Here is a 72089-nt window from a genome sequence, read left to right on the forward strand (position 1 = left end):
ATAAAGGACAATAATTCTGGTCTAGGTGTTTTTAGTGTAATTTTAAGTCAATTGAAAAAGTAACAGAAAAAAATACTATATTCATCCATTTATATGTCAAGATTCAGCTAAGAAAATAAAGTATTATAATGCAAAAAAGCCATACATATACCCACAAGTTTAAAATTAATATCTAATGGTAATATGGTACCCCAGTATGAAATTAATTTCAAAATCTCCTAAATATTTATTCAATTGTCAAAATAACCAAGATTGCCATAGGTTAGCTTTTGTAGTCATATTAAAGGTATAGTTATAGAATAGAAAAAAATTGGGAGAAATTTTAATAGAAAGCAATAAGGATTTACAGATGATAAGAAACATATAATGCGTATTAAACAACAAAAACTAAAATATTTGGTACAATTATCTGTCTAGCTACTTAGATTATTTTACCCCCACTGAATTTTGTATTGTTTAGAGATACAGTCATGCCTCAAAAATATTATAAAATATACAATTGTGATGGTAATTAGTAGAAAATCCTTGTTTACAATATATGCATTTGCTTGTTTTATTCTTCACATGACTGCAAATAAATAGCATAATTTAACTCATTCATATAATTTTTATACTGTTGAGAATGTTACCAAGTGTAAATGCTGAGTATAAAAAATATTACAAAAAATATGTGCTAACAATATTATATATAAAATATTAATATTTGTCCATGTCCATGATAGTTTCTGGCCACAGTGTTTTTTGTACAGGTATTTCAATGGTGAAAACATTGTTTCTATCAGCTGGGTGATAGTCACAAATTGTAGTATTTTCCATTTAAATATACTCTGAACTGCCAATTTTCAAATTATAAAAAGAATCTCAAGTGTCAGGCTCAATGCACTGAAGAATCATTTTTTCCTATAAAACAGTTTAATGGCACAGAGCTAGCATGAGTCATACATATCCAGACCTTGAACTCACTGGTGCATTCAGAAGCCAGAGATCAATGATAAATAAAGAGAGGGTCAGCTCTGGCCATTTTAATTGCAGGATGATGGTTTGCGATCATTTGGTGCCTTAGGCCATTGTGAAATTCTTGCTTATGCCACAAAATAAATCAATCTTGCTTTTCTAAACTGTTCTGATAATCAGTAGTACAGGACTAGATTTTTAACCAAATTAGAAATTATTGTTCAGTATGATGTCATGTCATACATTTGTAAATGTTTCTTTTCAAATGAATTCTTTTCAAAACTTGCACATTGGTCCATAATAAACCACAGGAGCAATCACTGTAACTTGTTTTGTGTTTTCAAAGTAATTAAAACAATACAGAAACCACGTGGCTAATAATAATAGCTAGTTATTATTGAGCATGTACTATGTGCCAGCAACTGCTGTAGCAACTTTAACTTTTATTACTTTAATCTTCAGAACACTTTTTGAGGTAGATATGACAAATATTCCTATCCTATAGATGAGAAAATTGACCACAGGTTGGTTAGGTAATTTGCCTGGCTAATAAGAGGTGGAGTCAGGATTCAAATCCAGGTCTTCTGACTTTAGGCCACATTCCTCATGTTAGCTATGCATTAGATATGTGATCATAAGCAAATTACTTATCCTTGCTGATCCTGCCTTTCTTTTCTGTAAAAATGTGGGTAATAACATCACATTAGGTTATTTTGAGGACTAATTTTTTTTCTTAAGGACATTTGTATTTGTGAATTCTTGTTGTAATGAATAAGAGTATACTTCAGGTAGTTGTGGCCATTCAAATACAACCATAAACCATGCTATGCATTTAAATTAGATGGAAATAAAGTAGAGCCTTTACTGCCCAGGTAATAAAAAAGAGGTGAAAAGCCAAAAGGGATGGTGGACAAACCAAAGATTAACAACAGCAGAGAGCAGCCTCCACTGCTAGGCTGGCAGGACTTAGGAGGCTGGCTGTGCTACCTGAGCTCAGTCTGCAGGAAAGGCAGAGAGGAGCTGGAGCCACCGAGGAGGAGCAGCTGCTGCTGAAGACACCTCCCAATACAGAGAGAGAAGGAAAGATGCACCCTTTCCCCCAGCGTCTCGGCCTCCTCCAGTCTCTTTCTGCAAGTCAGCTGACACAGGAGACTGGAAAATGGAAACTTCAGAGGTCAGCTCTCCTCCATCGAGCTCAGAGCAAAGCAGCCAGAGTGAGGAAGGGGTCAGAGTGCAAAATGTCCAGGATAAGAATCACAAGAAAATTGTAAACCCTAACAGTTCTCATGTTTCAAGTCTAATTCTTCTGTATTTTATTTCAATTTTGCCTGAGGACACTTTCTAGACTCTCTTCCATCTCTCATCGTCTTAATTGCCACACTGCACTGTAAAGATTTGTGTGGATTCCATCTTTAAAAAGTAGGAAAGTTAAGGGACTTCCCTCGTGGTCCAGTGGCTAAGACTCCGTTCTCCCAATGCAGGGGGCCGGGGTTTGATCCCTGGTGAGGGAACTGGATCTCACATTCCACAACTAAGAGTCCATGTGCTGCAACTAAAGATCCTGCAAGCCACAGCGAAGATCCCACATGTCACAAATAAGACCCGGCGCAGCCAAATAAATAAATAAATAAATATTTTTAAAAATCTTTTTTTAAAAAAGTAGGAAAGTTATAATATATAGTAATCATATTTTAAGGATTGTTGTGTTTGATATATAATGTAATAATCTTTACTTGCAAACAATCTCCATATTTAGTACTAAGGGTTTTGATGTTTTGTGTATTCTTTTTGTTTGTCCCAGTGATTTCCCAGAGAAAAGTAAAAATTTGCTCCATGGTCTAAGTTAGAAATATGAAGCAAATCAGTACATAGGAAGAAATAAACTTATTCACCTCTAATACTGGGTGAAGGTTTTGCAACCAAAGTTTCATTTATAAGGGACAGAAAGAATATAATGAACTAGATTTAAAATAGCTTTTATAGTAAATAAAAATGGTTATGTCTTATATAATCTTTAGTGAACATCAAGCGCATGTTCTTGAACTCTGCTTAAATTATGCAGTAGGCCACAGTGCAAATTTCTGACATCTCAGCTTGAGATTCTTATAGAATCTCAAACATCCCTTTTAAGAGGTTTATAAGTAAATAAAATCTCTACAGTCTCTATGTTAATATTCAATATTTATATGTTAGCTATTTTCCCCTTACACAGAAAAAGTTAAAGTATAGCTGTTACAGGTTGGGTTTCCTAGGAATTAGACTGTAGGTTAACAGATTTGAATCCAGAAAGCTTATTGAGGAGTGCTCGAGGGATAACCATTTATAAGGCACTGAAATAAGCCAGGTTGAGTGGAGAGAGGAGTTGGACAGCTATTAGGTTACAACAAAGATTTTAGCTGAATCTAAAAGCAGCTCTGCAGGGTAAGATGGGGCTTCAGAGCTGTCCAACACTGAGGCAAGGGAGCTGGGCCTTTAAAACTCAGCATTGATTAGTCATTAGATGTAGGTTATCCCCAGGAAGGGGAGTGACCTTTGGCAATACAGCTGTAGTCAACTGAGGCCAATTTCCAAAAAGACACAGTAGAGAGGTGTCATCCACCAACACTCATAGCAGCTGGAGGAATGAGAACTTTAGTCTTCAATACGGCAACAGGGTGGTGATTTGGGCATCCACTGCAATAGCAATGCTCAATATTCAGCAGGTACTTCATACCAATGGAAAGATGAGGAACGAAGTTCATTAACTGTTATAAAGAGTGATTTATATTTTATATTAGATTTTTGGTTACCTAGCATTTTCTTAATCCTGGGTACAATTAAATGTGGTAGACAGCCTTCTAAGACGGTACTCAATAACCCCTGCCTCCTGGTATTCATGCTCTTGTGTAACACCCTCCTTTTAAATGTGGGTTGGACCTAGGGACTTGCTTCTAACAAACGAAATATGGCAAAAAGGATTATGTTATAAAGTCTGTGACTTCCTAATGGCCCTCTACGTCTTTGTCTTGCTCACTTTGATGAAGCCAGCTGCCCTACCCCATGGAGAAGCTCACTTAGTGATGAATGGAGAGGGTGACCTCTCAGGAGGGAAACTAAGGCCTTCAGTACAATAGCCCACAAGAAGCTAAATCCCACCAAGGAGCACTAGTGAACTTGGAAGCTTATGCTACACTACCTAAAACTTGAGATATCTGTGAACTTGGCCGACACCTGATCGTAGCCTTGCGAGAGACCCTGAGTAGGAGGACCCAGCTACACCATGTCTGGATTCCTGAAATAGGAATTGTGAGATAATAAAAATCATTTAAATTGTGAGATAATAAAAATCATTTTAAGCCAGTGAGTTTTGGGTTAATTTTTCATGCAGCAACAGAAACTAGACAGAAATGGCTCTCCTTTAACTTTATTATATATTTATTTTTGGCCGTGCCACACAGCTTGTGAGATCTTAGTTCCCCAAAAGGGAATCGAACCCATGCCTCCTGCAGTGGAAGTGTAGAGTCCTAACCACTGCACTGCCAGGCAAGTCCCTTAACCTTATTTTCTTTCAGTGCCTGGCATGGTATCATATCAAAGGCTTGTAAACTGAATTGCACTCTTATCTTAGATTTTATTTATTTTATGTGGAGTTATATTGAGAAGATAGAATTTATGGAATTCCTTTTTGGGAATAACTTTTCTGGGAAAAAACACCAAATTACATACTTATGGTAGATGGATATCATCCCAAAGTCTCACTGTAACTGTAAAAGATTGTTAAAACATTGCCCTGGATGATAGAGAAAAAGAGGAATTTGAAATTTTGGGAAACCCTGTAAGAAAAATAGTTGAAACTTAAAGACTTTGTGCTGTTTGGGGAAAAGAAATCCCTTGTGCATTGCCAAGAACAAACAATATTAAGCAGAAATCTTTTAGTGGAATTCCATGTACTGCCTTAGGTTGTCCCTCTAGCAATCTCACACATTTTTTGTTAAGACTACAGAAATAATGAAATACTTGGTGAAACAATACATTTTGAAAGATGCTGAAAGGCATAGTCCTGTGTCAGAATTGTGGAGAATCTAAAGTTCTCATCCAAAGTGAATGATTGGGGTTAAGAATCCCATGTATATTTATTATTTAGTGCCACATGGTCCCTGGTAATACAGTGTCATATCAGTGACCACAAAGACCTTGTGAAAGATATTGTCTGAGATGTTCTAAGTTTTGTGGGTCCAAAAGCTGGAGATTCACCCAATGAGATAATAAAAGTTGTAACAGAAATTATTATTAAGTACTATCATGACCATAGTGGTAATACAGTGCCTGCATCAATATTCACAAAGAATTTGTAGCTATGTCCACATAGATGCCACAAGTTCTGAATACACAGAAACTGAAAAGATCCTTCAGAATGGGCAAGAAATTTATAATACAAAAATCTGTAACACCTTGAGCTAATTCAGCAGGGTAATACCTTCAGTTGTAAACAGAGATATTTTCTGAAAATTATATAGCTTCATTCCATCTTATATGGAACTTAAGTACAATATTTAGTAACTAAATATCTAATCTCAACATAATTCATCACTTAAATACTGAGAAAGAAAAAAAATCTAGAAAGATAACCTATATGACTACTGGTTCAGTTTATTTCTGTTTGCCAAGAGGGTCTTTTTTTAAATTTTGGCATGACCCACAATTTTATCTTTGGTTCCCCTTTTTAACTGCACTGCTCAAGACTATCTCAAAATCTTCCAATGGGCAGTGATGTAGGAAAAAAGAATGCTTAAATAGTGAACATAAAAAATATTAGGGAGCTAAAATCCAATACAAGAAGCAATGAAATAGTACCTGAAATGGGAGACAATCTAAATGGAATTTAACAGAGGAGCCAGTTTTTCAAGAAAGAATAGGTTTGATCTTTAAAATTCTAATAACAAACGCTGTATTTTCAATAGATCCTCACCCTGAGAGGACGAGGTTTTGATTTCATTCAGTAACGGTCTCACTAAGTACCTCATTTCCACACTTGCTAAAGTAAGGGATACAGATCTGAGGAAGACTTGAGATCCCACCTCCTAAGCCACAACCACCGAACCATATAGGGATTTCTGAATGCCAAGAACTGAAAGATTTCCAAAATAAGGCTCACTTTTAAAGTACAACAAGAACAAATTATTTGACTAATACTTGTTAGCAGTAATGAGAACTGTTTACCCAAATCACAAAGCGTGACTAAGGGGCAAGAAGGTGTTTTAAAATGAAATAATGCAAACAACTTTATAGGTATAGCAAGCAAAATAATAATCAACTAGGATGCTCTTATAATTATAGTTTCTCTGGATTGATATAAGGGTAATGATCATCTTAAAAACAATTTTAAGGTAGTAGAAATAAAGCAGGACTAGAAACAGCAACATAAAATTGAGTAAAAGAAAATTTAGGTTGAGAATCTTGGAACATCTCTGTATACTAATGTATCAGCCTATGGGACACTTTTTCAAAGGAAATCTTCAAAGTCCCTGTGGCTGAGTAACTTAAACATGAAGTAGGCAAAGGATTGGGAAACAAACTATGAAGAACAACTTCTATTCAGCAAAGAAATATAGTGGATGACTTAATGACCATCTCTGATGTTGCCACTACTACAATTTTTAGCATACCAGTATGAATGTATACATCTATATGACATATATTAATATGACTATATATGCAAGCATATATATTATAATTATGTCTTTCTTAACTCACTTTATAATTTGAAAATGAATAGCCCAGGGAAAAATTATTTTTCTTGAGAGATTAGCATTTTCAGAGAAACATTTTATGAATGTACAGTGGTTTTTTTCCTGCTGAATTTAAAGGGAAATGTAATTCCCTTGTCTATTTTCCTAAACATCATTAAGTTCCAGCATAGCTAATTTAAGTCACTATCATTAACAGAGATGCAGTGTTACTTGGCTCCCCAAATCTGTGTCAGAGATTAGTGTCAACTGTGGTACCCTTTCATCCTGGACCTAAAAATGAATTCTAACTTTATAAGTTAAACGAGATGAACCAAAGGTCATCTTCATTTAATCTTATCTCTCTTTAACAGCTATGAATAATTAGAGAACAATTATAATACATGAGAACAGTTGTCTGCCAGTTCTAAAGAGAAAAAAAAGAAAGAGTACAGGAGAGACCCTATACTATTATTTATATCATTGTATCTGCTGTACTAATTTGCAGTCAAATTGAATCTATCTATCTATATATATGGCATATATGTATACATATGGCACACATATACATACACAATAATCTTATCATTGGTATAAACTTCACATAAATATACTTAACTTATATGTGAGACCAGAGTTGGAAAAATAATATAGTATTCCTATGTCAGAATTTAACATGTGATATCACTAATGTTTAAATTTATTTAAAATATTACCTTATTTTTCTAAGGGTAAAGTTCACCCAAATCAAAAAATCAGTGAATATCAGAACTTTGTTCTTGTTGGCTTTCTCCAATGTAATTTATTTTTAATTAACAAATGGAATATGGTAAGTTGAGAATATGAGTTATTCTTAGATAGCTAAAATACAAACTTTAATAGCTTTGGAAATTTGTGGACAAATGCCTCCAGTGGGAAAGTTTTTAAGTAGCTGGACCTTCATCATTTGAAATCATTGACATCTGATTCTTGACATTATTATTAATCATATTAAACTATTAGTCATATTAAATTCTAACAATATAGCATTCTCCACTAGTCCTTTTAAAATAATCAAGACTAGGTCCAATTTGAGATCACCTCAGTCCTAATTTGTTGACACCCTCAACAATTCTTATTATTCTTTGAGATTAGTGCTCCCATTTGCTTATAATGGGGCACCAAGCATTACATAATAGGAACTTTTTCTATCATTTTCTTTTCTTAATGCTTAGAGAGAAGTTCATAAAAGCGTTGCTGTCACCTCATATGTTCATAAGTGACAATCCAGGAAATGAAGTGGTTTTCTAGACACTTACAGGACTTTTCTCTCCATTGAAGTTTTTCGTGTGGTATTACATCACTTCCAGGAGAAGAACCAGGGATTTGCTTTGCAGAGTTCATTGTTCCACTCCACCAAAATGGCCAGAGAGGAACTGAGTTGGGAAGAGAAACCTACTTTGCCATTTTAATCCTAAATCCCAAAAAGTAGGAAAATGGTGATGATAGGGAGGAAGGAGAGCTATGTAGTGTAGCAAAAGAATCAGTGGAAGCCTCGCTCCTCCTCCCATCTCTCCAATGCCCTAGTCCTGTATAACTAAACTTCTGTGTATTCTGAATTCTATTGCACACAGGGGAAAAGATGGATTTAGCCTAGGATGGGTTTGAAAAATAGTAATAACTGACTTCCTTATTTGCCACTGTATTCCACCAACCTAGGAAATAGTGCACAAAGCACAGACAGATGCTCAATAATTACTTAATGAAAGAAGAAATAATCTCACAAATGAAATATATTCCACTTAAAGATAGTTATGTTAGCTTCATGGACGCCTGGAGTATATGTTCTCTGAAAATATGGGTAGTTTCTTTCTTATTGAAAAACAATACCCAATATAATATCCTAGCACATAGTAGTAAAATGAAAATAAATGATCAGTTGAAAGAATTAATACTCATATGATGAAAAAAGAAAAATATTTTGTATCTTGCTACTAAATCCCTTGCATTCCTATACACTAATGATGAAAAATCTGAGAGAAATTAAGGAAACACTCCCATTTACCATGGCAACAAAAAGAATAAAATATCTAGGAATAAACCTACCTAAGGAGACAAAAGACCTGTGTATGCAGAAAACTACAAAACACTGATGAAAGAAATTAAAGATGATACAAACAAATGGAGACATATACCATGTTCTTAGATTGGAACAATCAACATTGTGAAAATGACTCTACTACCCAAAGCAATCTACAGATTCAGTGCAATCCCTATCAAACTACCACTGCCATTTTTCACAGAACTAGAACAAAAAATTTCACAATTTGTATGGAAACACAAAAGACCCCGAATAGCCGAAGCAATCTTGAGAATGAAAAATGGAGCTGGAGGAATCAGGCTCCCTGACTTCCGACTATACTACAAAGCTACAGTAATCAAGACAGTATGGTACTGGCACAAAAACAGAAATATAGATCAATGGAACAAGATAGAAAGCCCAGAGATAAACCCACGCACATATGGTCACCTTGTCTTTGATAAAGGAGGCAATAATATACAGTGGAGATAAGACAGCCTCTTCAATAAGTGTTGCTGGGAAAACTGGACAGTTACAAATAAAAGAATGAAATTAGAGCACTCCCTAACACCATACACAAAAATAAACTCAAAATGGATTAAAGACCTAAATGTAAGGCCAGACACTATCAAACTCTTAGAGGAAAACATAGGCAGAACACTCTATGACATAAATCACAGCAAGATCCTTTTTGACCCACTGCCTAGAGAAATGGAAATAAAAACAAAAATAAACAAATGGGACCTAATGAAACTTAAAAGCTTTTGCACAGCAAAGGAAACCATAAACAAGGTGAAAAGACAACCCTCAGAAGGGGAGAAAATATTTGCACATGAAGCAACTGACAAAGGATTAATCTCCAAAATTTACAAGTAGCTCATGCAGCTCAATATCAAAAAAACAAGCAACCCAATCCAAAATTGGGCAGAAGACCTAAATAGACATTTCTCCAAAGAAGATATACAGGTTGCCAACAAACACATTAAAGGATGCTCAACATCACTAATCATCAGAGAAATGCAGATCAAAACTTCAGTGAGGTATCACCTCACACCAGTCAGAAAGGCCATCATCAAAAAATCTACAAGCAATAAATGCTGGAAAGGGTGTGGAGAATGCACTGTTGGTGGGAATGTAAATTGATACAGCCACTATGGGGAACAGTATGGAGGTTCCCTAAAAAACTGAAAATAGAACTACCATACAACCCAGCAATCCCACTACTGGGCATATACCCTGAGAAAACCATAGTTCAAAAAGAGTCATCTAACACAATGTTCACTGCTGCTTTATTTACAACAGACAGGACATGGAAGCAGCCTAAGTGTCCACTGACAGATGAATGGATAAAGAAGATGTGGCCCACATATACAATGGAATATTACTCAGTCATAAAAAGAAATGAAATTGAGTTATTTGTAGTGAGGTTGATGGACCTAGAGTCTGTCATACAGAGTAAAGTAAGTCAGAAAGAGAAAAAACAAATACCATATGCTAACACATACATATGGAATCCAAAAAGAAAAAAAAAAAAGAAAAAATGGTTCTGAAGAACCTAAGGGCAGGACAGGAATAAAGACACAGATGTAGAGAATGGAGTTGAAGACACAGGAAGAGGCAGGGGAAGCTGGGACGAAGTGAGAGAGTGGCATGGACATATATACACTACCAAATGTAAAACAGATAGCTAGTGGGAAGCAGCTGCATAGCACAGGGAGATCAGCTCGATGCTTTGTGCCACCTAGAGGGGTGGGATAGGGAGGGTGGGAGGGAGATACAAGAGGGAAGAGATATGGGGATATATGTATATGTATAGCTGATTCATTTTGTTATAAAGCAGAAACTAACACACCATTGTAAAGCAATTATACTCCAATAAAGATGTTTAAAAAAGTTAAAAAAAATTTTTTTAGAAAAGTATTTGCAAAAGGCATAATTTTTTTTCCTCAAATTAAGATGTGAGCAGTTTCAAGGTGGAATGATATTAAAATAAATAGTATATAAAAGGACAGATGTGTTCTTACTTTAAAAATATGTATATCACATTTTGAGGGGAACATAAAAGGAAAATTGCATGTCATTTTTGTTTTTACAACTCAAATTTTTATCAAAAATTATATCAAAGTTAGAATACAATGTTACTGTTTACTGTAACCATTAGAACATGAGGTAAACAAAGGCATGACTTTATCACCATTTATCCTATGAATTTAATCTTATAGATGAGATGTTACTAAATCTGATATATAGATTTTTAAAAACACAATATGGAAAGGTATTACCTAAAAAAAATTATATTGAGAATATAATAACACTTGTAAAAGATATACATAATTTATTTTTAAACTGGTGTCTTTTAGAAAAAGGTGAAGGGAGACCAAGCTACATGGAAGACACTAGGGTAATAACTCAGGACACTCTCAGGGTAGAACAAGTGACCCAGAAAAGGATTTTAAATCAAAGAGTAGTTCCAAAAATTGGACCTTAGTAACTCCAGTCCATTGGCAGCCTTTTCTGAGATGGAAACTTTTTCTGATAGGACGCAGTAGGGCTGACTATTGGGACCAGTTGTAAATTAAGGAGAAGTGCTTGAACTTTGGCCTCCAGAAACTGTTTCATAAAAATGCAGCTGCAGAGCAAGTGCCATCTGACTTTCAGGATCATAGGCAAAACCTAGGAGACCGCTGTGAAATCTATACCTCCCCAAAAACTAAACAGAGGGGCCAATCTCCTACAAACTTATTTAGGGACCTGCATTTGGTAATGTAGATGAAACACTAAGTGGTCGACTGAATTTTCAAACATTTCATCCTAAACTGAGAACTATTTTCTAGATACCACTAGTAGCGGAATAGAAAGTTTAAGAAATTATATATATACATAAAATATGTACATATATAATTTATCTATATATTATATTCATCCGTAAGATACATATATATATAACATACCTATATAATATTAATAATAATAGTAATAACTTATGATTGAACAGTAACCATGTGTCAACTTCATGATGACCACTATGCATAGATTATTTTATTTATTCCTTACAATAATTTTATGAGGACTTACTGTCATTCCCATTTTATACATAAAGAAATTGAGGTATAGAGAGTTTGAGGAATTTGCAAATTCCCAAGATCATTCATCTGATTAGTACCGCTGGCCTTCCTATCTGGGTCCACCTGACAATATGCGCCACACTAATACTTGTTAGGCTTTATTTCAGGCTGGGCTTCAGAGCTATCCGGGAAAAGATAAGGCTGTCTACAGGCAGCAGAATACTCACTGTACACAGTAGGGCAAGGATGGGGTAGGGACTAGGGAGAAGTAGATAGCCAGGCACATTGTGAACTTTGAGACTTGTTCAGGTTTGATTAATATTGTTTTCTACAAAGATTATATTACTGATAATAAGTCCTCATTTATTCCTAATTATCTTTTTACTGTTTTGTTACTGAAAATATAATTTGGATTCCTGTAGTCCCCTATAACTTTCTTATTATAAGCCTATGAATGCTTATACACCAAGAATACAGATAATCCAAAAAAATACAAGCCTGAAAATACACCCTTAAAAACCTAGTAAACCAAAACCCAGTAAAACAAAACTGAAATTTATTTATAGGACTGATTCAACACGTCAGGTTTATCCACCTCCATACATTTTCATTTGAACCATCTGTAATTCTATTTCTAGAATACTTAATTGCATTTTTTATTTGTAAAAACTGGGGGAAAATTATTAAATTATGAAGCAAGGAATTATAATAATCCTTTGGTGTATGTTTAATTTATTTACTTTATTTATGTTATAGTAACGTGTCTCCAAATACTGTAGGTACCTTTAATCTTAAAAGCATTGGTAAATGACCACTTTCTATACTTGCATAATGCCAAACAGCTGGATAACAACTGAAAATTTCAGTCACTCTTTTGGAATCTTTTTTTACTTGATGCCACTTGATCAAATACTGATATCTGATCTTTTGCAAGTGTGGTAGAAATGGCCAGCTGTACACCAGGATCCATTTTTCTCTTTTTTGGGACATGTAGTTCATGTGTATTTATTTGCCAGTCTACTTTGCAGTCACTGGTTGGGTCCAGTGACTGACTTTTAGCTGATGGAAAGTGAGTGGAAAAAATAAGTGCCACTTCAAGGCCTTGATCATCAAAATCTCCCGTATATATCTCTCCATATTTTTTCTCTTCTGACTAACTAGGGTGGTGACTCCAATCTCCCTGCTAGGGCAACCTTGGAAGCCACATATTTAATATAGTAGTTACTGTTGCTTGTGTGTCTCCTTGTTTGTGAGGAGCAGAGAAGAGCAATTTCTTCACCCCCCCTGCCAAGTTTCCTATCACTAACCTGCCTTGTCAGCAACAAAAGTTTCTATTGTGTTGAGCCTTTATTTTCACAGCCTGGTCTACCCTAACCTATATTCTAGATGACTGATTTTTTTCTATTCTTATACAGACATTTACATTTAATTCATTTTCTTTCCAGGACTGAATTCTGTATCAATTTTTCAGTCACTTGAGCAGCATCTCTGAGGGCCATGAGCATGTTCTTCACAGATCTCCTTCCCCAGGGAGTGGAATTAACCAAGGGCCCTGAATTGCATTTGGAAATCCATCACTTCATTTGAGCTGAGGAGCTGCCACAGCTACTCAAAGTCAGTGAATGAGAATGGGAAGAATACTAAGCCAACCTGTTCCTGGAAAACCCAAGATATCCCTGACAGCTGACAGCTAACTTTGACTAGAAGACAGTACAATGATTTTGCCAACCTGAACCTTCGTTAGACTGCAGGGCAATCTAGGATATATCTGTCCATGGTCTTCTCCATCTTCCTTTCACCCAGTGTCAGACTTGCACGGTGATCTGATGACTCTCCTAGCCTTCCCCAGCTGCCCTAGTTTTACCTGACTCCTCCCTCTTTTCTTTCAAACAGGTATTTCTTCTACTAAAAGACCTTGCCTGTTCAATCCCTTCCTAGCATCTGTTTCTCAGAAGACCTGAACTAATGCAGACCCCCTCTATGAACAAATGATATATTGGAATACTTTGGGATTCATCTTTTTTTTTTTTTTTCGGTACGCGGGCCTCTCACTGCTGTGGCCTCTCCTGTTGCGGAGCACAGGCTCCGGACGCGCAGGCTCAGCGGCCATGGCTCACGGGCCAAGCTGCTCCGCAGCATGTGGGATCCTCCCGGACCAGGGCACGAACCCGTGTCCCCTGCATCGGCAGGCGGACTCACAACCACTGCGCCACCAGGGAAGCCCCGGATTCATCTTCTATTACTTACCAGGGGTTGGTATAACTAAGTATTACAAACTGGATGAAATTTATTGTCTCACAGTCATGGAGGCTGGAAATCCAAGATCAAAGTATTGTCAAGGTTGGTTCCTTCTAAGGGCTGTGAGAAAGAATCGGTTTCTTGCCTCTCTCCTACTTTTGGTGGTTTTCCAGCGATCTCTGGTATTTCTTGGCTTGTAGATGTATCACTCCAATCTCTGTCTTTGTCTTCACATGACATTCTCCTTGTGCATTTCTGTGTACAAATTTCCCCTTTTTATAAGGACAACAGTCAAATTGGACTAAGGCCCAATCTAATGACCTCATATTGACTTTACCTCTGAAAAAGCTGTATTCCAAATAAGGTACTGGTTGTTAGGTCTCCAACATATCTTTTTTTTTTTTTTTTTTTGGTGGATGGAGGGAGTACAAAATTTAACCTATAATACAGCTGTCAACCAACCACAGGATTATGCTTAGGAATTAGTAGATGATACACTCATGGAACTGCCTTTTTGTAGCAGATAACTCAATGTGGTAAAAATCCATAGATTATCATGAAGGTGAATATAAAACACTGTCTTTTATCTTTCAATATACTTTAAAATCCTGTGGTAATATGACTAAATAGTTCATCAAGCCAATAAAATTCTTTCCTGATACAAGTTTTACTACAACACAGTCCAAGTATAAGAGCCAAAACTCACAAATAGACCAACCTGCTGAAGAAGTACCTAGGGGATAACAATTTTTAACTTGATTTGAATTACTTATCATAGATTTTTCCTTGATACAATATGGTAACTAGAACCTTTAGTGGAAGTTTGAGGTGCTAAAAGTGATATATTGTTTACTTTTTTCAACAAATACCTAGTATGTGCAAGATGCTGCCCTCTCCCTGTCCCTTTCCCTTAGGGTTTAATCATCTGAAACAGACAAAACAGAACAAATGGCTAAGTGTGTATTGTTGGGGTTTTTTTCATAATGAAATGAAAACTTGTAAGCATACCATAAATCATAACATTATTTCAGAGAAACTGGGAATTCCATTCATTTATTCAAATACACCTTGGGATATCTTTTAAGCCCCAGTCTCTGGGCCAGGATCTAAAGATAAAAAGACTAAACAAATATGTTCCCTCAATGAGCTCACAATTCCTGAAGACAATAAAAACATTAACTATATCATAACCTGGTAAATGTGATACTACGGGATTGTACCAGGATCCCACAGGGACAATTAAACAAAATGAAGAAAATCACAGTATCAGTTCCTGATAGTTTAAAATTGCTTTGGTTGCTGTCACTCTACAATCTGTCCAAACTTTCCACTAAAACAACAAATGAAACAAACACAAAAAACCTCACATGAATATTTAATACTAAGACCAGTGGTTCATATGCCTCAAGAAATGGTGGAGAACTTTGATAAACTTCAAAGTAGTTTAAGTTGGCCCACCAGAGTTCTACAGCTATGAGCACAAGGTCCATAGCTATTTGTTGCCTTTATTTCAATACTGTTTTCCACATTTGTGTGTGTTTTCTTTACAGGTGCTTTATGTCAAGGATTATTAATTTTATGTAGTCATATTTATTGATATTTTATTTTGTGCTTCAACAACTATTTAAACTTCTGACTACTTCTAAAAGAGCAACCATTTTTTTCCTAACAGTAAAATATATTCAAAGGTACCATGTCTATTAAACATTTATTGTGCCCCAACTGTGTTTCAGGTATTGAATTAGAACTTTTGTGAAACATAATCCTAGCTCTGAGAAAGTTCAGAGTCATGTGTTTGAGACAAAGAAACCAACAATAGCAATACAGAGTCATAAAGCCTTCAAAAATGGTAAATTCATAGAGAAATAGTGTAATTTAGAAGAGAGTCCCATAACTTTGGGGAGTGATACTGGTGCTTTGGAAATACCACTCTGGCTGTGGGAAGTAAAATACTTCAGGGAAATTCAGGTGGCATGATAAGTATCAATTTAGGAATTAGGCATGCAAGGATTGAGAACAAGGGCCATTATTGGCAGAAAAGATGTAATTTTCACAAGGAAGGAGAAAAGGAGAGAGACAGAGAAACAGACATAAGAGGGGGAGGATAGTAGAAGGGGAGGAGGGGAGGAAGGGAGGCAGGGAGGCAGGAAGGAGAAGAGAAGAAAAGGACATGTGGTACAGCTAGAGAGCTGGAAATTATCTGGAGAATGGGGAACAATGTGTGGAGAGTGGAGAAGGGGCGTAGGGGCGTATGATGAAACTAGAGACAAAGCTTGAAGCTGGGTCATGAAGGGCCTTGCACACCATGGTAAGGAATAGTGTGTTAATCACGAAGATAACAGGGAGCCGTGGACTGCTTAGACCAGAAAATGATACTGATGTTTTATAAATATCTCCCTGGTAAATGATTCAAGTGGAGAAATCTGGAAGCAGAGAGATCAGGAAGGGACAACTGTCCTAATAAGCTGGTGAGAGACAGTAATGGCCTGAACCAAGTCAGTGACAGACAGTAGAGAAAGAAGACCTAGATTTTAGAGTATTAAAAATAGAAAACTTACTGGCTTTAATGACTGATTAAATACACGTGGAGTTAAGGGAAAAAATGAGAATGATTTTCAGAATTCTAACTTGGGCAAATGGACAGATTGTGGAAACATTTAGGAAAGAAAAACAGATCTATATGAGGAAATAATTTATTATGTTGGTTCCTATTCATCTACAACATTAGCTTTTTCTAAAAATAAAAATGTGTCTTCTGTTTATTTTTAAAATTATCATGATTCTTTTCTATTTTCACTGCCAGTAGGATAGGGAAATATTTAAGTATTTAGCATGCTTTTAGTAAACTGTTTACTGTTCACTGTTGTGCATGTTTGTACCTAACCAGGGAAAAGTATATGTGTAAAGAATAGTAAAATCTCACTAAAGGACTTCAAGGTCTTTGTTACATTTAATAACTTATCAATGCTAATTTAACATAGATGGTTCCATAAGCATGCTCTCTCCAGAGTATCTTCCAGTGTACTTCAGACTACTTACTATGCATAGCTAGAAGTAAAATTTCAGTAACTTAGGAATTTCTCATGAAATACATTTTCTCCCTTGAAAAGAAAACATTTTCCTTATAGACAAAATGTTTTGAAGTAAATGGCTATTTCTTTTAGCCAGAACTTCTAGCACATTCAAACTAGCTCATTTAATGCTCAACAAAGAGCAAGAGTACTTTCAAGGAAGTTAATATAATAATAATAACAACAACAATAATAATAATAATAAACAGAGGGTATATGGCAGAATAAAATAACTATTTATACTGTGAGGAATACATTAAAATGCATGTAATATGCCATATGGTTAGGGATTATTCTTCTATAATATTTAAGCAGAAGGACTTAAAACATCTAATGTACTATTTTCTACCTATAATACAAAAAGTTCAGCAAAAAGGCTGATCATTATATAGGGTAACAAACCATTCTTGGGAGAAAAAATACAAACTTCAAACTCTCATACATAGAGAAGGATTGGGTACACTGCAATCATTACTTTAAATTAATCTTAAATGAATGCACAGTATACTTTTTAAAAACACTAAGTACTGGTCTTCCCTGGTGGCGCAGTGGTTGAGAGTCCGCCTGCCGATGCAGGGGACGCGGGTTTGTGCCCTGGTCCGGGGAAGATCCCACATGCCGCGGAGCAGCTGGGCCCGTGAGCAATGGCCGCTGAGCCTGCGCGTCCGGAGCCTGTGCTCCGCAATGGGAGAGGCCATGGCAGTGAGAGGCGCGCATGCCGCAAAAAAAAAAAAACCAAAAAAACACTAAGTACTTAGTACAGGTATAATAGGAAATTTTCCCCCAGAGATTACTTCTCTAGCAGACCAAGTGGTGCTTACAGTAATTTAAAGCTAAAGTGACATCTCCTCAGCTGTTATCAATTGCACTTTTATGACTTAAAACGTTTTCCTCAAAGACCAGGTATAGCTAGTAGAGTTTCTAGTGTGTATATTTGAAAGCCTTCTATACTGGAAAGAAAAATTACCTTAGTTTATGTGGAAATTCTCCCATCATTGAAGCCTAAATTTTCAAAAGAGAAGCCAATAAGCTTTAAAATAAATAAATATGTCATGAAATAAAGGCTCATAATAAAGGCTTCCCTGTTTCTCCTAGCACCAGAGAACAACTAGAAGTCACTATGAGTCCTGGTCTATGCATAGTGAGAAGAATGGACATTCAGTCAGCAATTACCACTGTCATCATCAGTCAACTATGGGTATCGTACCAACAGAGACAGACAGTTTAACAGAGAGATCAGGGAAAGAGACAAAGAGTTTTGCAAACCACTGTCATCCCAAAGAGATTGGACACATTCTCAATACTGTGCCTTCAAAGGAGTGAAATCAGAGGCTGCACACTGCAGGGGAGATAGACTTTACCAAACAGTCCAACCAAGTCACTAAACAAAAAAAAGAAAACAAACAATAAAAACAAATCTCTGTTAGGAGAGGGTGATAATTATCCAGAGTTGCTACAATATACTATCTAAAAACCCCAGATTCAACAAAAAAAAATACAAGACATGCAAAGAACAGGAAAGTATGATTTATACACAGTGGGTGGAAGAGCAAGCAATATAACCTACCTCTGAAGGGGCCTACTTGGGGACCTAACAGGCAAAGACCTCATGGAAGCTATTATAAATATGTTCAAAGCTAAAGGAAACCACATTTAAAGAAGTAATGGAAAATGTGATGACAGTGTTTCATCAAATAGAAAATATTAGTAAAAGACAGAAATTATATTAAAAAAAGGAAAAAACAGAAATTCTGGAGTTTAAAAATTACAATAATATAAATGAAAAATTCACTATCAGTATTCAAAAGTAGATTTGAGCTGGTGGAAGAAAGAATTGATGAACTTGAAGATAGAACATGAAAATTAGACAATCTGAAGAATAGCATGACTGAGAAACTTTTTAAAAAATTAACAGAATTTCAGAAAAATGTGGGACACCATGATATATACTCACATATGCATAAAGAGAATACAAGGAGGAGAGGAGAAGGAAAAAGGAAAAGAAAAATATTTAAAGAAATAATTGCTAAAATATTGCCAAATTTGATTAAAAACAATTCACACATCCAAAAGCTCAACGAATTCTAAGTAGGATAAACATAAATTAAGCTACATGCAGACACATCACAGTAAAAATGTTGAGGGTCAAAGAGAAAATCTTGAAAGCAACAAGAGAAAAATGATTCATTAACTCCAAAAGAAACCCAATATCTGACTTATCATCAGAAAGACAGGAGGCCACAAGGCAGTAGGATGACATATACAAAGTGCTGGGGGAAAGAAAACACCTGTGAAACAGCAATCTTATATCTAGAAAGCTATCTTTTATAACAGAAGACTTTGTCAGATAAACAAAAATGGAGAGAATTTGTTGCTAGTAGAGTGCCTTAAAAGAAATATTAAAAGTCTACTGCATAGGGCTTCCCTGGTGGCACACCTGCCTGCCAATGCAGGGGACACAGGTTCAAGCCCTGGTCCAGGAAGATCCCACATGCCGCGGAGCAACTAAGCCCATGCACCACAACTACTGAGCCTGCACTCTAGAGCCCACAAGCCACAACTACTGAGCCTGCATGCTGGATGTACTGAATCTCATGTGCCTAGAGCCCATGCTCTGCAAAAAGAGAAGCCACCACAATGAGGTGCCTGCTCACTGCAACGAAGAGTAACCCCGCTCACTGCAACTAGAGAAAGCCTGCACACAGCAATGGAGACCCAACACAGCCAAAAATAAATAAATTTAGTTTAAAAAAAAAAGAATCTGCAACAATACTACAACTATAATTGTTGCAGGCAAAAATCAGTAGTTGCTAAAGAGTGGGAAAGTCATGATTGAGATAGAGTATTTATACAGTTTCAAACTATCTCCCTATAAGCTACTTATTAATAACAAAGTGAGTAGTAACTGTACAGTAGTGAATCCAGGCAGCCACCATCCTGTAAGGAAGCCCAACTTGTCACACGTAGAAGATCTGAAGCTCCCAGTGACAGATATCAAGTACGTGATGTATGTGAGTAAAGGAGGCTTTGGGTGATCCCAACCTTTAGGCTTCAAGTTTTCTGGCTGAGAACTCCAACATCATGGAGCAGAGACAAGCCTTTCCTGATGTACCTTGTCTAAATTCCTAAACCCTAGAATCCACGAGCATAATAAATGGCTGATTAATGAAAAATATGTTTGTGTGTGTGTGTGTGTGTATATATATATATATATATATATATGATTCCATTTATATGAAATGTCCACAATAGGCAAATATGTAAAGACAAAAATTAGACTGGAATTAGGGGATAGGAAGATTGGGTGGTGATAGTTGAAGGGTACAGGGTTTTCTTTTCAGGTGATGAAAATGTTCTAAAATTAGATTGTGGGGATGTTTGCACAACTCTGAATACACTAAAAACCTTTGACTTGTATGCTCTATAAAGGTGAATTAGATCTCAATAAAGCTATTAAAATAAAATCCAAGACAGAAAAAAAAATGAATAATCTGAAATTTCACATTACTTGCAAACTAGAAAATTAGCCTGCCACAGTCTCAAGGATGCTGGCAAAAGATACAGTCTTCCTCTATCTTTTGAGAGACAAAGGCATTTATTACTCACAGTGCAGAAAACAGAATGAGTATCATAATATCTGCCTTAATTCTTCTCAACCCTGAGTTCCATGTAGTGACACAGGAGGACCTAGATAAATACCTGCAAATGTGAATTGCATTACATGAGTGGAATCCTGAGCTCAGGAAACCAGAATTTTCTATAATGGGGCATTAAACCTGGTTTCTTTGTTCTTTGCTCTAGAGAGACATTATCTCCATCTCCCAAGGCTGTAAGAAAACTTGCCTTTTGTTCTGGAGGGAGACACTATATATAGTTTCCAAGGCTTTTTGCTGTAAATACATACATGTAAAGATAGTCCAAAACAAAGGGCAATCAGTGCCTCATTCACAAGACATGCAGAAACATGAGAGACCCATTGAAAATTGTCCTGAAGTAGATGGTAATTCAAGAATACTCCATGTTAAGAGACAAAGTTAAAAACTGAGTCTGGAGGGAGACCCACAGCAAAAGTCCAAGACAGTCTATATTTTCATGAAGCTGATACATAAGGCGGATGAATAGTTGAGTTAGAGGCAAGATGTAGTGAGGAACTGTGGAAGTCAAGAGAGAAGAAAAAAAGAGTATGGAGCAGATAACATAGAGTAGTTCAGGATATCAAGTTGGTTGTTATTTTTCATAACATCTACTCTATTATTTGTGAAGCTCAGCGTGTGGCTCCCAAAAATATTGTGCAGTGTCTAACTGGTTACTCAGGCTGTAACCACACCTCTCCTAGTTCTAAAATAAAACTCTAATTCTATCACCCCCTTCACATAAAGTTCAAATTTCTTATTAACCCTGAGGTCCTTCTTTATTTAATGGGACATCCTCCTAAAATAAACACAGCCCTTTGTATCTTAAACTCACCACTCACTGATGCATGAAATTTATATATTTAGTGTCAAATTTATTTTTCATAATATACAGTATTTTCTGATCTTTCACATTGATAGCCTGCCTGGGACGCCTAATCAACATTCAACTAAAAAATAAAGATTAAAAAACCAGAAATAAATTAAAAGAAATTCCAGTGCTCCACTTTATTTGAACATACACCCTTGGCCAGTCTGCCAACTAGTTACACTGTTGAAACAAAAGAATACTGAGGACACAAATAATGTAAGGTAGTAGGGGAAAAAGTAGAATACAGTTACCTTAGTTTACCTGTTTTATGCCCTTATTCACAAATTACAAGGTTTTTTACCATTTCTATGGCTAGAATATTTTAAGACTAGCCTACCGTATCTTCAGCAGTCATTCCTGGTTTTCCCCTTCATCTATAATGAAGGCCTAAATCAATTTATCATAGGCCTCATTCCTGTTAATCTAATGGCTTCACTTCCTTTGAATTACAACCTAAAGACTCCTTTTCAAAAATCTATCTAACGATTAAGTCCGCATCTGACCAAATGGCTTTTTAAGTGAGTGGCTTAGTTCCATCTTCATGAGGGGAAAAGGAAAATTTTGCATACAGCAAACCTGAAAAACTGACCATAATAAATGAAAGGAACCAAGTAGAACTTGTTCTTCGATTTTATTAAATTCTACTCCTGTATATTCTCTGGAAGTAATTTGGATCTCTTTCACAGTATTGACACTAGGGAAGATATTCTTCACTATGAACCAGAGCTGAAGAAGGTTTCTTTAATTCTTGAGGGTAATTTCTCAAGTCTTATTTTCTATTTCACCATTTCCCGCATGTTGGATATATCATTCCCCCTGAATATATATTAGAAATGGGACTACAATAAACACTCTCCCCACTACGAGAAATTATTTTTCATCTAATGCGCAATCATCATGCATTCCAATTAGGTTCTAATACACAAAGGCAGCGGAGTTTAAAACACCATATCCCAGTCTCCCATGCAGTTAGGAATCTAGATATTATACAGGTACTGCTATTTAGATCACATACGTGAGATTTAATTCAAATTAACAAGAGGATAGAGGTAGGATATAACATGTCTGTTTTGTTAGTATGGATTGTGGTTAGAAATCTGAGGTTCTTGAATCAGCTGGGGTCTCTGATTTAACAAGGAGCTTCCAATAGCAGCTTCACACTAAAGGATTGGAGAAACGAAGGTAGCAAGGCTCTGGTGCAGAAAAGTCTGGCAGAAGCTTCTGTTTCTAAACTTAACATGGCAGAAGAAGTGGCAAATTTAGTGGCTTAGTTCTGTGATATGGTTTTGAAAGTTTATCATGGAATTATCACAACTTTACTCCTGGGCTCCTGCCTGATATTATGCAAAAGCATGGGCAGCCATGAGGCTAACGGAGGGAAATAAAAGCAATTTTACAAAATTATAATTACACAAATTTCATAATGTACAGAAATTTCAGAATAATAAAGCCAAAATAATTCTACATAGTGTCATCAAATAAAACACCACTGTTAGAAATTTAGAATATTTCCTCTAGTCTATTCAAAAATTTGTTTTACAGCTATTATATTGTAGAAACTATTTTATAAACCACATTTTTCCTAAAAGAACTTCCCATGTCATTTAAGCTCTTCAAAAGTTATTTAATTACTGTATAATATTTTATAAAAAGGAATGCTTCTTTCCACTTACAGTATTTTGTATAGTAAGTGGAGCAATTTTCCAAAACAGTGTGTCATTCGGAAACACCTCTTACTCTTCTCCATGGAGATTGAACAAATTACCTGACTCATTCCCTCATTCATTCATATATTCATTGCTTCGGTCAAGAGATATGTTTTGAGGATCTGTACAACAGCAAGAACCATTTCAAGAGCCAAGAAGAGAGTAACAGAGAAAATAGAAAAGAACTGTAGTTTTATGTTGCTGGCATTTGGGGGGTTTGGCGGTAGTTTAGGGAAAAAAATAAATAAATAAGTAGAATATTGTAGGTTGGATGATGTCAAGTGCTAAGGCAAAAAATAAAGCTGGTTAAGGGGACAGGGGACCCCAGGAATTGCAGTTTCAGGTGGGGCAGCTGTATTTGTTTCCTAGGGCTGCTGTAACTAAGCACCACAAACTGGATGGCTTAAAACAGAAATTGTCTCAGTTCTAAAGTCTGAAATTAAGGTGTCAGCAAGGTCATGCTCCCTCTGAATCTTTCCTTGCCTCTTCCAAAGCTCTGGTGGTTTGCCGGCAATCCTTGGTGTTCCCTGGCTTGCTGCAGCCTAACTCCAGTCACTGCCTTCATAGTCACATGGTGTTCCCTCATGTGTCTCTGTGTGCACATGGTTATCTTCTTATAAGGACACCAGTCATATTGGATTAAGGGCCCTCCCTACTCCAGTATAACCTCACCTTAACTAATTACATCTGCAAAGACCCTGTTTCCAAATTAGGTCCCATTCTGAGGTACTGGGTATTAGGATTTCAATTTTTTTTTTTTTTTCAGGAGGATGCTATTAAACCCATTCAACAGCAGTAAAAAGAGACCTCATGAAGAAAACTGACATTTGGATAATGGCCAGAAAAAAAGTGAGAGGATGAGCCATGGTATATCTTGGAGAAGAATATTCCAGGCAGAGAAAATGGGAAATGCAAACGTCCTGAAGCAGAAGCACTCCTGGTATGTACAAATATCAACAATATGAGCCAGAATAACTGAAAAAGATTGAGAAAAAAAGGAGATTGGTAGGAGACTGGATCAGGGAGCTAGCAGGGGCTCAGATGGTCTGCCTTTCAGGACACAGTAAAAACTTTAGCTTTTATTGTGAAATAGACTAAAAGGGCATTGGGTGACATTATATAGATGAACAACATGATCTGAAGGGAACCCAGTTAGGAAGCAATAGCAATATGCCAGGGGAGAGAAGGCTGTGCATGGACCAGGATATTAGCAGTGGGGGAGGTGAGGGGTGGTTGGATTCTGAATATTTGCTGATGGCAAAAATACAGTAGAAAGCGGTGAATTGATGATGCTGGAGAGAGACACCCTAGAGTCAGTGAGAGGATAGTATTTTGCACAATTGGAAGAATTAACCTTTGCCATGAGCATGGGTGCTGTTGACTGCCCACAGCCCAAAATTCTCAAGTGGATAAGGGTAATGTATCAAAGATCCAGAGAGCAGATTTTGGTGCCCTTCTCCTTCTCTCCTATTTTAGTCCACTTGTGCTGTCATAACAAAATATCACAGATTGAGGGGTTTAAACAAGTGTATTTCTCACACTTCTGGAGCCTGGGAAGTCTAAGAATAAGGTGCTGGCAAGGTAGTTAACTATTTCCCTGTTATTGGAAATTTTTGTTTTTTTCAAATCATTCATTTATCAAAAGAAGTTTTATAACTTGCCTCACATATACCCTATCAATTTCCTGCTAAATTTCTTAGTGTTTTGTAATTTATAGTGTTATGAATGAAATTTTTTTAATGTTGTTTGATATTTTTAATGAGAGCTATTGTTTATTATACTTGACCCAAATCCTTTACCAAATTTTCCTATTGTGTCTATTTTTTTCAATTAAATCACTTGTTTTATAAGTATATATTAATATACTCTGTAATGATTTTTCTAATTTCCAAAATTATAGTTCTTGTTTCTATTTCAAGCTAATTTACATTCTACAAAATCTACTCCCAAAAAAGTATAAAAAATAATGGTGTTACTGTCAATCATTATATATTGCTGATTTTATGGGGAATGCCTTTAAAGTTGTACTGTTAAAAGTGATGTTAGATGTTTGTCTGAAGCAAACGTTTTTCATAATGTTAGTTTAGAATCCCATTCCTGAGTGGGTTTATTCTTTAGTAGAATGGATTCAGTTTATAATAGGAATAGTTCAAATGTTATCAACTGTTTTAGGGGCTCTCTTGAAAAAACTGATATTAATATATTTGATCTACTGATGAATTATGTAATATTAATCAATTTCTTGACATTACACCATCCTTGCATTCCTGGGATTCTCTCAGGTCACATATGGGCATACCTCTTTTTATTTATTTTTAAAAATTTTTATTGTAGTATAGTTGATTTACAATGTTGTGTTAGTTTCAGGTGTACAGCAAAGTGAATCAGTTATACACATATATACATTCTTTTTTTAGATTCTTTTCCCATACAGGCCATTACAGAGTATTAGTAGAGCTCCCTGTGCTATACAGTAGGTCCTTATTAGTTATCTATTTTCTATAGAGTGTATATATCTCCCAATTTATCCCTCCCCCCATCCCCTAGTAACCGTAAGTTTGTTTTCTACCTCTTTGACTCTACTTCTGTTTTGTAAATAAGTTCATTTGTACCATTTTCTTAGATCCCACATATAAGCAATATCATATATTTGTCTGTTTCTGACTTACTTCACTCAGTATGACAATCTCTAGGTCCATCCATGCTGCTGCAAATGGCATGATTTTGTGCTTTTTTATGGCTGAGTAATATTCCATTGTATATATGTACCACATCTTCTGTATCCATTCCTCTGTTAATGGACATTTAGGTTGCTTCCATGCCCTGGCTGTTGTAAATAGTGCTGCAATGAACATTGGGGTTCATGTATCTTTTTGAAGTATGGTTTTCTCCGGGTATATGACTAAGAGTGGGATTGCTGGGTCATATGGTAGTTCTGTTTTTAGTCTTTTAAGTAAACTCCATACTGTTCTCCATAGTGATTGACTTTACCAATTTATAGTCCCACCAACATTGTAGAAGTGTTCCCTTTTCTCCACACCCTCTCCAGCATTCATGGCTTGTAGATTTTTGATGATGGCCATTCTGATCAGTGTGAAGTGATACTTCATTGTAGCTCCGATTTGCATTTCTCTAATAATTAGTGATGTTAAGCATATTTTCAAGTGCTTTTTGGCCATCTCTATGTCTTCTTTGGAGAAATGTATATTTAGAGCTTCCCCCCATTTTTTGATTGGGTTGTTTTTTTGATATTGAACTGTATGAACTGTTTGTATATTTTGGAGATTAATCCCTTGTCAGTTGCTTCATTTGCTTCATTTTCTCCCATTCTGAGGCTTATCTTTCTGTCTTGTTTACGGTTTCCTTTGCTGTGCAAAAGCTCAAGTTTAATTAGATCCCATTTGTTTATTTTTGGTTTTATTTTAATTACTCTAGGAGGTGGATAAGAGAGATCAAGGTGGCAGAGGAGTAGGAAGCACAGTTCACCTCTTTCCACAGAAACATTGAAAATACAGCTACAAGTGGAACGATTTACACAGAACAGCTACTGATCGCAGACAGAAGACCTCAGACATCCGAAAAGACAAGAAAACATCCATGAAACCGGGTAGGACAAAAGGAAAAAGAGAAAGAAGGCATGAGGGTGGGGCCTGTACCCCGGGGAGGGAGCTGTGAAAGAAAGTTTCCTGCACCTTGGGAAGTCTCCTCACCAGTGGGGAGATCAGACTGGAAGGAGGGGGAGATTCGGAGCCCAAGAGGAGAGAGCAGTAACAGGTTTGTGGAAGGCAAAACGAAGAGTAACCTGCACAGAGGGTCGGAACCACCACCTTGTGCGCCCCAACCTAAGACACTACTCTGTCAGTGGGTGCTGGGGTCTGGTGCTGAAGCTCAGACTCCAGAGCTCAGTCCCAGGGAGAGGACCAGGGTTAGGTAGGGAAACAGCCTGAAGAGGTCAGGCTGTGTTAACTGAGGGTGTACTAGGAAGAAGCCAGGCCCTCCAGAAAGGCAAGGCCTCATTATTGGGAGGCCCACGAGAAGAGGGCCTTTCTATTTATTGTGCTTCCCAGATACTGCATTTATTGTGCTTCCCAGATACTGCATTTTTTTTAAACAAATTGCAGGTTTGTAGCAACCGTGTGTCAAGCAAGTCTATCAGCACCATTTTTCCAAAAAGCATTTACTCACTTTGTGTCTCTCTGTCATATTTAGGTAACTCTCATGATATTTCAAACATTTTCATTATTATTTTATTTGTTATGGTGATCTATGATCAGTGATCTTTGATGTTACTATTGCAATTGTTTTGGGGCTCCAAGAACCATGCACATATAAGACTGCTAACTTAATCAATAAATGTTGTATGTGTTCTGACTGCTCCACCAACTGAACATTCTGCCATCTACCTCCCTCACATTGAACACTTCTAATCCATGAGACAGAACAATACTGAAACAGGCCAATTAATAACCTTACAATGGCCTCTAAGTGTGCAAGAGAAAGGAAGAGTCACATGTCTCCCACTTTAAATCATAAGCTAGAAATGATTAAGCTTTGTGAGGAATGCATGTCAAAAGCCAAGACAGGCTGAAAGCTAGGCCTCTTGCACAAAACAGCCAAGTTTTGAATGTAAAGGAAAAGTTCTTGAAGGAAATTAAAAGTGCTAATCCAGTGCACATATGAATGATAAGAAAGTGAAAGTCTTATTGCTGTTTTGCAGAAAGTTTTAGCTTAGTCCAAAAGTCTAAATAGATCAAACCAAGCACAACATTCCCTTAAGTCAAAGACTAATCCAGAGCAAAGACCTAACTCTCTTCTCTGTGAAGGTGGAGAGAGTTGAGGAAGCTGCAGAAGAGAAATGGGAAGCTAGCAGAGGTTTGGTTGATAAGGTTTAAGGAAAGAAGCCATCTTCATAACACAGTAGTGTAAGATGAAGCACTAAGTGCTGATATAGCTGCAGCAAGTTATCCAGAAGATCTAGCTAAGATAACAAATGAAGGTGGCTACACTAAACAGATTTTGAATGTAGACCAAACAGCACTTTATTGGAAGAAGATGCCATCTAGGACTTTCATAGCTAGAGAGGAGAAGTCAATGCCTGGCTTCAAAGCTTCAAAGGACAGGCTGATTCTCTTGTTAGGGGCTAATGTAGTTGGTAACTGAGGATGTGATTGAATTTGCTACAATCTCATGACAAACCCCTAACAGATAAGGAGTTGCTTCTTTATCAATGAGCAAAGAAAGTGGTTTGTTGAGATGGAATCTGCTCCTGGTGAAGATGCTGTGGAGACTGTTGAAACGACAACAAAGCATTTAGAATGTTATATAAACTTAGTTAATATAACAGTGGCAGAGTTTGAGAGGATTGACTCCAGTTTTGAAAGAAGTCTGAGTGTGGGTAAAATGCTATCAAACAGCATTGCTTGCTACAAAGAAATCATTTGTGAAAGGAAGAGTCAATAGATTCAGAAAACTTTTTGTTGTCTTATTCTGAGAAATTCCCCCAGCCACCCCAACCATTAGCGACTATCACCCTGAGCCATCAGCAGCCGTCAACACAGAGGCAAGACCCTCCACCAGCAAAAAGATAACTTGTTGAAGTCTCAGATGGTGGTTAGCATTTTTTAGCAATAAAGTATTTTTGAATTATTGTTTTTTTTACACACGAGGCTATTGCACTCTCAGTAGACCACAGTATAGTGTAAACATAACTTTTATATGTGCTGGGAAACCAAAACGTTCCTGTGACTCACTCTACTGTGGTATCTGCTTAATTGGTGTGTTATGGAACCAAACATGTGAATTCTCCATAGCATGCCTGTATGATAATGAGCTAGGTTAAAAAAGCGTATAGTCCATGTAATCAAACTCACATTAACTGCCACTACCACATTTAGGCACTTCATTATTTTGATAAATAGCTGGATGGGTATTTTCAATTCTATATTCATGAGTACTAACTGTTGATTTTTGACAAACATCTAAATGTATCCATTTGCAACAATAAGGGAAATCAAGTTATTGAACAGAATGAGTCAAATAATGGTGTGAGCAAAATAACTCAATGACTGGATTGTTCATTCGCCAAGGCTGTTTAAATGAATATATAAGAAAATGCATGTGAATATGCCTTTTTAAGGAGTTTCTTTTTATTTCAGCATTCTCTAAAATTCACAAAGATAAAATATTTCTTTATCTAAATTATAGAGATGCATTGACTAATTCTTTGAAATGTTTTACATCCTTATAATTTAAGATAGCTAACTATAATTCCTAACTGTGATATTGAGCAAAAATAATTGACATCATTAAGTCTTTTATATCAGGAGAAATTTGGGCTGTGACATCTCAGAAAATAATTATCACTTTGAATTATTTAATTTATCTGTATATAACTATTCAAAACCCCAAGTTTAGTAACACTGGGAAGGTAAATAGATCTAAATTCTTCAACTGAAGTGTGTACTTACCTATTCTGCAGGTCCCAAATACAATTATCTTTTTTTTTTTAATACAATTATCTTTATGCAATACCATATGGAATGCCAATACTCCCCAAAGTTTTATTTTGAAGATATTACATCTATAGAAAAGTTGAAATATTAGTACAATGAACACTTATACACTCTTGAGATATATAAATCAAACTATAAACATCTGTTTATCTCTTCCTCTTCCTGTTTGTGTGTGTGTATGTGTGTTTTGGGGGATGGTATTTTGGAAATGAATCGTTTGACAGAAAGTTGCAGACATCATGATACTTAAGCACTACCTCAGCATACATATCCTAAGAATAAGACAATCACCTGTGTTACCGCAATACCATTATCATATTAAGAAAATCAACATTAATGCAATACTATCCAAAATACACTATACATTTCAATTTTCTCCAGAAGAAATAATTCATAATCTCTTTTCTTTTTCTGTATCCAAAAATTAATCATTGCCTTTGGTGTTCTGTCTCTTAAATTAGAACTGTACCTTCCCTTTTCATATTTTGGAATTTTTCTTTTGTTTTGTGTTTTATGACATTGTACAGTTTGGGGGAGGGATTTGGGTTTTGTTTTAGCATTCAGACCAGTTGTTTGTAGAGTGCTCTACTTTCTGGAATTGCCTGCTTGCTTCCTTATGATTAAATTCAGCACAAATATTACCTAAGTGATCTTATATATTTCAGCACAAATATTACCTGTGATGCTATATATTTCTTACTGTACCATATCAAGAAGCATTATCAGTGATGGTGCTAAATTTGATGAGCTATTTAAGGGTCTTATCTATAGGCATCCTCATCATAAAGTTGTAATTTTTTAAATCTGTATTTAGTAAATTTTCTACTGGATTATACTTTGGCATCATACCAATACCTATTCCCTAAAAATCTTTCACCCCATGGTTTTATCATCTACCTTCTTGCCTTTTGCTGAATCAATTATTATAGATAATGCCTGGTTTAATACAATAAAGATATTTTTCAACATCCAGGGACAACCAATGAATTGTGTTTACTGCTATCTTATTTATGGCGCCTCTTTGTACATTGTAATAGGTAATCGCATGCCAATCCACAAATTTATCACATCAATACCATAAACACACAACAGAAGTTTAGAAACGTTTTGTTAGCTTTTATATCAAAAAATGTAAATATTCTTATAGAATTCTCTGAACAAATTGAGCTTTGTTTAAATGACTATTACATGCTAATAATGCTTTTCTCTCAAATTATGGAAAATGAAAATAAACAAAAGGCATCTCTCTCCTACCTTGGAGAAAACATTTGCTCCTTCCTATTTCAGTGGCTTCATCCAGGACATCATTGCTACATGACTCTAATTAAACCAGTTATCACAAAGTAATCCCAATTTCTTCATTACAGTCTTTTCCTTTACTTAGTAGTGCTCAGAATTTACATCCTCTTGACAATTAAGTCTCCAAAACAGTTACTAAAGCCTTTTATATCTGGTTTTCATTAGTTCATATTAAACGATTCATTGGCTTGATTTTCACTACAGTGAGCCCTCTCTTAAAATCTGGTTGGACATGATGGTGATATAGCATGTGAAACGAAATGAATTAATACATCAGCAAAAACACTACCAAGCAGACTTTTTTTTTTTTTTTTTGCGGTACAGATGCCTCTCACTGTTGTGGTCTCTCCTGTTGTGGAGCACAGGCTCCGGACGCGCAGGCTCAGCGGCCATGGCTCACGGGCCCAGCCGCTCCGCGGCATGTGGGATCTTCCCGTACCGCGGCACGAACCCGTGTCCCCTGCATCGGCAGGCAGACTCTCAACCACTGCGCCACCAGGGAAGTCCCAAGCAGACTCTTTTAACACACTTTATTTTCTCATGTATATACCTGTCACTCATACAAAAAATATATCAAAATGAGAAGAGTGAGGACTCTAAGCAGTTTTAAGATTGGAGATATGAAGTGAAGCATGAGTTCTGCATTCATTTCCTGAAGCAGGTGTGTAGTCAGCAAGTCTCTCTCGAGAGGCATTATTCAGTGGATAGTTTCCTAGCATTATAGAAGTTCCCGTTAATGCGTCTGCAATTAAGGTCTTTATAACATTTTACTATTTGAAGCCCTAATTTCAGATTAGTACATAAGTGGGTATATGTGTGTGTTTGTGTGTGTGTGTGATTATTTTAATTTACAGAAAATACTATTTGCAGACTCAGCTGTACTGTGGAATAAGAATATGTCTATATGCACGGCATATGTATATGTGTGCAAATGTATGTGTGTGTTACACAAATGTATTCATTTTTATATTTGAAATCATAAATATGAACAATTTAGAAATTTAGTAATGACAGAATTATATTTTCTTAAGTCTGATTCATGCGAACTTAGAGAATGTACCAAAAACTGTACTTGTTCAAAAAACAATTAAAGAAGAGGGGAAGACAATGTCTGGATAACCTTCTAAATCTAAGTAAATCATTTCTTATAAATTAAGGAAGTTAATTATGAATATAATTTAAATATTTTTCCTGATCATTAGTTGTGTCTGACAATATGCCTGGGTAAGATGGAAAGCAGGAAGAACACAGAAACATAGGTCCAAGAAATAGCATTCTATGAGATATAGCAACCATATCTATTATACTCTAATTTAAAAGAAAAAATCTGCTTTAGAATGACTAGGTCTTCAAGTCATCAAAGATATGCCTAGGAAATTTTCACATATTCTAAGAGATAGGTATGGGCTTTTTAAGCTCCAAAAAGCTGCAAACCTTTATAAGAATATAAATACCAGCAGCTGTATATTAACTCACCAAAGGTAAATTGCTTTCACATTTTCCAATCAAGAACACGAGTGGTTTTTATGTCTGTAAATTGAATCTGGCAATAATGGCACAAATAAGAGAAGCGTCTTCATTTTACAGTGATGTGATGGCATAGGATCCTTCCTGTGACCAAATATAAAGTATGATCATAAGGATATTTAAAAGATCCCATTTATTAATGAGTGTTAAAAATCCTTAAGCCTGTTTCTTGAACTTCTTTAAAGTATAAGACTCTTAATGGAGGCCATTTTTTTCTATTTTTTACTCTTTATCCCAGGCTAGAAAATGGTATATGTTCAATAAATATTTGCTAAATGATCATTTTTCTCATTCTCAATGCTTCTTCTCGTTATAAATCCTCTTCTGATTGCTTAAGTATTGAACTAAAGTAGTCATCAGACGTTTCTGGCTGCTCTTCTTTCTCTAATCTCTCATCATTAATATTCCCATCAACTCACATAGCTTCCCCTAACTTCTCTTTAGACAAAAGATCCAAAAGATCCATCCACCTTAACTTCTCCATAAGTTCTACTTCTAGCTTCACGTTAAAGGACTTCAGGACATGCCAGCCCGAAATATGACGTTTTGGTATATTGACTATTTTGAGCTAAAGGTACTTGAGAAAGAGTGGATGTAGGAAGGGTTCTCTGACCTATCCTTTTCTACCTAAAACAGGTCATAAAATTTCCCATGAGAAAGGTACACTCCCTGCATGAGGAAGAGAACATCCCCTATCACCAGAGACTGGGAGTCGACACGGAAATAGATCTATACAAACTTACTAAAATAACACTTGTCTTCCACTAGTTTTGTACCCACCCCATACACTGCCTAGTCACTTCTCCACAATTTACTTCCCCAGCCTAATCACTTTTGTCTTGCCATTTCTTCACAAATTTACTGTTTCTTTATCTAAAAGATATAAAAACTTTCTGTTCTGGTCACTTATTTGATAGAGGAGAATTTTTCCTCCCTTACAATGTGTATCAGGTAGGCCCCTGGGCAAAATTAGAGGTCTAAATGGCTTCATTCACACAGTTGACAGCTGAGATTGTCAGCGAGGGACCACAGTTTTCTTTCAAAAAATTTTCAAAATCTTTCATCTTTATTCCTATTTTATCTCCTACCTTCTCCCTCTCCCCCCATGACATCATCAGAGGCCAAGTAGAGAGCCTGGGCTTCCACCACCATCAGGTGGTAGTAGGCAGTGCTCTGCCTCTTCTGCTGAGCTGGTGTCAGTGGTAGCTGAGTGGGGAGTCCGGACTTTCAACCCTGCCCAGCTTTAGTGGGTGGCATTACACTACCTTAATTATGCTAGTGTCCACCGAGGCCAAATGGAGAACTTAGACCACCTTCCTGCATAGGCAGGAGGAACCTGCTTCCACTCCCAACCAGGCTTTTAGGGGAGGGAGCTAGTGAAAGGGATTTATTAAACCTATACATGAAGTTCTGTGCACACTCCTGAGTAGCCCACATAAGAAACTGACCAGATTTAGCATAGCAGAATATTTGAGAGCTGGTTTACTATTTGGAAAACCACTGAGGTTTTCAGACTAACCTCTGATACCACACAGACAAAGCAGAGCAGACTAGCACTGCAAAGACTGAAAACTAAACAGACCTGTATGCCAAACCTAAATGTGGTGACTATCTGATAAAACAGAAGATTAAACAGGATCCAGAGTCTAATAACATAATACCCCAAATGTTTAGGATATATTTGAAAATTGCTTGTCATGTCAACAAACAGGAAAATCACAACTGGAATAAGAAGACAATAGACAGCAACCTGCAAGTGAATCAGCTATCAGGCTCATCTGATAACAACAGCAATGTAGCCATCTACAAATACTTCAATGAGCAATTACCAACACTCTTGAAACAAGGGGAAAAAGTAGAAAATTTCATTAAGAAGTTTAAAAAAAATTAGAATCAAATGGAAATTACAGAATGGAAAAACACAGAATCAAAATTAAAATCTCATTGTATATGCTCAATAGCAGAATAAAGTGACAGAAGAATCAATAAATTTGATGACCAATCAATAAAAATTACCCAGTCTGAACAAAGAAAGAAAATAGATTTAAAAGTAAAAAATGAACAGAGCCTCAGGGACATGCAGATGATAAAGAAGATCTAAAACTTATGTACTAAAGTCGTAGAAAGAGAAGGAAAAAAAGTGTCAGTCTCAAAAAATATTTGAAGTAATGGCTAAAATTTTCCATAATTTGGCAAGTGATACAAACCTTCATATTCAAGAAGATGAATAAATACCACAAAGTATAAATTTATAGAAATCCACACCAAAATATATATAATAAGATTTCTGAAAACTAAAGATAGAGGAAAAAATCTTGAAAACAGCTAGCACGATATGACACGTTACCTAAAGGGAACAACAAATCAAAAAAACAGTGAACTTCTCATCTGAAACCATGAAGGTCAGAAGGAATTGGCAAAACATTTTTCAAGTGCTGAAAGGAAAGAAATTCAACCCACAACAAATTTCTATAAACCTCAGGAATGAAAGGGAGATAAAAGGCATTTTCACATGAAGATAACTAAGATAATTTATTGCCAGCAGACCAGACTAAGTGAATGGCTAATGGAAGTTCTTTGATCAGAAAGAAAATGATAACAAAGGGAAACCTGAACCATCAGGGAGGGAGGAAGAACAATAGAATGGATAAATATAGGGGAATAAAAATGAAACAATTTTTGCCTTTGAGCTTTTAATATTAAAGAATTTTAAAGACTTAAAACTGCACTGTCCAATACACAAGCCACTAGTCATATGTGGCTAATGAGAACTTGAAATCTACTCTTAATGGAGAAGTGCTGTATGTGTAAAATCCACCCTGAATTTCAAAGAGACAGTACAAAAATGTAAAATTTTCCATTAACATTTTTGTTAATTATATGTCGAAATGGTATTATTTCGAATATGTTGCATTGAATAAAATGTTATTAAAATTGATATGAGTTTTGCTAATTATTTTTCCTTTCTTTAGTGTGGCTATTAGAAAATTTAAAATTACATATCTGGCTCACATTTGTGGTTTGCACTGTATTTCTACTGGGCAGTGCTAACCTAAAGTGCTCAACATTCACACTCATTCATGAAAAACTACAAAAGATGCCCTTCAATAAGAAGAAATCTGAAACTAGTGGGATCCGGTAAAATGAAACTTTTTGTTAAAACACTGATATATTTAAATAACCCTTGGCATAAAATTTTAGGAGTGTGTGATAGGGGACTGTTCACTGGGCATGTAAATTATCCTAAGTTAGGTGAGAAAGCATTGCTGCTAAATACAGGCCTTGTTTTTAAAAAAAAACTTTTTGGTAAAGATTTTATATTAAAAATTTTAGGATAACCTCTAAAAGAACAACTGCAGACTGCTTTACACCATTCAAGGAAAAGAGCAGAGGGAATGTAGAAAGCTTTCTCAAAAAAAAAAAAAAAGTGAAAGACAAATAGAAAGGAAAAGGAAAAAAAGATTATAAACAGAAATAAATTGATTTGCTAAATATAAAAGTGACAAAAATAAACCCACTTATTAAAAGATGGAGCCTATCAGATAAGGTGAAGAGCAATAATCACACAAAAACATTTCATTCCACTTTATCAAGTAAGTGCAAATGAACAAATCAATGAAATACCATTTTACCTATTAAATTGAAAAAATTGTGGTCAAGGTTATAAAAAGTGGACCTGCTTAAACAATACTGGTGATAATATAAATTGTTACACCCTTTTACCAAAAAAATTGGCTAAAAGATGCCCATTACATGTACTATATAATACCTAAAAATCTGATTTCACACAGATGCCCAACAATAGAATATGGTTAAACGTCTATAATACTAAATACTACACCATTAAAATCATGTTTTCAAACAAAAGGCAGCAAGATAGAAAGTGCTTAGAATTTAATAATTGAATAAAACATGATACACAATTGAATCACAAGATTGTTAAGGAAACTACATATTTAAAATAGGTAAGTGTGTGTTCATTTTTTAAAGCTAGTATAACACAATGTTAAAATAAAAATATTTTAGTTTTTGCTGAGGACCCAGAAAACAGATTCCATAATGAAGCATGAGACCATCATGTAGAAGTTGCAAAAGGAGGTTGTGCAAAACAGTTTGTTTCCAACCCTCTCATTCACATCAAGAGGAGAAGTAGAAGATTAGAAGAGTTAGCTAGAGTCTTTGGGGTGCTGGTGTATGTGGAGTACATACACCAAAGGAAGGAAAATGAATGGGATTCTCCCTTGTCAACTAGAGAGAGTGGACATTGAGGAAACTATCAAGGGACTTAATATTTGTCACCTGCAATTACTGTACACGGTGGGCCGATATCAGAATGAGTTTGAGAAATCTGAGGATGAGTAATTCCCTGACAAGTTTATCTGCTGAGGGAAGTAGGGGTGCTTTTACATGGGTATCTGCCTGTATTCTCAAGATTGTTCTGACCAGATATGGCCCTCAAGTGGGAGATAGCCTGTTGCGCTTGCAGTCATTGCAATCCAGAGGGACAAGGAGACCCCAACAGTGAGAGAAAGTTTATGTGGCAGTGGAACACTGAGAACCAGGGAGAAAAAGAAAGCAAGAGGGAGAGGCGAGGCCATTACCTGGGCAAGGGAATTTCAGGTAAAAACTCCCATTAGGCAGAGGTCATGCAGAGCAGTCTCCAAAGTACCCAAGAAAGTTTTCCATGAGGGAAAGTTTTAAATATCTCCCTGATAAAGAGCACATTCCACCTCTGAACAGTATCATTCAGATAAAAGAGTGTCTCATTTCCTTTCTTCTTCCTCTCTCCCATTCCCCTGTAGGGATCAAACGCTGTGACTGACAAAGCTAAGAAAAAGGGGTAAAGACATCAGTCAGGGAAAGAGGGGAAAGCATCCTTCTCTCCCACTGCAGTTGCCTACCCTACAGCTGGCACAAGTTGGGAAAGGGGGAGTATCTAGTATTTTGAATGAGCTTAAAATGCTGAGTATTACAGTGGACTGAAAATATTACTGTTTGGAGAAGATTTCATTATCTGAAAATGACTTGATAAGCCTGGGGACCTGCCCTAAATTCCATCCAGGAAAAGAACTAGGACTAGGAGAAAAATTAGTCAACACACTAGATGAAGAAAGATAGCAAGAGACAAGAATAAATGTGCTTTGTGACTATATCCCACAAGACATGCTTGATCCACATGGCAGTTACATCTGAAATAAAGAGGAGAGACTACAAGGAAATCTACCCTTATTAGCAGTAATATTTGGGGAAGATAGTAATGGGATTACTTGTGACTTTTTTCTTTTCTTTCTTTTTGATTTTTATAAAATCAATGTTTTTTATCCTGTAACCAAATGGGATTTGTAGTGCATGGTTGCCTGGGCCCGCAGATCATAATGAATTATTTCTTTTTAGTTAACTACATAAGTTTCTTTCAGAAGATGGGTGGTTTCACACTGAAGAACGATTGCAATCCTTCTACAAAAATGCTAAGATGTACGTAAACTACAATTTCTTCTGTAAAATCTCAACATTATAAACATATTTTTTACTATTATATAAAAAATTATAAGTTGCATTAACAAAAAACAAATCATTCACAGCGATAAAGAGGTTCATTTTTAGTCTGTAGTTACCATAACTGAGTCAGGAAACAGGGTTAGGCTCAAGGGAGAGAAGTCTATCATATATGCACAGAACTAATGCTTCATAGCTCCTCATTCATGTTTTCTAAGTGCACTTAAAAATGTTACACACACACACGCAGTACTTTACATATTCTGTAACCTCTTTTAACTCACAAAATTATCACATACTTTTAGAAATTTACTATAGAAATAAGTATATTTTATTATATCATTTGCTATCAGTGAAATTTTTAAAATTATATTCCTATAAGTCTTCAATTTGGAGGCATGCATTCCTGGACAATCCGGATGCCTTGATTTAAGACCTTAGCTGTAATTTTTCTCTTTATAAAAATACCCAATCTCCCTCATAAGAGTGTTAGGAGTTAATTAATCACCTGACACATTGAGAATATAAAGTGCAGATTCGTGTGAAGATTTTTCAGTTACAGTTTCTTCTGTCACCAGAAATAGAGCTGTTAATTAATTTTTACATAACTCTCACAGATGAAGAAAATTCTTTAATAAATTAATATTAAAATAGATTATCTGAAATGTTAGTCTCAATAACTGTGTGGTTTTTGTGATTATGGGTATGCAATTGAATGCCATGAGGGAAAGAATGCAGAGAAATTCTATCTTCTTTATGGTGTTTTCATGAATCAGATGGGATCTGATAATTAAAACAGAATTATTATGACTAAACTAGTAAAAAACATTTAAAAATCCATATAAGAAGGTGATATGTCTGTACTGATAAAATAAACAAATATGTGTGTGTGTGTGTGTGTGTGTGTATACATCTGCATAGAAAGAAAGAGAGAGACCTAGACAGAATTCTGAGAGTGCCCCCAAGGTTCCTGTCCCCTGGTGTAGTCGCCCTGTATATGTATTCCTCTTGAGCGTAGGCAGGACTTATGACTATGAAGGGATAATTGCTTTGATGATTAAATTACATTATACAAGACACTGTTGTAGCAGGCTGGAAAGATTCTCCTGCTAACTGAAGAATTAAGCTGTGTTATGAGAGGGCCAAAAGGTTAGGACCTGAGGGCAACCTCTAGGAACTGGGAGTGACTCCTGACTGACAAGAGTGTCAGCACAGCTGTGTTCCTTTCTTCAGGGTCTAGGAAGAATAAGTTTCCGTACTTTTTCCAGCTTCCAGAGGCCATTCACATTCCTCTACCTTCAAAGCCAGCGAGGATGGGTCAAGCCTTTCTCACACTGAATCACTCTGACCTCCTCTTCTAGCTCCCCGCTTCACATTTAAAAATCTGTGTGATTACATTAGGCCCAATCAAATAACGCAGGAAGAGCCTCCTATCTTAAGGTCAGCTGACTAGAAACTTTAATTCCATCTGTTACTTTTATTTTCCTTTGCCATGTAATGTAATATATTCAGAAATTCCTGATATTATGGTGTGGACATCCTTGGGGAACCATTATTCTGGCTATCAAATACTTCAACAAAAAATGGGCATTAGAATGATGAAAGAAAAACAACATAAACATTAATTTTAACGTTTTATTCTAAAATTTTAATCACACTGCTAGGATGAATATTTAGAAAATTTTCTAAGTTACTGAAATGCAACAAAACTGAAACTTCTTCATATCTATGTAAATTATTCTACATTGGTATAGTTTTTAATAAGTTAAATCAATATTATAAATAAAAATAATGTTCATAACACTTTAACAAAAATGAAATATATTTAAAATTCAACTAGTATTTAACTTTATTATCTTCCAATTGATTTGTGTACCTTAGTAATAGAACCAAGTCTTTCCTTATTGCTCAGAGTAATTAGGAATATTGGTAGGTACATGTTTCAGCAAAATGTTCCTTCTTACATTGAAAATTAATAAATGTAACTGTGTAATAACAATATTATCACTTAGCTGTTTAAATGAAAAGCCAAATAAACCATTAATTTGGATTCCTTAAGATAAAGTATTTATGGTGAAAAGAATAGGAATAAAATGTATTGTTATCACTCCAGAATTTTCCTTCATTAAAAATTAAAAGATCCAAGTTAATACTACTTAAAATTAGCACTAATGATATTTGTTATTTTATAAAACTATAAATCCATTGTTTCCAAAGCCTAGTGGAAAATTTTTGTTTAGTTAACATTATTGAATACATATACATGGTCTCAGAAAGCTTGGTTTTTCTGTCCGTCTTTGTGCACCAGTTTAACTATGCTCATAACACATCATAAGCAAAACCTGCTCTAGCTCAAACAGTGTTTTGTAATAAATACATTCATGAAATAAAATAAATCCTTTGATGAAAACAAATTGGACAATGGGGCCTTTTGCTCTAAATAGGTCAAAGTAAGCGTTAGTTACCTCAAGGAAAGAAATACATACAATTAGCTCAACAAATCCCTGTGGTCCTAGCCACAGGCAAACAAGAAGCATGTATCAACCTTTGGGGATATCTCAATAATACATAGTACCGGGCTTCCCTGGTGGCGCAGTGGTTGAGAGTCCGCCTGCCGATGCAGGGGACGTGGGTTCGTGCCCCGGTCTGGGAAGATCCCACATGCCGCGGAGCGGCTGGGCCTGTGAGCCATGGCCGCTGAGCCTGCATGTCTGGAGCCTGTGCTCCCCAATGGGAGAGGCCACAACAGTGAGAGGCCCGCGTACCAAAAAAAAAAAAAAAATAATAATAATACATAGTACCTAAAATATTATCAAGCATATCAGGCAAAGGAAAACTTACTTCAGATTGTACACTCCAAAGTAGGTGCAAAGAGGGAAGAAATACTACGAGATTCATTATAATTTAAACTATACAAATACTATCTTAGAGGAAGACAAATTTGTATTCTAAGACTGACATGATCATTATAAACAATGCTCTAGTTTGCAGTCTCTGATGAGTATGGCATGGTTTTGTGTTTGCATATTTGCTTGGTTGCTTTTATTTTTAATACTGCATTATGCCTTTTTGCTTTATTCATGCAGATTTGAAATGTGAAATTTGAAAATACCTTGAGAGATGACATCAAAGGCTTTTTAAATCTCCAGTCTAGCTAGATTAAACAATGGTGTGGAATTATAGGTCTCAGAGCAATTACTGTTCTGCTGTAGCCCTTCTGGTGTTCAACAACTATTGGGTTTTGAGTTCCAATCTTATACAATGACATCCCAACTACAGGCAAGTTCTTGTGGTTTAGAGTTCTCAAGAAACTCCTGGGACAGTAAATAAAATAAAATAAAGTCATATTTTATTAAATCTTACTCATTATGTCCCCATGAGTAGGAGTGGTTCCCCAAAGAAAATTTTCAATCTCACTTAAGTTAGTATGAATTATAGAATGCTAAAAGTCTACTATGTGCTTTAAATGAAAAGTGTCTACCATTAATACAGGGCAGTTCTTCTGGGACTTTGTCTTCCTTCTGGCCAATTGACTTGTTTTGTCCCCCGTGGCTAATTTGTTTCAGGACCCTCCCGCTAGGTGTGCACTCATCTCTCAGCCAAGGTGGATCTCGATGCAAAGGCATCTGGGAGAAGCAAGATTCATTATGGCCTGGTGCTGTCCCCTAACTTTTGACCCCCAAGGAGCCTTTCTGCGCATGTGTAATGTCTCCCTTGCCCCAAGGAAGGGCGGGGGGAGTGGTGTTCTCTTGATCCTTTACTCAAACAAGGTTTTGCCTCTCTTTGTTCTTGCCTGGACTGTTATCTTAAGGTGTCCACAGGAGACAAAGCCTGGCTATTTACCCTGTTTCTGTTGTTACTTCCATTTCGGGGGGCAAACAGGAGGCTGATTGTAAATGCCTAACCTGGAACCCACCTATCTCCTGTCTCAGGAAATACAAACCAGAGGCTAGTTTTAAGTGTCTGGCCTGAAGCCCCTCTATCTCCTGCCTCAATGTTAGGACCCAGTGAGACAGTACCTGTCTGTACCTGTCTGCAACCCAGGAAGAGAGCTCTTGCCAGACACCAAACCCTCCTGGGCCTTGATCTAGGATATTTAACCTCCAAAAATATGAGAAATAAATTTCTGTTGTTTAAGCCATTCAGTCTGTGGTATTTTGTTGCAAAATAATATAATGTTGCAAACTAATTACTTGGCTCTTCAGACTAAATGTACATATATATGCTTATTTCAAATTTCATCTCATTATAATTTTTATTGGTTAAGTCACTGCTTAATTCCATTGTGGACCTTATTTTCATACCACCACTCTACGGGCTTCTTACATTTTCTTGGAATTTTCCATTTTATATTATAGTCTTATGAGTGATGGCACTGCTTTTTTTATTGACTCTCCCCTAGTTCATTTTCCCAAAGCAGCCCTACAGCTTTTGGCAACAACGTCAAATACTTTCAGAGAAAATTCTTACAAAATCCTGTTGAATCAGCCACGATTATTTTGAGGCTTCTAAGAAACTTTATCAAATCCACAGACTATCTCCTTTTCTTATTCCCTATGATTTCCCTAGTGCCTAACAGCATGGTAAATCTTACATGATATTGGCTAAATCAATGAACAAACAAAAGAGTATGCTTTTTCATCCTTCTCTCGCTATCAAAGGTAGCATCAACCCAATCTAGTTTCCAAAAGCAGCAAAAGTCAAATTTTCAGCAGTAGCTTGCAGTGTTGGTGATACAAGCCCTGGGTGGGCAATGACATACAGTGGTGTGTTTGGGGCACTGTTCTGAACTACATAGCCACCAAGCCTAATTCTCTGACCCACTCAAAGATTCTGTAAGCTACTTACAATCTTTTAGTAAGTCGTGTCTCTAATTTAGCTAACCAGAATTGGTCCCGGTGGTTCACAGTGAAGACTTTGGTTGACACAGCACTTTTACCTAAGCAGAGGAGTCACCACTTTCAACAGATACTAAAGAGGATCAGTGACCCAATAAAGGGTAAGAACTACAACTTAAAGGAAAACAATTTGCTTGAGAAAACTGTGGTGAAATTTTTTTTCCAATTAAATTGGGTTTTAAAACTTTGAATGTGAAACATTTAAGAAAAGAGACTGTAGAGACAAAATGGCAGGCTATAGTAAAAAGATTAATACTGGAATACCTTCTCTATTTTAACCAAATAAATGCCTTTATTCTTTTAATCATGTAACACATTAAAAATGTGAATAATTTTATTTTATAGTCACTCATTCATTGTGAAACACCTGCCTATGTTGTATAATAAATGCTTTGTCTTAGGTTTGAACCTGAGTTCAGAGTCCTATGTATAGTGGGAACACAAAATACCTATATACTTGAAATTTTATAATACAAATTAAAAGAAGGCAAGTAAATTCTTTATCTTTACATCTCTAGCCATTTACAAGTGAGCCTGAATCAAATGACAATACCTTTCTCTAAGGAGCTACAGGAACTTGACAGGCATTATCTAATTCATGTTCTCACTAATCTTGGTGATTAGTGAGATTATTTTAACACTGGTGTAACTGAAGGACAGAAAAATTAAACATTAGTCCAAAGCCTCCCTCCCACATACACACTGTCTACTTCTCTTAAATCCAAGCTCATGAGAAAGGAAAGAATAAGTGAAAAATGAATCCTTTCTACAATATCATCTTCAGTTAGTATGAGTGTACCTAGTGGTAGGAAGGAAAATTATCTGCTCTGAAAACTTGAATTTTATTGTTAAAATTTCATCTTGCTGATTGAATTATGAGACTATTCAGAACATGTCTATACTGCAGTTAATTTTAGGTTTCTTGAGTTAACAAACTGTTATTACGTTTACTCATCATCTTGTACCATAATTGCTCCTCCATCAATCCATGAAGAATAGAAATTAACAGACAGTTCAATAACACCTGATCTAGTTTCCTGTCTTCTTGCTTATCCTAATGTGACAGCTAGCCCACAAAGCTAAAAGTCTTCTTTAAGCATGTAGAAAAGTGCATGACACAGTGATTGGCATAGTTAGATTTTTCTTTTCTGTAATTCTACAACCACATTTAAGCAGTTAGCTCTTCATTTTATTTTAATTTGGTCTACCCCAGATAAAAAGAGGAAGGCATCCTACCTTGTACTATATAAGAATAAAAATAAGAAAGGAAAATACATTATTTGTTTGTTTTTTAAGCTCCTAATGCTTCAATTAATAGCTGAAGCAAATTCAGAAAATTCAGCAGGAAATTTCAGGAGAGTTACCTGTATGGTTGAAGGCGCTGGACTGCAGGAAGCAGTGCGAAGAAGAGAGAAGGAAAGGGGGTGATGGGAGAAACAGTTTAGCCTAAGATCAACTGACAGCTTTCATCACACTCAGAAGTCAAAAGGGAGTTCTGAACAAGGAAAATAAATTTATTCAACAATTGTAATTTGAATCTCAGAAAGGTGAAAATAGAGCTGCCTTGTTCCTAATTTGTACTAGAGTCCCTCAGTGTCTACTAAGTGGGGCAGACAGGCAAACCTCCTGCAGCAGAGGAAGAAACAAAAATCCAGGAACAAAACCCCCATGCCCTTGGGTGTGAGGATCATGGGCAGTAGTGTGGTGGCAGGAAGTATGGAAAAGGGAGAGACATGACAGTAATTCAAATACTCAACAAACTTCATAAGCTGAAATCAAAATTAGTCATCATTCCATTTAATGGGATATCTTTGCAGTAAGTGGAGCTTATAGGTTTTTATTCTCCCCCTCTTTCTCTCTCTCTCCCTCTCCCTCTCTCCCTCTCTCTTCCCCTTTCTCCCTCTCTCCAATCTTGGCAAAATTCTACAACCTTTACATTACAATAACAACAAAAAAAGGATGTGACTTAATCTTTCACATAGCCAGTTTTGGGAATATTAATATTTCTTTTCTTCTTCAGAAATGGTCAATATGCAATTGACCACTGAGGGGGGTGGACTGGAGAGAGATTGAAACAACAAAATTGTGATATGCAGGTAACCCCAGGACTTTAAAAAATTTAGCTAATGTGTCACTCCTAAGGAGATATAGGTTATGTCAATTAAAGTATTTTGAAGACCCTTCTTACCATGCAGCTGTCTATCTCCTAATGCAGTTACATTTCCTAACCATCTCAAATAGCCCCTGGGTTCCACTGAATATCAACAGAAGGACCTCATTTATCACTTCCTAATCCAAACCATAATTCATGTTTTCAGTGCTGTACCTTCTTCTTAGACTAATCTTCTTGGACAAAGGACCTCTCTCCTTGAGGCTATTCCATTTAGTGATCACTACTGTATTGTTTGTGACTTTCCATAATCAATCATATCAAGAATGGAGAAGTCAGCCATCACTAGGTTCTTTATATTTCTGCTCATGATTGTTTGTGGGAGCTTTATGCCTATTCTAAGGCTTTGCAAATCACATCAATGACTTGTTCTTTGAAAGGCCCTGTAGCCATTTTGACATGGCATAACCCGGCAACCTCTGCCCAAAGAATCACATCTTAGAAATTAGAAAGAGATATAAGTGTGCCAGACATTTAAAACTACAGAAATACATCTTGATGCAAGGTCAGTTCTCTATTTTTACCATATTTTTTTGCCCTATTTTTACCACATAGATGCCTAGATTTCTCTATACAGACAGAATGAGTCTAGTTAGCTCACCTCACATGTAACTCAATCTATTCCCATTAAATATGGTGTGTTTACTCTTCAAAGGGATGATAAACATACTTAAAAGTACTTCACCTCTAATTCTGCATTGAAACTGCAGAGCTATATTTAAAAAGGAGCAGAGCAGAGCTCTGAAATCCTCCAAACATTGTTTGAATCTTTGCTCTGCCAATTATTTCTTGTGAGGCTATGAACAAGATCTTCACCTCTCTGAGCCTCAGTTTCCTTAATATGGACATGTTAATACCAATTTTCAGAGTAGTAAGAGCTCTGTGAGACAATGTTTATGAAGCATATATCCTATAATTTTTAGTTTTAAAATTTATTATTATTATTAATGACACATTTCAGAGTTCATTGTTTCCTCATGTGACATTCTAAGAAGTCAAAGTTCCTAGAGCTCGGTCTTTTAAAAGGATAGCAGTCATATAATAATGCAAATTATTTACATATGTAAACATATACACACAAATGTATATAATATATAAATATAAAGTATATACATGTAAATATATATAATATGAATATATAATATTTTCATACAAATATATATGTTAATATACAATATATAGATATGGATATCTATATGCATATATATACATATATACACATATGTATAAATACATATGTGCAGAACCTGGTTTAATTATTAACAAACTCAGGTCTACAAAACTTGGAAATTAAATAATTTTTAACTGATCAAAATGACTTTCACAATATAGTCAGTGACTTAAAAGTAACATCTAAGAAATTGTATACTTTTAATGATGGATCAATAACACTGCAGTTCTGTACTCAAGAAAGCTCATGATAAAGTATGCATTACTGAAAGTGCTGTTAAAAAACGTATAAACAAGCTTTTTTCCCTTGTCGCTTTAAAATGTCTTCTATTGGTCCTAAAATGGAAGTGGCTCCAAAGTCATTTTTAAATCCCTCCATACCCTCCTATAAAAACAGAGCAACTAAGATAAATAGACTAAAATTAACAAATAAAAGCACAGGCCACAAGCACAGGAAATAAAAATTACGCTGGAAATGAATAAAATGGAGAATAGAAAAACAACAGTGATAAATCGACAAAAACAAAAATTGGGTTATCAAAAAGATCAACAAAAATGACTCACCCTAACTATACTGACAAAAAAAAAAAATCCATATTAAGAAAATCAGAAATGAAAGAGGTGACATCACAACTAACTTTACAAAAATAAAAAATATTATGAGGAATACTATGAATAGTTGTATGCTAACAAATCAGATAACACAGATAAAATGGATTTATTCCTAAAGGGACATAAAATATCAAATTAACTCAATAAGAAATAGAAAATATGACTAGACCTATATCAAGTAAAGAGAATTAATTAATAATTAAAAACCTTTCAACTTCAAAGAAATCCAAAACCCAGATATTATCACTGGTTAATTTTACCAAAAATTTAAAGAGCTATGACCAATTCTTCACAAACTCTTTCAAAAACAATAAGAATGGCATGCTTTCCTACTCATTCTATGGGGCTAGTATTTCCATGAAATCAAAACAAGATATTACAAGAAAAGCAAAACAAAACAAATTTTTAAAAAACTACAGACCAATAGCCTTTATGAATATAGACAGAAAAAATCTTCAAGATAATACTGGAACATCAAATCCAGAAACATGTAAAAAAGAATTATACACCATTACCAAGTGAGATTTATGCCAGGAATGCAAGGTTGGTTTAACATATCAAAATAAATCAACATAATATGCCATATTAATAGAAAAAAGTGCAAGAAACACATGATAACTTCAAAAGACACAGGATATATATTTGACAAAATCTCACACCCTGTCATGATAAAAGTCACTCAGCAAATTAGAAACAGAAAGGAAACTCTATTAGTCTGATAAAGGGATCTATGAAAACCCCAGAGCTAACATCATACTTAATGGGACTGACTGCTAATAGGTTTCCATTGGGGTTGATGAAAATGTTCTAAAATTGACTGTGGCGCTGGTTGTAAAATTCTGTGAATATAATGAAACCCATTAAATTGTATACTTTAAATGGATGAATTGTATGGTATGTGAAATAAAGCTATTAAAAACAAAGAAGACATGCAGATGGCCACCAGGCACATGAAAAGATGTCCAACATCACTAATAATCAAAGAAATGCAAATCAAAACCACAATGAGCTATCACCTCCCACCTCTCAGAATGGCTATCATCAAAAAGACCACAAATAACAAATGTTGGCGAGGATGTGGAGAAAAGAGCTCCCTTACGCCCTGTTGATGGGAATGTAAATTGGTGCAGTCACTGTAGAAAACAGTATGGAGGTTTCTCATAAAAACTGAAAATAAAACTACCTTATGACCCAGCAATTTCACTCCTGGGTATTTATCCAAAATAAGCAAAAACACTAATTGAAAAAGGTACATGCACCCCAATCAGAGTAGTACTGGTAACAACTGCCAAGATATGGAACAACCTAAGTGTCTGTCAACAAATGAATCAATAAAGAAGGTGTGGTATATATACACAATGGACTACAACTCAGCCATAAAAAAGAATGAAATAATGCTATTTGCAACAACATGGATGTACTTGGAGGATATTACACTAAGTGAAATAAGTCAGAGAAATACAAATATTGTATGTTATCACTTATAGTGGAATCAAAAAAATACAACAAACTAGTGAACATAACAAAACAGAAACAGACTCACAGATGTAGAGAACAAACTAGTGGTTACCAATAGAGGGGGGGGGTGCAAGATAGGTATAAGGGATTAAGAGGTACAAACTACTCTGTATAAAATAAATATGATACAAGGATATACAGTACAACACAGGGAATACAGCCACTACTTTATAATAACTATAAATGGAATATAACCTTTAAATATTGAATCCCTATATTGTACACCTGAAACATATAATATTATAGATCAACTATACCTCAATAAAAAAAGAAAAGATACATGCAGCCCAATGTTCATAGCAGCATTATTTACAACTGCCAAGATATGAAAGCAACCTAAGTGTCCAGCAACAAATAACTGGATAAGGAAGATGTGAGATGTACACACACACAGACACAGACACACACACACACACACACATATACATGCAATGGAATACTACTCAGCCATTAAAAAGAATGAAATTTTGCCATTTGCAACAATATGGATGGACCTGGAAGGTATTATGCTTAGTGAAATAAGTCAGATGGAGAAAGACAAATACTGTATGTTATCAGTTATACTGGAATCTAAAAAATAAAACAAACGAATGAATACAACAAAACAGAAACAGACTCACAGATATGGAGAACAAACTAGAGATTACCAGTGGGGAGAGAGAAAGGGTGAAGGGTAAGATGGGGTATCAACTATACTTCAATTTCTAAAAAATCCGACAGACAACTTCTACAGCAAGATCTATGATAGAGTACTCTCAAAATAACAACATACGAAGGTGGGGCCGAAGCACAACTGCCAAAAGGACTGTGTGGTAGCAGCAACCATGCAGGAGGGCACAGAAAGAAGCCAAAGAGATTCCCACTAGCCAAGAGTCAGAGACATCAGGAAGGGAACTATCAACCATACTCTTTCCCAAATAAAAAGAGTCTGATCAGCATGCAAAATTTCACAGGTGAATAAAGGAGACACTGGAAAATGTGGACAGTACATGGCAGTCTGGACCCTATAAACTCTAGAAACCAACCAAATGTAGCTGGTTTAAAGGATTCAGTCCATCTTGAAAAAAAACTCCTGGAAAGAGAAACTTCATTGAGCAGGAAGGAGACACTGGTGCAAAGTAAAAAGAAGTTCCACGTAAAAGTAGGGAGAGAAGCAGATGACACAGATCTCAAAGAACACACGTCTATATTGTTGAACACTTAGTGTTAACAACAGAGGAAGGAGCCCTAGAGATGTGAAGCCGAAGCACATATCCCTCCCCAACTAAGAAAACAGAAAACTGGTAATCGTGCCAGTCACTGATTTATCAACCTTTAGTTTCAAATCTGTCCTTCTGTACTCTCCCCTTTGATGCTGAATCTGGACTCTGCAAACTATCGTCAAATGGCAACCCATTACATTCTATCAATAGTAGTAGGACTTGAAGGCAGAGGAGGGGAGAATGAATTTATTCTTTTCCTCTCTTCATACTGTTCCTGATAGAAATGCCCTGGTCAGGACATTTCAACACAACAGCAGGAGTTGGTTCCAGACTCCAACTGCCTTGAGCATTCCCAGAACTGCTCCATTGTCCCCACTCACCACTATCCTTGGCAGTTGGACAGGCATCCCATAAGAAATTCTAAATTATAACTACATGATGCCTTCCCTTAATTGTCTATGTACTGATAACCTCAAGCTCTTGCCTGTAAATGTAGTAGTTATTTTCTGCAGTTATCATCATCATCTTACCCAAGGGTTCCGTTTCTCATTCAGACTTTCAACACCTGTGTAACCAATTCACTTATTAAATTCCTTCTGTTGAAATACCTAGTTTGGTTGCTCTATTCCAGTATGAATCTTGACTGAGAAGATTACTGGGTTGGTCGGCAATGTGTTAGAATGCAGGCTAGATTCCATGTCAATGTGAAATAAGATTCTAGCAATCCACAGTATGCAGAGTCATCATGGTAAATTAAATTGTAAGCAGTTGTTTGTAACAAAGTGCCTACTGAAGTAAGTACCTTAAGAGATCAAATAGTTGTTGCACTTTACAGTTGTAAAGTGGTGGTAATGGTCACTTTCAAAGCTGTGAGGAAGGATAGATATTTCTTATTGCACTAGAGAGCTTTACAAAAAGAAGACAAGATTGGGACTTTATTTAAATCAGATTCTATGGAAGACCTAAAGAAATTACTTATACTTACAGCCAACAGAGTGAAGCCTGCTGAATATAAGACCCAACATTTAGTTGTGCAAGTTAAAGCCAATTACTCTCTTGAGTAAGTTATTCTGAATTTTATGGTAAAGGGGCATAAGAGAAATTAGCTAACAACTAGGAAGCATGTATCTCCAAGGAAAACATTTGTAAAGGGAGATATTTTAGTATATTTGGATGCTAATGGGAAGTGAAGGAAATATTCTAAAAAGCAGATGAGAAAGGGGACAATCAATGGCTGGAATGGTGTCTCTGAATGCATGGTATCCGGAGACTGGAGGAATTTGACTTCCATAGGTGCATGGAGTGTGCATCCATGATAAAAGGACAAATACAGTTAGACTATGAAATGTGGTGGTAAGAGTGAGTGAAAACTCTTTGGATTGCTTCTATTTTCTCAGTGAAATAGGAAGAAAGGTTATCAGCCAAGAAAGATGGGAGAAAAAATATTGCAGGTTCAAAGAGTGATTGTGGAATGAATGTGAGCTACATGAAAACCAAGTTGGGAGCTAGGGCCAGATCAGAAGAAGGGCTAGTGTAGTTGCTTATGGGGCTATAGTCATGAAGTAGTATATTTAGAGCAGACAAACCAAGGTGTTACACCTATTAGGTGGGGTCAGACCACTGTTAATCTTCAGGTTCAAGTGATGTTACAGGTTGAACTAGGGTAGACTAGGCAAACGTGAACACTTATATGGCAACTCAAACTCTTCATTTAAGAGCAGAAAATAGCACCTATGCCAATTTTGAAAGGCCTTAGAATAAAGTGAGATGGTTGTTGATTCTCTAATCCTCCCAAATCATGGGAGTCAGTCAAATTTAATGTCTTCTTCATTATTGGGAATAAGCATGGGAATATGGCAATGGTGTGAGGAGTGTGGGGAACTATATGTAAGTAGTGAGTAATTAATTAAATTTCAAGCCTAACTTTTCCTGTGCTGTTTTGATGGAGCAACAAATCTTGTAAACTAAAAGAATCTGGGGAGGAAAAGTAAGATCTTAGCTCTTCTGTGAACTTTGTTCTTTTACAGTTAATCTCTCTAGACCTAATTTAGTCACCTCTCTGGGACCCATGTTAATAATTTGTCCATGGTTTATTAAAATTAAGAAAAACACATCAAATGCCACCTGTTTAACATCATCATTTCATTGTTGATTGTTGGTTGTTGTTTGGTTATTTTCTTAAGACATGGATATAGAAATTAAAGGTATGCTTAGTTTTAACTACAAATGTTTTGTGGACATTTAGTTATCATCCTTGTGGCTTTTTATTTAAAGTGTAACAACTCTGATAATTGGAAGAACACGGTGTTATAATCACTCCTTCAAGTTGAATTTTATGAACAAGAGGAAATTTTTAAAATGCTAGAGTTTCACAAGCCTCTTAGATAGCCTCATCCACCAGAGGGCAGACAGCAGAAACAAGAAGAATTAGAATCCTGCAGCCTGTGAAACGAAAACCACATTCACAGAAAGACAGACAAAATGAAAAGGCAGAGGACTAAATACCAGTTGAAGGAACAAGATAAAACCCCAGAAAAACAATTAAATGAAGTAGAGATAGGAAACCTTCCAGAAAAAGAATTCTGAATAATGATAGTGAAGGTGATCCAGGACCTCAGAAAAAGAATGGAGGCAAAGATTGAGAAGATGCAAGAAATGTTTAACAAAGACCTAGAAGAATTAAAGAACAAACAGAGATGAACAATACAATAATTGAAATGAAAAATACACTAGAAGGAAACAATAACAGAATAACTGAAGCAGAAAAACAGATAAGTGACCTGGATGACAGAATTGTGGAATTGACTGCCATGGAACAGAATATAAAGAAAAAAGAATGAAAGGAAATGAAGAAAACCTAAGAGAACTCTGGGACATTAAATGCACCAACATTCACATTACAGGGGTCCCAGAAGGAGAAGAGAGAAAGGACCCGAGAAAGTATTTGAGGAGATTATACTCAAAAACTTCCCTAACATGGGAAAGCAAACAGCCACCCAAGTCCAGGAAGTGCAGAGAGTCCCAGGCAGGATAAACCCAAGAAGAAACATGCCAAGATACATAGTAATCAAACTGACAAAAAATACAGAAAAATAAAAATTATTGAAAACAACAAGGGAAAAACGACAAATAACATACAAGGGAACTCATGAGGTTAACAGCTGATTTCTCAGCAGAAACTCTATAAGCCAGATATATTTAAAGTGATGAAACTACAACCAAGATTACTCTACCTGGCAAGGATCTCATTCACATTCAGCGGAGAAATCAAAAGCTTTACAAACAAGCAAAAGCTAAGAGAATTCAGTACCACCAAACCAGCTCTACAACAAATGCGAAAGTAACTTCTATAAGTGGGAAACACAGAGAAGAAAAGGACCTACAAAAAAAACCCCAAACAAATAAGAAAATGGTAAGAGGAACATACATATCGATAATTACCTTAAATGGGAATGGATTAAATGTTCCAACCAAATGACACAGGCTAGCTGAATGGATACAAAAAGAAGACCCATATATATGCTGTCTACAAGACACCCACTTCAGACATAGGGACACATACAGACTGAAAGTGAGGGGATGGAAGAAGATATTCCATGGAAATGGAAATCAAAAGAAAGCTGGAGTAGCAATACTCATATAAGATAAAATAGACTTTAAAATAAAGAATGTTACAAGAGACAAGGAAGGACACTACATAATGATCAAGAGATCAATCCAAGAAGAAGATATAACAATTATAAATATATATGCACCCAACATAGGAGCACCTCAATATGTAAGGCAAATGCTAACAGCTATAAAAGAGGAAATCGACACTAACACAGTAATAGTGGGGGACTTTAACACCTCACTTACACCAACAGACAGATCATCCAGACAGGAAATTAATAAACACAAGCTTTAAATGACACAATAGACCAGATAGATTTAATTGGTATTTATAGGATATTACATCTGAAAAGAGCAGATTACACTTTCTTCTCAAGTGCACACGGAACATTCTCCAGGATAGATCATATCTTGGGTCACAAATCAAGCCTTAGTAAATTTAAGAAAATCGAAATCATATCAATCATCTTTTCTGACCACAACACTATGAGATTAGAAATAAATTACAGGGGGAAAAAATTAACAAACACATGGAGGCTAAACAATATGTTACTAAATAACCTGAGTTGAAGAAATCAAAAAATACCTAGAGACAAATGACAACAAAAACACGATAATCCAAAACCTATGGGATGCAGCAAAAGCAGTTTTAAGTGGGAAGTTTATAGCGATACAATCCTACCTCTAGAAACAAGAAAAATCTCAAATAAACAATCTAGCCTTACATCTAAAGGAACCAGACAGAGAAGAAAAAAAAAAAGAAACCAGAGTTAGTAGAAGAAAAGAAATCAAAGACCAGAGCAGAAATAAATGAAATAGAAACAAAGAACACAATAGCAAAGATCAATAAAACTAAAAGCTGGTTCTTTGAGAAGATGAACAAAATGGATAAACCTTTAGCCAGACTCATCAAGAAAAAGGGGGAGAGGGCTCAAATCAATAAAATTAGAAATGAAAAAGGAGAAGTTACAACAGACACCTCAAAAATACAAAGCATCATTAAGAGACTACTTACAAGCAACTCTATGCCAATAAAATGGACAACCTGGAAGAAATGGACAAATTATTAGAAAGGTATAGCCTTCCAAGACTGAACCAGGAAGAAACAGAAAATATGAATAGACCAATCACAAGTAATGAAATTGAAACTGTGATTAAAAATCTTCCAACAAACAAAAGTCCAGGACCAGATGGCTTCACAGGCAAATTCTATCAAACATTTAGAGAAGAGCCAACACCCATCCTTCTCAGACTCTTACAAAAAATTGCAGAGTCAGGAACACTCTGAAACTCATTCTATGAGGCCACCATCACCCTGATACCAAAGGCAGACAAAGATACCACAAACAAAGAAAATTACAGAGCAATATCACTGATGAATATAGATGCAAAAATCCTCAACAAAATACTAGCAAACAGAATCCAACAGCACATTAAAAGGATCATACACCATGATCAAGTGGGATTTATCCCAGGGATGCAAGGATTCTTCAATATGCACAAAACAATCAATGTGACACACCATAGTAACAAATTGAAGAATCAAAACCATATAATTATCTCAATAGATACAGAAAGAGCTTTTGACAAAATTCTACACCTATTTAGGATAAAAACTCTCCAGAGTGGGCATAGAGGGAACCTACCTTGACATAATAAAGGCCATATATGAGAAATCCACAGCAAACATTCTCAATGGTGAAAAACTGAAAGCATTTCCTCTAAGATCAGGAACAAGACAAAGATGTCCACTCTCGCCACTATTATTCAACATAGCTTCGGAAGTCCTAGCTACGGCAATCAGAGAAGAAAAAGAAAAAAAAGGAATGCAAACTGGAAAAGAAGAAGTAAAACTGTCACTGTTTGCAGACGACATGATAGTATACATAGAAAATCCTAAAGATGCCACCAGAAAACTATTGGAGCTAATCAAATGAATTTGGTAAAGTTGCAGGATACAAAATTAATGCACGGAAATCTCTTGCATTCCTATACACTAACAATGAAAGATCAGAAAGAGAAATTAAGGAAGCAATCCCATTCACCACTGCAACAAAAAGAATAAAATACCTAGGAATAAACCTACCTAAGGAGGTAAAAGACCTGTAGTCAGAAAACTATAAGACACTAATGAAAGAAATCAAAGATGACACAAACCGATAGAGAGATATAAAATGTTCTTGGATTGGAAGAATCAATATTGTTAAATTGACTATGCTACCCAAAGCCGTCTACAGATTCAGTGCAATCCCTATCAAACTACCAACAGCATTTTTCACAGAACTAGAAGAAAAAATTTCACAATTTGTATGGAAACACAAAAGACCCCGAATAGTCAAAGCAATCTTGAGAAAGAAAAACAGAACTGGAGGAATCAGGCTCCCGTACTTCAGTATACTACAAAGCTACAGTAATCAAGACAATATGGTACTGGCACAAAAACAGAAATATAGATCAATGGAATAGGAAAGAAAGTCCAGAGATAAACACATGCACCTATGGTCAACCAATCTATGACAAAAGAGGCAAGGATATACAATGGAGAAAAGAGAGTCTTTTCAATAAGTGCTGCTGGGAAAACTGGACAGCTACATGTAAAAGAATGAAATTAGAACACTCCCTAAAATCATACACAAAAATAAACTCAAAATGGATTAAAGACCTAAATGTAAGACCGGATACTCTTAAAATTCTTAGAGGAAAACATAGGAAGAACACTCTTTGACATAAACCGCAGCAAGATCTTTTTTGACCCATCTCCTAGAGTAATGGAAATGAAAACAAAAATAAACAAATGGGACCTAATGAAACTTAAAAGCTTTCGCACAGCAAAGGAAGCTATAAAAAAGATGAAAAGACAACCCTCATAATGGGAGAACATATTTGCAAATGAATCAACGGACAAAGGATTAATCTCCAAAGTGTATAAACAGCCCATGCAGCTCAATATTAAAAAAACAAACAACCCAATCCAAAAATGGGCAGAAGACCTAAATAGACACTTCTCCAAAGAAGACATACTGATGGCCAAGAGGCACATGAAAAGTTGCTCAACGTCACGAATTATTAGAGAAATGCAAATCAAAGCTACAATGAGGTAACACCTCACACCAGTCAGAATGGCCATCATAAAAAAATCTACAAACAACAAATGTTGGAGAGAGTGTGGAGAAAAGGGAACCCTCTTGCACTGTTGGTGGGAATGTAAATTTATACAGCCGCTATGCAGAACACTATGGAGCTTCCTTAAAAAGTAAAAATAGAATTATCATATGACCCAGCAATCCCACTACTGGGCATATCCTCAGAGAAAACCATAATTCAAAAAGACACACGCACCCCAATGTTCATTGTATTACTATTTACAATAGCCAGGTCATGGAAGCAACCTAAATGCCCATCGACAGACAAATGGATAAAGAAGATGTGGTACATATATACAATGGAATATTACTCAGCCATGAAAAGGAACAAAATTGGGTCATTTGTAGAGACGTGGATGGACCTAGAGACTGTCATACAGAGTGAAGTCAGTCAGAAAGAGAAGAACAAATATCGTATATTAACACATATATGTGGAATCTAGAAAAATGGTACAGATGAACCAGTTTGCAAGGCAGAAATACAGATGTAGAGAACAAACCAGGTCACCAGGTGGGGAAAGCGGCTGCGGGGGGTGGGTGGTGTGATGAATTGGGAGATTGGGATTGACATATATACACTAATGTGTATAAAACAGATAAGAACCTGCTGTATAAAAAATAAATTAAAAAAAATAAAATGCTAGAGTTTCTACTATACTATGTTTTAAATTTGTACACTTAAATGACCTTTTTAATTTCATTTACAATCATGCTAAATGAGACTTTTTCTCGTAACATTTTTAAGTATTAGAAAAGCCTTTATACTCAGTTGGCTCTAAAGATCAATCTTTAACATTTAGTAGATGTAAGTACAAAAGACATGATCTCATCAAACCCTTGATATGAAATTTCTTTTCATTTTATAGTTTGTAATTTTACTTTTTCACTACCTAATAAGAATGTTGTTCAGGGTTAGACTTTGCTATTCTAAAGTTCTATATTCCACCTGTTGTATTGACATTTGAATTAGAGAGGAGTTGTTGAATGGCTAGTATAAGGCTTAAGTAGGAGTCATTACTTCACAATTGATTTTTTTAAAGTTTTTTTTAAATAATCATTTATTTATTTTATTTTTGTGTGTGTTGGGTCTTCGTTGCTGCACGTGGGCTTTCTCTAGTTGCAGTGAGTGGGGGCTACACTTCATTGCAGTGCATGAGCTTCTCATCGCGGTGGCTTCTCTTGCAGAGCACGGGCTCTAGGCGTGCAGGCTTCAGTAGTTGTGGTGCACAGGCTTAGTTGCTCCACGGCATGTGGGATCATCCTGGACCAGGGCTCAAACCGGTGTCCCCTGCATTGGCAGATGGATTCTTAACCACTGCACCACAAGGGAAGCCGCTCAATTGATTTTGGTGTGCACCAAAATTAACCAAATCTTCCCACTAAATTGTACCTTTAAAAATTACAATGTATTATAAATTTAGTTGCTGCTGTCTATCTCAGAACAATGTCATATGGGGAGAATTTTGGGACTGGTATACCTTCCGTATATTACTTAACTGACCAGACCCTCAGTGTCCTTTTGTACACTGAGAGGATAAATGAGATGGCTTTGGAATCTAAGCTTTTCTGACTCTAAGATCCCATAAATCCATTTGAAGTTATGTAATAAGTCTTTGCACATTTAAAAGAGTTGTCTAATATTTACCTAATTGATAAGCAAGACCAATTAAACTTTCCCTATCCAATTAAACGTCTCCTAGATTCATTATTTACTCTCCTCCTTTCATTGCCACTACTTGACTTGTGGAACTAAGCACTTGGACTTCTTCATTGGCTTCCAAGCTGTTTTTCTTGGTGATATCTATACTAAACTCCAATAACAGATTGCTCATTAATTACTTCATTCAACAATTTTTTTTTTTTTTTTTTTTTTGCGGTACGTGGGCCTCTCACTGCTGTGGCCTGTCCCGTTGTGGAGCACAGGCTCTGGATGCACAGGCTCAGCGGCCATGGCTCACGGGCCCAGCCGCTCCGCGGCATGTGGAATCTTCCTGGACCAGGGCACGAACCCGTGTCCCCTGCATCGGCAGGCGGACTCTCAACCACTGTACCACCAGGGAAGCCCCAACAAATATTTTTTAAATGTCTACTATGTTCCAGGCACTATTTTGCTTCAGCAGAGACAGCAGTGAATAAAATAGACAAAACTACTTTATTTCATAGAGCTCAGTTTCTAGTGACAGAAGAAAGACAATAATAAACCAGTATAGTATACATGTTGAATAGTCATAAGTGGAATGAGAAAAATAAGCAGGGTTTAAATTTAGGGAAAACTGGGGTAGGGTAGGGTGGAGGAATCATTTAAAGTAGGATGATCAGGGAAGGCCCGCTGATAAAAGGACTTTTCAACTGAGACTGCTCAAGTATTTATTCTAACACATTTAGTGAGTGTCAGATAATGTGTCATGTGAAGCATCTGCAAGAGGAGGAAAATGCAGAAGCACAATCTTAAAATTCAAGGAGATTACAGTTTGGTGGGGAAAATGAACAAATAAAGCATACAGTAAAAAACGTGTTTATGATATAATCTCAAAACCATGAGTCCAGGGGCTTCCCTGGTGGCGCAGTGGTTGAGAGTCCGCCTGCCGATGCAGGGGACACGGGTTTGTGTCCCGGTCCGGGAAGATCCCACATGCCGCGGAGCGGCTGGGCCCCTGAGCCATGGCCGCTGAGCCTGTGCGTCAGGATCCTGTGCTCCGCAACGGGAGAGGCCACAGCAGTGAGAGCAAAAAAAACAAACAAAAAAAAAACATGAGTCCAGATTCATTCTCTGCCACGTTTCAGTTGTACTGTCTGGAAATTGATTAACACTGCTAAACTTCAGTGTGTTCATCTATAAAACTGATATTATAACAGTACCCACACCTGTATCCTAATATAAGTAAAAAGGTTAAACGCACTCATACATTTTATTTTGTATCTCATAAACTGAGTGTTGCAGCCAGCATACAAGTTGGTACTTAATATGTGTTCAGTGATTAAATAAAAGAACAATAATTTGTTTTTTAAAAAGTGATTTTTGTTTTACAGTTTTACCTATTGTACATAAACAGTTGTAGAATTTTTTAATGGTAAACTTTTTTTTTTTTTTTTTTTTTTTTGCGGTACACGGGCCTCTCACTGTTGTGGCCTCTCCCATTGCGGAGCACAGGCTCCGGACACGCAGGCCCAGCGGCCATGGCTCAAGGGCCCAGCCACTCCGCGGCATGTGGGATCCTCCCCGGACCGGGGCACGAACCCGCGTCCCCCCACTGCGCCACCAGGGAAGCCCAATGGTAAACTTTTTAAGCTTTTAAAATTTATGCTTATCTTTTGAATTATATGAGCTATAAAATAATCTGAGCACAATAGCAACTGTGAATTGAAATAAAAACAACCTTAACAACACTGATTAAAATGTTAAATCTTTGGTCTATAAATATAATTTTCTATGAACAAAAAAATTTTGACTTTAAATCCACAGCAATTTTTGTTAGCCTCTAGGATCCTTACGTAGCGTGAAACAGTGTTACTTTACAAGATGAACAAGTCTGTTTCGTTCTGCTACATGAAGGTTTAATTTTGATGACAATGAAGGCTATCCCTAGTACCTAGGTAATAGCTATTTACATATTGGATTGAAGTTGGCATTTAAAACCATTTTTAGATAGAGTGAAACAAGCTGTAACTCCTTTTAGCCGAAATTGGGCTAATCAAAGACACCAGTCACTTTCATACTATAAAAGAGGTAATATGAAAAGAATGCAATATAAGTACTGTATATATTTGTTTTGCTGCTCAGCTGTGTAGTACAACTATAGAACCCACTATGAAATATCATGTAGGCAAACGACATTACTTTTTATCTCACACTCTTCCATATTTCAGTATGTTGAAATCAAAAGCCAAGTTTAGGATTTTGTGAAAAGCCACAACTCTTTCATCAAATTGCTATACCTAGTACATTTCTAAAATGGTAAACCTGATACAAATAAAACCAGGAAAATTGTTTTTGATGCATTTTAGCTTTGCATCAGAAAATACTGAAATAAGCACTTAAGGTAAATAGTTGTCTCTCAAAGCTATAGTAGCTATTTTCCCCCTCACAAAATCCATCAGCTTTTGAAGAGTAATAAGTCATTCACTTGAAAACAGAGGTTATATCAGCAAAAAAGACAATACATGCTTGACAAACAAAATCCTCCCATTCATGAGAAGAATTTTATTTAAATTTCATATCAGTAGCAAACCCTATCCAAACAATTTTGACCAGAAAAGAAAATGAACTCTGTATTTCTATGGAGAGTTTGTGAAGCATAACATATGATAGATGTTATCTTTCTTATACCCTTGCTTACCACTGGAAAGTACCGTAGGTCATGAAAAAGTACAGCACAATTCATAATGTTTAATTCAGTTTGATAGTACTCATCATTCTGCATGGAGCCAAATAAGTAATCCTTGAACCCAATTATTATAATTTAATTATCCTTAAACAAACCCTTATAGTACATACCAGGAAATATTTTTTGATGGTTACAAATAAGCTTTAATATAAGTTTTTAGCAAACAAGTGTAAATCATATCAAATCACAGAAATTCTTTATTTTCAAGGATGAGACAGGGCTGATGTCACTTTAAATTTTTATATCCAGCATCTTTATTTGCAAGATTAGCAAGCCATCTTTGACTTTTTTAATATTATACAACTTGTTCGGGAAAATACTTGTAGAAAAATACATTATAAAAACTATAGTTAGTATATCATTTGGGAAATAAAAAGAAACATGTTATTGGAAATGGAGGTTACTGAAATTTTCAGTCTGAAAGTGATTTTGAATTAAACTCTGTGAAATAATCTGACATTGTAAGAAACACATGAAAGGCACTCATTTTAATATTTTCAAGTTCTGGATATTAAACATTTTATAGATCAGATAATTAATTATATTTTTCACTTTCAGTCTAATGTTTGGTATTGTGCATTCATTGCCATCCTGGAAAAAATGTTTGATGGGGCCACAGATTATGTAGTTTGGGCAACATATTTTCCTTTGGATTACATCAAATGCACATGACTACTAACCCTCTAATCACAAATACAACCTGTCATTGTAGAATAATAAAATATGACTTGTTGGAGGTGTTTTTAAGGAAAAGAGTCATAAATAGCATGTTTTTTCCACACATAAGTTCTGAACCAGAATCAGACAGGTAGAAACCAAAATAACTCATTTATTGATTCAGTGAGAATTACAGGACTTGGCTTGTATCTGAAGGCAAGAGGGCTTCTTAAATTCAACCACAAGTTACCTAGAATTCTTCCCATAGGGACAGACTTCCTAGAGGAACAGAGTGGAGTGAAAATATTTTTGATGTGAGTCTGTTCTCTTACAAGAGAGAGAAATAGAGGGATGGGATTGTTAAGTACCCAGTTTCTTCTCCCATGCTTACTAGTTAGAAAAATCAATTCCACCTAAACTGGAGTCAAAATATGATTAGAGAGGGCAAGAATATTAGCCAATGAGTGATCCTTTCCCATGCAAGGAAACATCAGGGACTGGAGAAGCAGACTAATGCTTGCTTCACCTAAAACGTCTCTTGGATATAGGATAATGGAGACAAATAAGGAATGGTGCTACGTAGACAAGGAATCTGACCAAGACTGCTACTTAAACCAACATTAAGTAGCTGCCATGCACAAAAGACAATGCTTTATACAGATGTTTGCAAAGAGGTTGAACTCAGTAAATAAAGTTAATTAATAAAAAATGATATAAAACCTCCAACTGAACATAAAAATCCAAGTCAAGAGTTAATTAATCGGTGCCACAATTCCAATTGTCTTTGTTTATGTCTTGGAAAAAGAAAGAGAAAGCAAGCAATAAGCAGAGTACCAAGTTGCACTGTCATGTATTTAACATCTTTATTCTTTTGCTATAGATTGCAAAAACTGGCCTCAATTCTTCCCTGCATCATGCATCCATGATCTTTTTAATCTAGTTTTGCAGTGTTCTGGGATTGGCCATGGGGCTTGGTTGGGTCAGTAACATGTAGCAAACGTGACTAAGTAGAAGCTGGAAAAGTGCTTGAAAGAGTAAGCTTACCCTCTCCCTTGCATTGCTGTCAGCACCAGGCCTGGTCTACAGCCTGCTGGAGTGTAGGAGGCATGTAGTAGAGTTAATTTATTCCAATTATCCCAACTGAAGCTGGCCTAGGTAAGCCTGATGCCAATAAAGGGAGTGCAGCAAAGTTCAACAGATACAACTAGAAAGTAACCCAGACACTTGGGCATCGAAAGCTTACTGTTACAGCCACTGAAGATTTTCATTTTTTTTAATTTTTAACATCTTTACTGGAATATGATAGCTTTACAATGTTATGTTAGTTTCTGCTGTATAACAAAGTGAATCAGCTATACATATACATATATCCCCATATCCCCTCCCTCTTGCGTCTCCCACCCTCCCTATCCCACCCCTCTAGGTAGTGACAAAGCACCGAGCTGATCTCCCTGTGCTATGCGGCTGGCTTCCCACTAGCTATCTATTTTACATTTGGTAGTGTATATATGTCCATGCCACTCTCTCACTTCGTCCCAGCTTCCCCTTCCCCCTCCCCATGTCCTCAAGTCCATTCTCTACGTCTGTGTCTTTATTCCTGTCCTGCTCCTAGGTTCTTCAGAACCATTTTTTTTCTAGATTCCATATATATGTGTTACCATATTTGTTTTTCTCTTTCTCACTTACTTCACTCTGTATGACAGACTCTAGGTCCATCCACCTCACTACAAATAACTCAATTTTGTTTCTTTTTATGGCTGAGTAATATTCCATTGTATATATGAGCCACATCTTCTTTATCCATTCATCTGTCGATGGACACTTAGGTTGCTTCCATGTCCTGGCTATTGCTCTCCCAACTCCCCGCCTTCAAATTTATTCTCCATAGAGAAAAGTCCCAACTATCCTTTTAAAGTCTAAATCATATTATTTTAATCCTATGCTGAAAGCCTGCAATCACTTCCTGTCTCATTCAGAATAAAGTCAATAACATCCTCTACATCTGGTTCCCTGCCACTTCTCTGACCTCACCTTCTCCACTTGGTTGCATTAACTTCCTTGCTATTCTTTGAACAGACCATGCTTCCACCTTGATATTGGCTTTTTGCAGTTCCTTCTGCATAAAATGCTCCTGTCCCAATATCAATGCTCACACTTCCTTCCTCTCTCTACTCTGTCATCTCATCAGCCAGGCTTTCCTTAAACTCTCCACGTAAAATAGCAACATTCCCTCTTTGACTCTTCCTATCTCCCTTACTCTATTCTATTTACCACCATAACACTTACCATCACCTAACATGTGTCAGCCTCCCACACTAAAATGATGTGTCAAGGTGTGAACATTATTCTGTTCACTGTTTCATCTTAGTACCCAGAACAATGCTTGGTAAACAATATATGAAGGTAACTGCTCTTTGCAGCCAAAAGGACAATTCTATGCCTTCCAAATGCAGTCAACTCTTTATTTTCAGGCATTTTCATCAAAACAACAGAAAACTTAGTGGAGGTCTACACAGTTTTATATTCCTGATGGATGAATCCTGGCAAATTGTCTTTCTCACTTTTATAATCCCCTTGACTTCCCACCTTGGCCCACCCTTCTTTTATTTGCCAGCATAAATTTAGAAACTTAGCACTGTCTATTTTATTAATGACCTTCTATACTATGGATAGTAAACTGCTGCAAATAATTGCCACCAGCACCTAGGGACAGAGAGCAAAAGTGACAAACACTGTACTATCAAGTCCAAAGGAGGCCTCAAGCTCTGCTGTAATTAGAAGAACAGATAGAATAAATAGTAGGGTTGGCTTACTATTTGAAGTGGCAACTGAAACTTTGTCCTCAGATTTATATAAGGAAGTCACTTTGAAAAGATTAAATTCCTGGTACAGAAGCCAAAGACAGAAGAGCTAATTTCTCTAATAATTAGGTAAATAGCCTTCTTTGAAGGCTAGCTAGCCATATTGGTGCAGCCTTTTGGCTGATAGCAAGTAGATCTGTGGGTGCTAGCATTCCGGCTGGCTGGATATCTTTACAGCAGGGTTCAGCAATCTCTTCCTCCAAAGGGCCAGACAGAATGTAAATATTTTAGGCTTTATTAGCCAAATACTGTCTCTATCCCGGATTCCTTTTATTTAAACAACCCTTTAGAAAATGTAAAATCCACTCTTAGCTCCAGAACTATAGAAAAACAGGCCACTTGCTGGATTTGACCCATTGTCAATAATTTTCTGAGTTTAGCATTTGTTGTAACAAGTGAATTGGGTCAAGTGTAAGATTCCCTGGACATGGGAGAGGAAAGATCTATAGAGATGGGTTATTTAATAAAAGAAACAACAATTAATAAGCAACTGAGGAATGTCCCAGCCAATCAGTCATCAGTAGCAGACAAGGCAATGGAAACTGTAAGTGTAGACCACTGTATGTTATAAAGAATGTCGTTTGAAGTTGTCTTACAAGATGCAGTGGATGAAAAAACTAGGCAGGTGGAGTATATTTACTGTATAATATTGATCATATCAGGAAAATGAAGAAGACCAGAGAACTGGCATTAACAGCCTGAATCTTATTCCTATCCTTGTGAGAAGCATGGTGCACACAGATCTGCCTGCTGGGAAGAGCCCAGATGAAGTAGAGTTTACCAGGTATGTATGCCATGTATTCAGTGTTCTTATTTCCACTGAAGACCTAATATATGCCAGGTACCCGTCTGGGTACTGCAGGTGTAGCAGTAGACAGAGCAGACAGAGTCCCTAGAATCGTGGAGCTTGCATTCAAGTCAGGAAATGGAGGCAGTAAACAAGACCAATAAACAAACAAGATAATTTCAAATATTGATAAGTTCTTAGTGTCAACTGCTCATGGGCAATGAAGCAAACATAAAATAACAATCAAGCCTTTATTCACCTATTGAAACAGTGCAAGCAAGAGGCAAAAAGAAGCATCAGTTTACCAATGTTCCATTTTTCCCCACAGAAAGCACAGGGTGAGTGTCAGATGGATGAAGCACAGATGAGGGGATCATCTCACTGAAGAGGAGCCCATACAGAAATGCTTCTTTCTCTTTCTAGATCCATGGGCTGGGAGAAGGTAGAGGGGGAAGGGCTAGGAGGAGAAAGATGCTGTGTCAAAGTACACGTGCCTCAGCCAAGGTCCCCAAGAAAGAGACCTCAGAATGGAGAAGCCTGGGCTAGGAACAGGCATTTGAGAGTATGAGCGTGCTTGACCTGGTGTGGGGGAGGGAGGGGCTGACTCCTGTCTGCAACTCGCTCCAGAAAACTGCAATGCACTTGTGGTGTGCAGAGGGCGAATGTTCTACTGTCACCCCACCCTTGTTATGGTCTGTGGTTAGGTCTACAAGATCACACAGAAAGTGTGGACCTGGAGGGGATTCCTCACTTAGAGGAAAGCTGTTTGTATATAAATATAACTGGGAAGGCTTCACCAAGGAGTTAGGCAGTTCAGCTGGCACCCAAATGACTAAGAGGAGGCCACAGTATCTAGAGCTGTGAACTGACATTCCAGAAAAGAAAAGAGCAGCTGTAAAATGCAAAAGATGTGGCAAGGAGCTTGAAAGATTCAAGGGAAAGAGGAAAGGGCAGTGTGTGTGGAGCGCTGTGCATGAGGCGAGGCTACGAAATGAGACCTCTTATCTCCTGAGTTCCTGTCACGTTCTAGGCAATTTTCTGGGAGCTGGAGATTTTGTCTGAAAATGAACAGTCTCTGCCACCACCACAAACGTTCAGACTCAGGTACAGTTATTGCAAATAAAGAACAAACATTTAGTGAGCTCCACACTCTCAGGGACTGTGCCAGGAGCATTAATACGAAGTCCTCAAAGCAACCTTGTGAACTGGGTTTTATAGTACGTGTCAAAACACATATAAAGCAAGTAAGTCTCAAAGAGGTTAAGAAAATTGTCGAGTGCAACCACTTCAGTGAAACTACAGCCCACATTCTTGCTTCTACACCACAAGCAGCTGGAAGTTTGGAGCCTATGTTCCTGGCAAAGCCCACTGAGGTCTCCGGGAAAAATAAGATGGAATCTAAATGATAAAATAAGGTCTAACCTCTTGTTTTGTCCTTAGTCCAGTTTCACCTGCCTGTAGGGGGCCGTGTGCAGAAGCCTTGCACCTGACTCGTCGGACTGGCTTTCCCGGCGCAGAACCGCCGCGGGGACACACCTTGGCGCCTGTGTGGAGAAGCGCTACGCACACAACCACAAGCCAAGATGGCGGCGGCCGGCTGTGCACAGAGACGCTGCGTCAGCTCTGCGCGCAGGCGCCGGCGCTGTGAGCAGCGAGACTGTGCCCGCCGAAAGCTCCACCCCCTCCCCGCGGAGGAGAACCCGGGAAAGGCGCTCTGCCTGAGGGAACAGCATGTGCTCTAGAGCGTGAGCTCACACCGCTCCATCCTCTGATCAAAGAAAAACGCTGTCCTTTGCTTCTGAACCGAGCTCTGTCTATTGGCGAGGGTGACACCGGGCAGGAGGGCCCTTGTTGGAGCCCTGCTTGAAAGGGTAGGTAACAATTGGTCGTTACAAATTAGGGCGCAAAGCTAGAGAAGGCCCAGGAACTCAAGTGACGTGCTGTTAAGCTTCTTCCTCTTCTCGTAGGACTCCTTGTCTACCTTTGTCTCAGGAGTGATTTGAGAGTGTTGGAAGATGCCGAATGGATGGCAAGAGTCCAAGTGGCTGATACTGCAAACGCTAGAAGCTGCTTAAGTTGGTAAGCAGATTGTGACTCCAGTGAGCCTCACAACAGCCCACAAAGTGCCCGGGTCCTTTGCCCCTGGACACCATGAGAGCCCATGCCTCACCCTGTACCGTGACTCAATTTTATGCCCACATGGTTTCAGAAACAACGCTGTTTAAGCGAACATCTTTAACTGTAACACAATCCTTTTGGAAGGACTCATGACATTAAAAGAAAGAAGCAGTAGGAAGTGACAGAATAAGCAAAAGCCTAAGACTGAAGAGCTCAATGTTATTAACCTGCCTCAGAAATTAATTTCTGAGTCTTCCTTGGTGATTTAGTCCATCTTCTCTTCAACTTTGGTTCTATTTTGCTAAGAATGTTAATGTATCAAGCCATGGCAAAAAGAAATGTGTCTTAGTGTTTTTATCTTTGAAATGGAAATAATATATACTTACATTAGAGGATCTGGGTGAGATAGAAGCAATGAGTGTTGCCTAAGTACAGAGAAATCTGATTATACAATAATTAGGGTCTTTTTCTGGTCTGAATATTTTTCCTCATTGCTTAGAACATTTCCTAAGGCTCAAGGGGAAGGTCCCTATTACCATCTGCATTTGTTATAATATTTTTTCACTGGCATACCATCTTCCACGCCTACAAAGAGAATGATTAATATTTTAGAGCAGCAGCACAGAATGCCATTATAGACTGTCATTCTACCCGGGGCATTTTAATGCAATTTTGCAATGTGACTGGAGTGGAGACCTCAGGTTAATGTCTACTGTCTTTCACTTTCAATTTAAACAGTAGATTAAAGATGATTTGCTCTTTTTGAACATGACAGGGACCTTTTGAGGTGAAATGTTTTTAAGCCAATTTGGTTGCTGGACTTGTTGGGCCCAACTCCCTGCGGGTAAACATTATGGTGACTGCTGGGGTATACCTCTCAAGTTCTTAGAAATGACTGCGTTTCAACCGTAGCGGTGACAGACAGGAATACCAAGACAAGACTCAGCATCAGCTCCTTCCTTTACCAACTTATTTATTCATATCAAGAGAACGTTTTCCTTAGGAAAAGAGGTTAGAGCTTCTCTCCATTCACCACGTCTTTTACTTTTCCTTGTATTGATTGGTGCATCACTGATTCCTTTTTCTTTCCTGAAAATATGCTATACATCCTTATCCACCGTAGTTATTTAAGCCTGCATCACCCAACTCTTGGTTGGTTTCCTATTCAATTAATTCAGTGTTACCACAGGCTGCCAGGCATTACTCATGCAAGCTTAGGCAATTAACCCCTCTTTTGTATTGTGTTTTTCTCAATTCTTTCAGTGGGGTGAACCAATATAAACTCAAAAATAAAGTCAAGACGCCATGAACTAGATACATTTTGTGCTAGAAAACCATAGGAAAAAATTAATTATTCTAGCCATTCATATGCAGATTGATTTTTTCCCTACTGTTGTAGAAATGTGCACAAATGAAGCGCTCAAAAATTATCTTTTGCTTTATTTTGTTTGTTTTTAAGGAGCATAAATTAATTATGCATTTTTATCAAAAATTTCCCTGGATTAATTTAAATAAACCTAAGCATATACGTTTGATCTCTGATGTTTTAGTTATTATAAGCATAATCCATTCAGTGACTAAGTCACTTACATTTCATAATCTAAAATCCTTTAAGAGTCAAGTTTCATGACTTTCTCACTTCTGAACAGCTTTCAAACAAAAATGTTGACAGTGTTTAAAATTGTTAAAAACAGTGTTTAAAACAGAAAAGAGAATACAACATTAGAGAAAGTACTCTAAAGAATTACAATGAAGGGGGGAAAAGCTAAATCCACATAATACCTAAAACTAAAATAATCTCTTCTAATCTTTTCCAACTTGCTCAGTGAGAAATGAGAAAGTTCAGCAGAACCTGATTACAAAAGATTCAGTAAGGAAAAAAAAGGTAAAACTGTGCCATGCATTTGCATTCTATCTTAATTCTTTTCTTGCAGTAAGTTTAATATATTGTTAATTGAATCATAAACATACCATAATAAAGTTTTTAAATTGCTTTTATACTTTTTAATTTTAATTTTTAAAGATAGCTTATTTTAAAACAAATGTGGATTAAGAGTTTCTACTAGAAGAAATCTAGACGAAGAAAAATAAGTAATGGCTTAAGTAAGTTCTTATTTGTTTAAATGACATTATTTCTCTTAATTCACACAGTCAGATGTACATCCTTTGTTCCTCTTGCTTCTAGTTTCAGAAGTGTTAACTTCATATCACACGCAAGGCAGGATGTTTCGTAGTGTAGTTCCCAGCTGGAGAGGGAACATGGGGTGACTTCTTGACTACCTCTCCTGGGCATGCTCCTCCTGTGGCTTTTGACTATATCACAGTGAGGTAAATGGCACTGGGCCTTTTTCATCCTAGATTCCTTGTGATCAGAAAAGTAGCTCAGTCAGAGCAACAACCTCTGGAGCTCAAAATTCCACACCTAACTTCAACATGATCTCAAAGAGTTTTTTATTTGAAAAGAAGCTGGCAATACTATTCCTTCATAATACACAGTATTGTTTAGGACAATACTTAAAGGTAGAAAAAAAATCTCTGACTTATCTGTGCTGTGACTGTCTCCTCTGTATTCATTCTCTCTCCTCCTCCCTTCCTTCTCCCCTTACCCCTCTTGTTGATTGAATTCCTGAAGGATGCAAAAGGCACACACAGCTGGGCCTAAGAAAGTTGTATGCAATATGGGTTGTGTGTGTTAAACTATTTACACTGGTGTGTGGGAGGAAGCGAGAGATTTTATTGCCCGATAAAGAGCAAGGCTAACACAGAAATGGGAATTGGAATAATAAGCATTAAGAGCCTCAACAGCTGACATTTAAAATGTTTACAAACCACAAAATTTCCATTAACATAAGCAGTGTTATTATAAAGCAGTAAGGCACAACATAAAGAGACACACATGCACAAATAATCTCTGTGCATTTCGTACATCAGAACAAATGGTACAAGATGACCTCTAAGATTCTTATGGGACGACTCTAATTTACTCTTAGTTCATGTGTAGTGTGAATATTGGTAACGTTCAGAAAAAGCATAAAGCATGAGGACATTTTCTTTTCAGATTGCAACTGATTTTTCCACAGAACATTATGTTCCTGTGTTCCCTAATGGCCCAGTCAACCCCTATAAAGTATCTATTTATATTAGAAGATTAAGCTCTAATAATGTGTTTAAATTTTTTTCTTAGTTCTCAACGAAGTACATTAGTTCAATGCAGACTCCTTGATTTTTATAATCATGTTTGCTAATCTGCAAAATTCAGTAATTTGCAATGGATCTCCCAGTCATTAGTGTCAATTAAGGAGGCACTCCCTTATACCAGATGGTACTGAGGGAACAGAACAAGAGAGTGGGAATAAAATGTGTTTTCTAAAACCTCCTACATGCCAGTTTAAACAAAACCTGTGTGATTTTTTACAGAAAAAATATAGTAAGACTTGAGAACATAATGCCTTGTACTTATGGAGCATCTTAAATCCAGGAAATCCACAAAAAAAGAATTTACTAATGCCACCCTTATGAGCTGGGTGTAGAGAGTCCATATGGCAATGATTTCCCTTTGCATATGAAACAAAAATGGTAGTCTACACAGACAGGGTCCTGTTTTAGCTCTGCCCTGTGCTTACGTTTAAAACCTCCATTATTTGTAAAGGAAGAATTAGCCAATCCCCCTTATTCCATCTTGTCAATTTAGAGTTTGGTTCCTAGCACAGGGGAAAAAATTGTAATAGTGTCAGCCTTTTAAAGCCTTCAAAGGCCAGATATTTTGTTAACCGTGAGCTTCCCTTGAATGGGAGTGAAGTATTATTAGTCATTACAAGGCCTACCTTAATTATGGTAACATTACAGACTCTTATCAAGTAAATGATGAATGAGGAAGTGAATGAATGAATAAATGAACAAATGAAATGGTCTACCCTTATCCATAAGTTACTCTTTCTGAAATCCTGCCCACAACGCTTCTGCATCTTTTTATGACTCCATGTCTTCAGTTAGGATCCCTCTGGGGGGAGAGCTAAAGATAATTATTTGAGTGAAATATCAATAGTTTATTTGATAAGTGATCCCAGGAAGCATAAGCACTGGGGTAGAGGAGTGAGACAGGAAAGGAAGTTTATACGGAGTGTGTAATGAGTAGATTGTCAATGAGCAGATTATCACAGTGTGCTGCACAGCTAGGGCTCAGTCCTGTTGGGGACTTCTGGGAGACCCAATAATGTAAGCTTCATAGTTATCCCACCCAAGGGGAAAGAATGCTGGGGTAGTTATCCACCAACTCCTGTCCAGCATTGGTTAAGGTCTACTCCTGGAATTGTTAACAACCAGGCAATTCAAGCTTGTCCCACAAAAAACTGAGAGAGACAAGAGTCACAGGTGTTTGTATACACCATTAATGTATACAAATGATGAGAAGAAATGGGCAATGCATCCAAATTAACTGGTATACTCTCATATTTCAACAGACCTTGCAGCCTTTTTCCACCACTCTATGACAAAAATGGCATAGACTTAAATTTTGGCAATCCAAACCAATTACAATTTTACTATCATTTTGAGACAAATTACCTATACAGGTATAAATATGTATGCAGATAAGTGCAGCGTCCTTTTTGCCCTAATAAGCAAACAACTTAACTTCATTGCTTCTTAAATTGTTTTCCATTAAGACCAACTGAATCAAGGCCCAAGTGTAAACATCATGATAGCAAAATAGGTCAAAAAATAAAAAAGAAAGACCATTTTCTTTTGTCATCAGTCCTGTTAAAATCTGTGAAGTCATGGGAAAATGGGCATCACATCACAACTCCTGTGGGAAGATCATTT

This window comes from Delphinapterus leucas, chromosome 5, assembly GCF_059928025.1.
Source record: "Delphinapterus leucas isolate spDelLeu-1000000601 "Yukka" chromosome 5, BTC_Dleu_Yukka2, whole genome shotgun sequence".
Lineage (NCBI taxonomy): Eukaryota > Metazoa > Chordata > Mammalia > Artiodactyla > Monodontidae > Delphinapterus > Delphinapterus leucas.